Here is a 72,089-nt window from a genome sequence, read left to right on the forward strand (position 1 = left end):
CCAAGGTTTGAGCGGTCTCTGAATTTGAGTCCTGCAGCAGAACTGAGATGACTGTTACGAGGTTGAAGAAGTGGTGGGGGAACCAACACAGACAAAAAGTCACTACCACGGATGTAATCAACTTGGTGGAGCGTCGCTTTGATGGACAAGCCATGACCCCAATTCTTTTGCCCACATAGATGTAGCAGGTGCAGATGACAGCGAAGGGAACTACGAAGCCCAAAATGCTTTCAGACAAGAGGTGGATAACCTCTTGAGAGTCAGTTGCATACTCACGAGTGGCACACTGCAGGCCCCCTACAGTGTCATCGATGGCCTGAAATGGGATGATAGCTGATCCAAGGACAATGGAGAAGAACCAGATCATGACCACCACCAGGTGGATGACCACTGTCTTCTTCCATCGTTGAAGAGCAAAGGGATGAACGACAGCCAGGAACCGCTCAAGACTGAGACACATGACGAAGAAGACGCTGGCGTACAAGCTACAGTAAATAACAAACACCAGACCTTTGCAGGCGCCGATCCCAAAGAGCCACTGGTTGGCAAAAGAATAGATCCAGATTGGCAGGGTCACAAGAATCAGGAGATCAGCCACAGCCAATTGTAGGATGAGCACAACGGTTGGAGGCTTCTTCTTCATTCGTCCACAAATGGTCCAGATGACCAAAGAATTTCCAGGGATTCCAAGGACAAAGGAAAAACTCAGGATCAGACAGATGAAAATCTTTGCCACTGACATTGGCAGGTGATCATCAATTTCTGTAGGTGGAGTCATTTTGATCTAGCCCACAGACTGGATTTATCCAGTAGTTATTCAGGGTGCATAGAGTCCTCAAAATCTAGAGCAGCAAGAGGGCTGGCCTGCCTCTTCATCAGAGTAGAAGATGACAGAAAATGCCTCAACTCTCTCTACACTGCCAGCACGTAGAGATCTTCAATCACAGTTTCACATCCTTTCTGATTTCTGCTAAGCCTTGGTTTTCCTATTTTTGAGAGGCTAAACCACACAGCTACATCATTATTATGAAATAAAAGGGAGATGTGTCTTAGATTTTAAAACTGAAAGCAGAAGCTGAACTCTTTGGAGAGTGACAGTCAGGAGATCATCAACAATGCAAGTTCCAGACTTAAAAATTAACAATTAATCTAAGCCAGGGCTTTTCAATCAGCGGTACCACCTGTGGTACATTGGCAACTGGCAGGTGGTATGCGACCATCCTAGAAAAGTGGTAGCAGAGGAGGGGAATGAGCTGAACCGGTGGCAGCACCGCACGAGCCTGAGCGAGAGACGGCTGGAGCTGCAGGGCAGTCAGGGCTCAGCGGAAGCGCCAGGATCAGCGCCAGGCTCCAGCTGGAGCTCGGCGCTGATCCTGGCGCTTCTGAGCCCAGAAGAAGCGCCGATCAGCTGGAATGTTGCAGCATCTCCAGGGTCTTGTGATTTACATTCAGATGCTTGGCAACTGATTCATATTTATGATGGTCACAGTGTCCCAGGGTCATGTGAAGTGACCAAAACCTGCTGCAACCACCCAGCAGACAGGGGGGAATAAAAACCAAACACCCACCACCCCACCCTCACTGCCAATCCTCAACAGAAATGCTCACAACAATGAAAACCTTGGAGAGGAGGAAGAGCGCTGCTGGGCAGGCAGGCAGGTGTCTTGCTCGGCTGTGGCTTGGGGGGGCACTCTTTTCAGTCCCATTGAAACTTCGAACAGTCACTAAGCGAACCATTGTAAGTCGAGGACTACCTGTACTTCATCTGGCTTATTAAACAAACGTATTGGAAGAAAACTAGCGAGCCTGGTCCCGAATTATAATTTTTCACCTTTTATTTTCTTTCACACTAGGTAAAAATCTGGAAATTTCTGAGCTACTTTATGCGTAGTAGAATATTATTTATGATTTGTTTCATGGGCTTAACTTTTTAAGATCCATGTTCCCACATGAAAAAACAGCTGGCGTGGTGCCTGGAAAGTACATTAAAAAAAAACGAAAAAGTCATGGTGAGAGAGTAACTTCCCCCCAAATTTATTACTTATTTCATTTATTTATTAAATGTATATGCCGCCCATCTCACTATCGGGTGATTCTGGCTTATGATGGTGTAAAGAAAGAGGCATCATCATCATTCTAACCATTGTCTATCCACTGTAGGATGAAGGCCTTTTCCGCACATTTCCAATCTTGAGTCCTGAGTTTTCTTTTGCCAATTGGGCCCACGATACATGCTGATGACTTGGTTGTGCAGTGGTTAGAATGCAGTATGGCAGGCTGCTTCTGCTGATTGCCAGCTGCCAGAGGTTTGATCCTGATCAGCTCAAGGTTGACTCATCCTTCCATCCTTCTGAGGTCAGTAAAATGAGGGCCCAGATGGTTGGGGGCAAATGAACTGACTCTGTAAACCGCTTAGAGAGGGCTGAAAAGCACTGTGAAGCGGTATCTAAGTCTAAGTGCTATTTTCTATTGCCCTTCCTTCTATCCATCCATCTACCCATCCGTGATGGTTAGAATGCAGGCTAATTCCGCTGACTGCCAAGAGTTCGATCCTGACCGGCTCAAGGTTGACTCAGCCTTCCATCCTTCCGAGGTCAGTAATATGAGGACCCAGATTGTTGGGGGCAATTAAGCTGACTCTGTGAACTGCTTAGAGAGGGCTGAAAAGCACCGTGAAGCGGTATCTAAGTCTAAGTGCTATTGCTAGTGCTCTTGATGTCGTTGATCCGTCTTGTTTTAGGTCTCTTTCCTGGACACTTTTTATCAAGTGGGATCCATTCTACGACTGCCTTGCTCCACCTGCCATTGGTTCGTCTTGTTCTGTGATCAGCCCATTTCCATTTCCCTGAATACAAGACATTAAAACGTAAGTACGTGAAAAATACTAACAAGTTTCCCAAAGAAGTGTCCGAACTTTTGGAAATGTTTTGTCATGAAAAGCCTGTTGCGCAATATTCTGCAATGCTAATATTACAATATATTTGCCATGCATTTCAGGTGTGGCCTGTTACACCTGTTCTTCCTGTCGCAGAGGTAGCCCAGCCAGGTTACCTTGAGCAAATATCCAGGACTTGTGGTCTCCTTTTCATGGTGTGGATATTTGCTGCCCCCTGGTGGCAACGTTAAAGAAATGGCTCATAACCAAACAAGGAAGCTGAAGTTCCAGAGCTGACCTGTACTCAAGAGATAAGGGAGGTGCAGGTACTCATCCTGTAGATACTTTGGAAAGAATGCAGAAAGGCATCTGACTGTTCTGCTTTGCTTACCTTTTTGGTGTGACGTAGGAGATGGTTAGTTGAGAGCTGGGTCGGAACTAGCTCTTTTTCTGTAGTTATTTATTTCGGCTATTTTTCAGAATACAAAATACAGACGAGGCCATTAAAAGGAGCATAAGAGGATGGGGGGGGGAAGAATAAGATGATAATTACTTGAGGGGAGGAAAGGAAAAAGGCATAAATGCATCTCTTTTCTATTCTTTTTTGCTTTTTTTCATTCCTTTTTTCTTCTCCCCCCCCTTTTTTTTTTGTTTCATACACTTTTACTGTCTTGGAAAAATTCTATTTAAAAATATACTTCTCTCTCTTCCCCCCACCCTCCACTACAGTGACCACCGCAATGGATTCAGAAAACCACAGTTAAACCAAAGAGAGAAAAAAATAATGGAAACCAAAGAAAGAATGATATTAAAAAAGTAAATATGTTAAACCTAATAACGGACAGCGGTTTCACCATTACCGGCCTGAAAAATATTAGGCCTTTGTAGGTAATATATCCAAAGGGACGCGGTGGCTCAGTGGGTTAGGACGCTGAGCTTGTCGATCAGAAGGTCGGCAGTTTGGCGGGTCGAATCCCGAATGCCGCGTAGCAGAGTGAGCGCCTGTTACTCGTCCCAGCTTCTGCCAACCTAGCAGCTCGAAAGCACGTAAAAAGGCAAGTAGAAAAATAGGGACCACCACGGTGGGAAGGTAACAGCGTTCCATGCACCTTTGGCGTCCAGTCATGCCGGCCACATGACCACGGAGACGTCCTCGGACAAGCGCTGGCTCTTCGGCTTTGAAACGGAGATGAGCACCTAGAGTCGGAAACGACTAGCACGCATGTGCGGGGGAACCTTTACCTTTTTACCTTTTTTAGTTAATATATAGAGTGCACAGGGAAGATTGCAGATGTTTTAAAAACTGCTCTCAGGATTTGGACGGGAGAATAGACTGGGACCCCAGATTCTGTGTGCTATTCTGGTATTACAAAAGGAAGGAAATTCTCTGCCCTCATTTCTACATTATACAGGTGGTCCCCGACTTACAGCAGTTCATTTAGGGACCGTTCAAAGTTACTGCGCCACTGAAAAAAATGACTTATGACCATTTTTCCACACATACGACCGTTGCAGCGTCCCCACGGTCCTGTGAGCAAAAGTCAGACATTTGGCAACTGACTCATACTTATGACGGTTGCAAGGGCCCGGGGTCATGTGATCATCTTCTGACAAGCAAAATCAATGAGATTCAATTAACCATTTTCCTAACTTAACAACCGCAGTGATTCACTTAACAATCATAGTAAGAAAGGTCGTAAAATGGGGCAAAACTCACTTAACAACTGTTTTCCTTAGCAACAGATTTTGAGCTCAGTTATGGTCTTAAGTCAAGGACTACCTATTTTTGTGTATATAAACACCCATACATATATAGACATCTCTGTGTGTGTTATATTATGTATCTCTGTGTTTGTTATATTGTGTATATGTATATGTATGTTGTGTGTATTATATATATATATATATATATATATATATATATATATATATATATATATATATATATATATATATATATATATATATATATATATATATATATGTATATATATATATATATATATATATATATATATATATATATATATATATATATATATATATATATATATATATATATATATATAAAGGTACACACGGCGGCGGAGGCCTAAAGCAAAAAGGTTTTATAAAACCCATCTGAAGGCCTAGGACTGGGGCAACGGCGCGTGTGCCCACAGAGAGGGCTCTGCGTGCCACCAGTGGCACGCGTGCCATAGGTTCGCCATCACGGGTCTAGAGTTTCCTGCCTGAACACAGGATGGACTAGAAGACCTCCAAGGTCTCTTCCAAGTCTATTATTATTGTTATTGTTATTTATTGTTATATTTGATTCTGATTCCACTCCTTTCATAAATTGTTTTCGGTTAAAAATAAAACTCTATGTAGGTTTGCCTGCTATCCACAGAAAAACCGCTCTTGTTTAAATTTGCTCAAGCTTCTGATTTTTCTGCTTCTTCACGGTGCACCCTTTTGCTAAAAGCAAAGCTTTTCTTAAAGACACGATGGTCCTGGCTGTTTCTGTTTGCAATTCCTTTCATCTTCCTTTTCACAACAGCTCTTCTCTGAGTTGACGTTTACACTGAGTTGACCTCTACATTGTAATCGGAGGATCTGCCTTGGTTGGTTATTACCAGGGACTTGCTTGCCTGTACATTTTGTCCAAAGACTGTTATTGCTCTTCACTTGCTCAGGACATTTATTTGCTATCTAAAGAATTAGGTGTTGCTAGCAGACTTCGTCATGCTAAAGAACTTTTTCATAACACAGCGATACCTCGGTTACTCATTGTTAATTGGTTCCGTGAGGTACAAAGAGCACCAAAAACAATTGGCACCAACCATTTCCCCCCCAACCCCGTAAGGAATAATGTAGCGAGTCACAAGGCAGCCGACACCGACAAGTTCTAGCTTGTGCGTTGAGTACCAAACAAACGACGAGGACCGGGAGAAAATTTCCACGTCAAAATGTGTCGAGTACCAAATTCGATGAGTTTCAAAGCAGTTGAGTACCAAGGTACCACCTTACTGGAACACCACAGATTATTTAGAGAGCCAAGTTGGTGAACGTATGAGGCCAGAGACTGAGGGTGCATGAGTTCTAGTCTTGCCTTAGGCCCAAAGTTAGCGGAGTGATCCTGGACTAGTCTGGCTTTCTCAGACCTGGGAAGCTGGCAATGGCAGACAATTAGCGAAATCTTGCCAAGAAAAATGCAAGGATTTATGTAGCAGTCTCCAGGGTCTGTCAGTGACACGGTCAGTGAGAAATTTCCTGTCAGCGAGAACAGTCACGGGGACGACTTGCCTTCTCAGAAGTTGTGGATGCTCCGTCGCTGGAGGTTTTCAAGAAGAAATTGGACAGCCACTTGTCAGGAAAGGTATAAGGATCTCCTGCCATTATTCTATGTTTAATCTAGTAACTCAGATAAGTAGAGTTTTAGTTTCCCTGCGAAGTCAGTCTTGGAGAAGCAACGGGAAGTTCAAACCTCCAAAACTGTAACAGTAACAGAATGGGAAGGGACCTTAGAGGTCATCTAGTCCAACTCCATGCTCTCACAGGAGACCTATACTATTTCTGACAAATGCATACTATTTCTGAAAAATATTTTACTATTTCTATACCATTTCTGATAAATGATATATCTTGACGCAGTCTACCTCAGAGGGATGATCCTATAGATGATATAGTTGGATTGGCTGCCTCTTGGTTTGTTCACTTAGCTGGATTCCCCCTACACACACACACACACACACACACACACACACACACACACACACACACGTTTTGCTTCTCCAGAGATGGACCAAGAGAATCTATTCTCTGAAGCAGAAGGATTCATACACACCACTGGTGATGTACTATTCATCGTTCTAAGAGGATTTCCAGAATAGCAATAGCACTTAAACTTATATACCGCTTCACAGTGCTTTACAGCCCTCTCGAAGCGGTTTACAGACTCAGCCTTTTGCCCCCCAACAATCTGGGTCCTCATTTTACCAACCTCGGAAGGATGCAAGGCTGAGCCAACCTTGAGCCGGTGAGAAACAAACTCCTGGCAGTGGGCAGAGTCAGCCTACAATGTTGCATTCTAACCACTGCACCACCACAGAAGGAAGGAAGGAAGGAGATAAGAGAGGGAGGGAGAGAGGGAGGGAGGAATAGGAATAGCACTTAAACGTATATGCAGCTTCACAATGCTTTACAGCCCTCTCTAAGCGGTTTACACAGTCAGCTTATTGTCCCGAACAATCTGGGCCCTCATTTTACCAACCTCGGAAGGATGGAAGGCTGAGTCAACCTTGAGCCAGTGAGAATTGAACTGCTGGCAGCCGGTAGTCAGCAGAAGCAGCCTGCAGTGCTGTATTGTACCCATTGCACCACGGAATGGCAAAAAGATTCAAAGGCTGCCCATCCCATTTAAGTCTAATGTAGCACATTGTGTAGATTGTGTCCCTAAGTGGCCAATGACCGTCCAGATGCATGGTGCACTCCTGCCTCAATTCAGTGCTCAGAGGATGTTGTAAGTGGCAAAGCTGCACACCTTAGGCCTAGGCCAGGCAACCTTGGCTCTTTTATGACTCATGGACTTCAACTCCCAGAATTCCTGGGCCAGCATGGCTCAGCTTGGAAACCTCTCCCTTTCCCATCAGCATGGCTGGCTCAGGAATTCTGGGAATTGAAGTCCACGAGTCATCAAAGAGCCGAGGTTGCCTACCCCTGCCTTAGGCACACCAAAGCTGCTGTTTTGGATCGATGGGCTATTTACCTGGGAACATCCAGGTTAGTTCTGAGTTAGGATTGTAGAGAGTTCAAATTTGGGGTATGGCATAATTCAGCGTGTAGAATTACAGCTAGTCTTGGACTTAAGACCACCGTTGAGCCTAAAATTCCTGTTGCTAAATGAGACAGTTGTTAAGTGAATTTTGCCCCATTTTACGACCTTTCGTGCCGCATTTGTTAAGTGAGTCACTGCAAGTTGTGAAGTCCCCATTAACTTTGCTTGTCAGAAGGAGGCAAAAGGGGATCTTATGACCCCGGGACACTGCAACCGTCATCAATGTGAGTCAGTTGCCAAGCATCTGAATTTTGATCATGTGACCATGAAGATGCCGCGATTCCAGCTTCCTTCGAGCAAGCATTTGCCGGTGTATTAGTCTAATAAAGGACTTTTAAGGTAAGCAATGCCTCAGAGTCACTTGAAAAGCCCATAGGTCGGAAACTTGACATCTTGTAGCTCAGGGTTGACCTGAAGGCTCCTTGGGACTCTCTGAGCTTGCTTTTTTTCTTGCAGATGTTTCATTACCCAACTAGGTAACATCATCAGCTAGCACTGATGGGGAATGAATGATTGGGTGAGGAGGAGAAGGAGGAGGAGGAGGAGGAAGAGGAAGAGGAGGACTGTGTGGTCCTTGGCTCTCTGAGTTTGCTTGTTTTCTTGCAGATGTTTCATTACCCAACTAGGTAACATCAGCAGCTAGCACTGATGGGTTAACAATGATTGGAGGAGGAGGAGGAGGAGGAGGAGGAGGAGGAGGATGACTGTGGGGTCCTTGGGACTCTCTGAGCTTGCTTTTTTTCTTGCAGACATTTCATTACCCAACTAGGTAACATCATCAACTAGCACTGATGGGGAATGAATGATTGGGGAATGAAACGTCTGCAAGACAACAAGCAAGCTCGGATAGCCCCAAGGACCCTCAAGGGGATTAAGTAGATTTTAATTTGATTTGTAGGTTAGGGCACAGCCAGTTATTGTACCTTACAAAATTAAACCAAACACAATTTTAACATGTTAAAATCATTTAAACAGTTAGGTTTGTCTTTTTTTAAAGCTAGTCTTGTTTATGCTCGTGAGGGGAATATGCACACTTTGCAATATTGTAGGACTTTCATTTAAATAGACTAAGCTTGTGAATTAGATTTCTGGTTTTTCTAAATGTTGCTTGGCTTTTATGGCTGGTTTTTAAATTGCAAAATGTGCACACACACTCACACCTACACTTACAGTGGTCCTCCCAGTTATTTCTCTGTGCCCTGTACTCAGCATTTGTTGCCAATGGAGGGAGCCAATTTTCTGAAGTACAGTACTTAGTACTGCAATTGCACAACTGTATTACGCCATCACAAAACACACCTTTGTCTGGCAAGACATATACCGCTGCCTTGGGAAATCTTTTCTAGAGGCTTGGAGAAAGGGCAATTTCACAGTCTCATTTACACATGACTTACTTCATCTGCATATTTAGAAACATGCCTGTGCGCTGTGCGCCAAGATGGGAAAAATTAATGTTAAGAAATATCAATAACAAAAGCACGTAGACTTATATACAGCTACACAGTGCTTTACATCCCTAAGTGGTTTACACAGTCAGCATATTTGCCCCCAACAATCTGGACCCTCATTTTACTGACCCTGGAAGCGTGGAAATTCTGAGTCAAACCTCAACTGGTGAGGATCGAACTCCTGGCAGTCGGCAGAATTAGCCTGCAATGCTACATTCTAACCACTGTGCATCATTCATGGATGGATGGATGGATGGATGGATAGAAGGAAGGGCAATAGCAACAGCACTTAGATTTATAAACCGCTTCGCACTGCTTTACAGCCCTCTCTAAGCAGTTTACAGAGTCAGCATATTTGCTCCCAACAATCTGGGTCCTCATTTGACTGACCTCGGAAGGAAGGAAGGCTGAGTCAGTCTTGAGCTGGTCAGGATCGAACTGCTGGCAGTTGGCAAAATTAGACTGCAATACTGCATTCCAACCACTGGGTCACCATGGCTCAAAGATACCAACCCTTTTTCCTTTAATAATGGAGTAGTTTACCCATCAAGACACTGTTAAACATGTAAGAGAGGGAATTTTAACACTTATAAACTTGCCTTGGTCTAGATTTGGCAACGTGCAGTAGGTAGTGAATGGTGCACAATCTTTTAATAATAATTTTATTAATATCATAATACAGGAAATGGAACTGTCTGGCCAACCCCTATACCAGCCTTAAAAAACCCTGGAAACTGCTGTCTATGCATCACTAATTTGGGGAAAATTGCAATAGATAGGTGGTTAACTATACCATTATCTTGGCATTGCTATTCAGGAAAGTTGAGATTGTCTACATATGGGGAGTCATTCAAGAACTCTCCAGAATGTCCACAAACTAACAATACAATGCTACCCCTGCAAAATGGATCCCAGAACTCACTGATATTGTTCATGAAACCCACACATCTTAAAGTGCGAATCACTGAGTTATATAAACATATGAAGAAGAAAGCAACTAAATTTGCATGACACATACAAAGACTAAGTCCATTCAGTCCATCAATTCACTCTTTTGTGCAAGTGAAATGAATATAAAGCCATCATATTCTGGCTACTTTAGTCCATGATGGCTTCCATTAACATCGTTATTGCTAAACTAGGTGGCTGTGACAGCCTTGGCATCTTGCCTTGTTCTTACATAGACTCCCAAAGTCATAACACAAGTCCTCTTTGTTTTCAGTATACAGACACAGGGAAGTTGTCAAGAAAAACCTTTGGCATACAACACATACTTTAATGGAATTCTCAGCAGTTCTTTTTCTTTTTAATGGCATACTCAACTCTGAATGAAAAAGTTAAACGATTTTATGCTTATAATATCGACATCCTATATTGTAACTAATACTGCATTGATCGAAAGCTCTTCTCCATTTTCAACCCTCTAAGTTATCTAAAGAATAGAATGTCAATCATCTTACATTAATATTGTACAAATATCTCCGTCCTGTATTGAAATAATGCAATGTATCAAGGTTTATAATGAGAAAGAAAGAAAGAAAGAAAGAAAAAGAAAGAGAAAGAAAGAAAGAAAGAAAGAAAGAAAGAAAGAAAGAAAGAAAGAGAAAGAAAGAAAGAAAAGGGAGAAAGGGAGGGAGGGAGGGAGGGAGGGAGAAGGAATGAAGGAGCAACCAAGGGAGGGAGCGAGGGAGAGGAAGAAAGGAAAGAAGGTGTTAGGCACAAAAAACCAGACCCACATCTCAAAAGTTCAATTAGTATTTTATTGCTCAAGCCTATGCAAAGGAATCTTCTCAGACTGACAGTGTACATCTGGGTGAAACTAGATAAGGTTCAGTGGCATTCAAGGGGTGGGAGGCTGGACTTTGTTCTTTTGTGACAACATAGAGTTTAGACAACTGTAAACTGATGTCTTGTTTGACTCCTCCCCTTGGCTCTGCAAGTCTCTCTCCTCTGGAAGGGAGAAAGGAAGGCAGAAATGCAGGAAAAAGAGAGAGAGAAAGAAATGTCTGCCAATAGTTCAGAAAAAGACATTTTCTTTTGGTCTGGAATTTTGCTGTCGGAGAGAGTTGGCCCATCCTGTCTAGCATTTGATTGCTTTGTTTTTTTAATTATTATTATCAGATAAATCTATATATCAACTAGCAAGTCGAGTTTGGGACATCAGCATACAAGATTGGGTTGGAACAAGCTTGCCAAGGTGTAGATTAGGATCACCTAAGGAGCAATAATAATAATAATCAGTGCTTTTTTGTAAAAGAAAAAGGTGCCGGAACTCACACATGTCATACAACCCGCCTTGCCTACCCTACAAGGTTCCATCCAAAAAAGGTGCCGGAACTCCGTTCTGAGCATTCTATGACAAAAAAAAGCCCTGATAATATTAATATGGGATTGAAATCTGCTGGGCAATTTTGAAGAATATTTCTTCCTTCCTAAAATAAACTTTTGTCTATTCTAAAAATGCTTCGATTTATTTTATTTTATTTTACTTTCTTTTCTCTTCTTTTATTCTTTTATTTTCTTTTATTATTTCATTTCATTCTGTATTTTTATTCACATTCTTGCCTTTCTGAGCCTGATGACTGGATATGTGGAAGTACTGTAACTGCTGTTTCCAATTACACACCTTTGCATCATCTCCGTGTTGTCCACAACCGTCCTCTAAGTCTACTCTTGCGTCATTTTGGTATCTTCCTTCATCCTTTTCTACTGAATTGCAAAAAACAAACAAACAAAAAAAACCCAGACACATGATACATACCCACAAACTACAACAGTTGCTTTTGAGAAACTTATAAGCAAGGTATGAAGACAATATTCTTTTTTGGAACAACCGCTATTCTAGCCCTTGTGAAGGCTTCATTTGTCCCTCCTGGCAAAATTATCTCTCTGTTTTCTCTCATAACTCAACTTGAACCCTTTTAAAGCCATCTAAGAAACAAACTGAGAATATCACAGATAACCAAGAAAACAAACAAAGGAATCCTAGGACAAATTAAACCAGAGTTCTCACTTATGACCAGGATCACAATATTATATTTTGGGGAACATATTATGATGCAAAGGTGCAGCCCCTTTGAGAAGTCCATGAAAGGAAGAAGGAAAAAGAAGAAGACAACCAGGAGCAAGGTGGAGAGACTTGATTTCAGATGATGGGTACCCTATTCGGAGACCTGAAGAGCAAGGTTCAGGACACATTATCCTGGAGAAGAACTATTTATGTGGTTCCTAAGATTCAATGTCATCTTGATGGACCATAAACAATCAAGAAATGAACTGGATAGCCTGGATTCTCTTCAGATTGAATAAATCAGGGGTGTCCAACCTTGGCAAATTTAAGACTTATGGATTTCAACTCTCATATTTCCCCCACCATACATGGTAGCTGGGGAGTTTTTTTTATCCCATTTATATCCTGCCCTTCTCCAAAGACTCAGGGCGGCTTACAATCTAAAGCACAAATCAATGTGCTTAGCAATGGCCTTCATTCTATGTATATGCCTGCTTATTAGGGCTTTCACACACACCCCAAGCGGCATTATTACAAAGTCAGCTTAATTGCCCCCAACAATCTGGGTCCTCATTTTACCTACCTCGGAAGGATGGAAGGCTGAGTCAACCTTGAGCCTGGTGGGACTCGAACCTGCACTAATTGCAGGCAGCTGGTGTTACTTAAGGAGGCATTAGCCCACTGCTCCACCAAGTTGAAGCCCACAAGACATAAAGTTGTCAAGGTTGGACTTTCCTGGGATAAATCTTAAAATTTCCATTATACCGTCATCCTCAACTAATTCATTTGTGTGTCATGCTAAGGAACTGGAATGGAACTGGAGCTGAAGTCAACGCAACAGAGAGCCCCTTAGTTTTCTGATCCTTGTTGCTTAGGTACCAAGAACCTGACCATCTATGAAGACCATCCATGAAGACCATTCGTGAAGACCATCCTCCATCTAGGAAAACTTCAAAGATTCACGAGGAACAAACAAATGTTTCTTTCCCCTTTCAGGAAAAAAACAACTCCCCAGCTGTGACACCAGGCCTGACACACAGCTCATAGTTGGAGGAAGTAGAAATAGGTCAATAAGTACATGAAATGAAATATTCTGAGTAAAAATGAACATCCCGTGTTCAGTGGCAGTTTGTTTTTGTTCCGTGGATGTCTCTGGCAGAACTGGCTTTGGTAGACAAAACATGTTTTTTTTAATGAGTCAAAAATGAGCACAACCAATGAGACAGGATGAGTCTACACACTGTAGAATAACAACAACCACTCCAGTTCAGAGGAGAGTAAAAGAGTATTGCTGTGGATGATGAGTCTGAGCCCGAGGTGGGGGGGGAAGTGTCAAACGCATCATAGGTCACGAGTCCATGCGCACTCACAGGAGATCTAAGTCCAGCCCACCTTGAATGTCTTTCTTATTCCCCGCTCATTTCGCTTGACTGTTAGTCGACCAGATTCTTGTAGAGAGCTTAAGCTTGTAATAAATCTTTATACTCATTTGAATTTGCCTGAATCTCCTGGTCTCCCGGGCGCTCGACAATTGCCTTTTTCTATCTTATGTAACCTGTATGAAGATTAAATAGGATTTCTTAAGTGCTGAAAAATGAGTCATGGGCATTTAACTCACTTTTCCCCAGTAACCAGACTATCACATTATCAGGGTTTGTTAGACAGCAGCTATTTTTATCTGTTGTATTAAGTCGTATCTCTGAAAGAACAGTGATACCAGACTGGAGATGAGAAAGTACCCCAAACCTTGGAATGTGGTGAATAATTCCTTTCCTCTTAACTTTCTCCTTTCATCCCTATTGCTGAAAGAAATGAGCATTTTTTTCTTTCATTTTTAAATAGACAGATATGGCTCCCTTTATCCCATTTAGTCCTGCTGGGAATGTGGTTGAACTTTAAAATTTATAATTTAATCTACGGAAGTAAAACAGGCACAGTTCAAAACTCCTGATTATTATTTCAAATCCCTGAGGGGTGTGTGTTTTGTGTGTTTTGTATGCGTGTGTGTGCTGGAGGCACCTGTGGTGAAGCAATCATTCTCTGTTTTGCTGTCATCCCCATTGCTCAGTCTATATTTTTCCCCCACAAAAGAAATTTTACTGATAGACATAGTGGAAGAGAGGCACAAAGCATCATGACTGAGAGAGACTTTTGGATTCATATCTTGTATGAATTTTTGATTGGCCAAATGTGCTTGGGCACACAAGGAATTTGTCTCTGGTGCATAAGCTCACAGAGTACATATAAACAGCAAGTAGTAGGTCATAGATCAGCAGCTCCCAACCTTTTCTATACCCCGTACCCCTAGAACGTGTCTGATATCTGGACCCGTACCAATCGGGCTTCAGGCCCGGACACAGCACGGAGACGGCATTGGTCGCGCTGGTGAATGATCTCTGGAGGGCTAGGGACAGGGGTTGCTCCTCTGTCCTGGTCCTATTAGATCTCTCAGCGGCTTTCGATACCATCGACCATGGTATCCTGCTGCGGCGTCTCAGGGGGTTGGGAGTGGGAGGCACCGTTCTACGGTGGTTCTCCTCCTACCTCCAGGGCCGCTCGCAGTCGGTGTTGACAGGAGGGCAGAGATCCGCCCCGAGGTCTCTCATTTGTGGAGTCCCTCAGGGGTCGGTTCTCTCGCCTCTCCTGTTCAACATCTATATGAAGCCGCTGGGCGAGATCATTCGTGGTTTTGGGGTGGGGTATCACCAGTACGCTGATGATACCCAACTTTTTCTTTCCACCCCGAACCAACCCAGTGATGCCCTCTCCGTGATGTCCCGGTGCCTGGAGGCGGTTCAGGTCTGGATGGGGAGAAACAGGCTTCGTCTCAATCCCGCCAAGACTGAGTGGCTGTGCATATCGGCGTCTCGGGTTAACCAAGTTATTCCACCTCTAATGATGGGGGGTGAGGTGTTACCCCCCGTTGATAGGGCTCGCAACTTGGGCGTCCTCCTGGATTCACGGCTCAATTTTGAAGATCACATAGGAGCCGTGACCAGGGGGGCTTTTGCACAGGTTCGCCTGGTGCGCCAGTTGCGTCCCTATCTGGACCGAGACGCCCTACGCACAGTCACTCATGCGCTTGTGACCTCCCGTTTGGACTACTGTAACGCTCTCTACATGGGGCTGCCCTTGACGGCCACTCGGAGGCTTCAACTGGTGCAGAATGCGGCCGCGCGAGTTGTAATGGGGGTTTCCCGATACTCCCATGTAACACCTCTACTCCGCGAGCTGTATTGGCTTCCGGTTGCCCTTCGGGTGAAATTCAAGGTGCTGGTTATTACCTATAAAGCCCTACACGGCCTGGGTCCGGGTTATTTGAGGGAACACCTGCTGCCGGCATCAAACGCCCTTCGCCCAGTGCGCTCCCACAGGGAGGGTCTGCTCAGGGTTCCGCCGGTGAGAGATTGCCGGCGGGTGACACCCAGGGATAGGGCCTTCTCAGTGGGAGCGCCTGCCCTCTGGAACCAGCTGCCGGTGGAGCTGAGGACTGCTCCCGACCTCCGATCATTCCGCCGGGGCCTGAAGACCTGGCTCTTTGAGCTCTCGGGCCCAGGCTGAGGAGAAAATTTTAACTGGGGTTTTTAGTGTACAGGGTGAATTTAATGCTTTTTAATTGGTTTTAACTTTTGTATGTTTTTGATTTTTAATTCCCTGTAAACCGCCCTGAGTCCTCAGGGAAAGGGCGGTATACAAATGCAACTAAATAAATAAATAAATAAATAAATAAATAAATATATTCTCGCAGCCCTTACAAAAATTCAAAATAATGGCAACTAATTATGCATATACACTATAATTTTGAAAAGCCAACTTTTCGCACCCCCTGGAATGTTGACTCGCACCCCCGGTTGGGAACCCCTGTCATAGATCATCAATCACAGTTACAACCATTAATCATAAGTTACAAACAACAATTGATAAACCGTAAGAAACGATAGGAGAGGATGCCAGAGAAGATGAGAAAAGATGAGAAATGAGACGGTGCTGTGCGAATTAAGTGTTTAGCAGAGTGATGGCATGGGGTGGGGGAAACCATCTTTGTGTCTGGTTGTTTTGGCGTCCTGAAGGGAGAAGTTGAAACAGTTTGTGTCCAGGATGTGAGGGGTCTGTAGATATTTTCTCAGCCCTCTTTCTGGCCTGTGCAGTGTATAAGTCCTCAATGGAAGGCAGGCTGGTTGCAAATGGTTTTTCTCTGCTCTTCTCTGCATTCTTTATATTTAGTTGCATTTGTATACCGCCCTTTCCCTGAGGACTCAGGGCGGTTTACAGGGAATTAAAAATCAAAACATACAAAAGTTAAAACCAGTTAAAAAGCATTAAATTCACCCTGTACACTAAAAACCCCAGTTAAAATTTTCTCCTCAGCCTGGGCCCGAGAGCTCAAAGAGCCAGGTCTTCAGGCCCCGGCGGAATGATCGGAGGTCGGGAGCAGTCCTCAGCTCCACCGGCAGCTGGTTCCAGAGGGCAGGCGCTCCCACTGAGAAGGCCCTATCCCTGGGTGTCACCCGCCGGCAATCTCTCACCGGCGGAACCCTGAGCAGACCCTCCCTGTGGGAGCGCACTGGGCGAAGGGCGTTTGATGCCGGCAGCAGGTGTTCCCTCAAATAACCCGGACCCAGGCCATGTAGGGCTTTATAGGTAATAACCAGCACCTTGAATTTCACCCGGAGGGCAACCGGAAGCCAATGCAGCTCGCGGAGTAGAGGTGTTACATGGGAGTATCGGGAAACCCCCATTACAACTCGCGCGGCCGCATTCTGCACCAGTTGAAGCCTCCGAGTGGTCTTCAAGGGCAGCCCCATGTAGAGAGCGTTACAGTAGTCCAAACGGGAGGTCACAAGCGCATGAGTGACTATGCGTAGGGTGTCTCGGTCCAGATAGGGACGCAACTGGCGCACCAGGCGAACCTGTGCAAAAGCCCCCCTGGTCACGGCTCCTATGTGATCTTCAAAATTGAGCCGTGAATCCAGGAGGACGCCCAAGTTGCGAGCCCTATCAACGGGGGGGTAACACCTCACCCCCCATCATTAGAGGTGGAATAACTTGGTTAACCCGAGACGCCGATATGCACAGCCACTCAGTCTTGGCGGGATTGAGACGAAGCCTGTTTCTCCCCATCCAGACCTGAACCGCCTCCAGGCACCGGGACATCACGGAGAGGGCATCACTGGGTTGGTTCGGGGTGGAAAGAAAAAGTTGGGTATCATCAGCGTACTGGTGATACCCCACCCCAAAACCACGAATGATCTCGCCCAGCGGCTTCATATAGATGTTGAACAGGAGAGGCGAGAGAACCGACCCCTGAGGGACTCCACAAATGAGAGACCTCGGGGCGGATCTCTGCCCTCCTGTCAACACCGACTGCGAGCGGCCCTGGAGGTAGGAGGAGAACCACCGTAGAACGGTGCCTCCCACTCCCAACCCCCTGAGACGCCGCAGCAGGATACCATGGTCGATGGTATCGAAAGCCGCTGAGAGATCTAATAGGACCAGGACAGAGGAGCAACCCCTGTCCCTAGCCCTCCAGAGATCATTCACCAGCGCGACCAATGCCGTCTCCGTGCTGTGTCCGGGCCTGAAGCCCGATTGGTACGGGTCCAGATAATCAGTTTCCTCCAGGAACAGAGGGAGCTGATGCGCCACCACACTCTCAACAACCTTCGCCAGAAAGCGAAGGTTGGAGACTGGACGATAGTTGTTTAAAACAGCCCCGTCCAAAGCAGGCTTCTTGAGGAGGGGTCTCACCACCGCCTCCTTCAAGGCGGCAGGGAAGACACCCTCCTTCAAAGAAGCAGTTATTACTGCATGGAACCAGCCTCGTGTTCCCTCCCGAGTCGCATAAGCTAGCCAGGAGGGGCACGGATCCAACAAACAGGTGGTGGAGCTCAGTCTCCCCATGATCCTGTCCACATCATCAGGGGAAACAGGGTCGAACTCAGTCCAGATAACATGCTCAAGACCGCCTGATTCCTCCACATCAGACTCTGCCCAGTCAGAGTCCAAGCCGGTCCGGATCCGAGCGATTTTGTCCGTCAGATGATGACTGAACTCCTCGGCTCGTCCCTGCAAGGGATCCTCCCTCACCTCCTGAGAGTCTCAACATCTCTTTTGTATCATTGTGACCATAATTGGAAGTGTGGTCTTACCAGTGCAATAGAGAGCGGTACTAACACTTCACGTGATCTTGATACTCTCCTTCTGTTGACACAGCCCAGGACTGCATTGGCTTTGTATGGCAGCTGCAGCACACGGCTGGCTCATGCTTAAGTGGTGATCCACTAGGAAAACTTAGATCCCTCTCACAGATCCCTGCTGCTGTTGAGTCAGGCACCAGATTCCATGTACATGAAGCTAGACTCCCCAAGCTAGGCTTGTTGAACCCTAACCCTATAATCCCTGATGGCTATATTATTGATGGGAAACATAGTCAGGCCAAGACAGGTGCTCAGGAAGATTTCTTTGTTGACCAACGTAACACAAACTTCTCTTTGTGCAGTCCTTGGTGCCCTCCAAGCTTGGTTGTAGCCCCTCCCTCAGAGAGTACCAAAGGCTTCACAGTTCAACCCTGAGCTAAATATATTCTCCGCTTTTTACTGACTCTACTCTTTCTCTCTGAACTAGATGTCTTCTTATCACCAGAAAGAGGGGGTTCTGCGGTTGCTACACACTCCAAGGCCAGGACAAAATGAGGCCACTTTCCTTGTTTGCACAGACTAACAACTATTGCTAAACTCTGGCTCTTTCTTGCTGACATGGGCTCGCCCTTATCTGGGTCAAATCCCTTCAGCTCGCAGCTAGAAGGATCATGCAGTTACCCATCCCCAAAACATCTGTGCCTGAGGAGAAGACTGGAAATGAGAGAACATGCTGGGCCTAAATTACCTGTTGTCCTAGTTCTCCTTACACATCAACACAGCCAGTGAATTGGTTAAAGGCCTCATTTGTGGTACTTTAAGACTCTAATCACTCCCGGATTTTGCTTTCAGGAGAGAGAGAGAGAGAGAGAGAGAGAGAAGCAGCAAAGCAGCAGAAGTTCATGGAATCATAGGGCTGGAAGGGACCTTGGAGGTCTTCTAGTCCAACACCCTGCCCAAGCAGGAGAGTCTATACCAGGGGTAGGCAACCTTGGCTCTTTCATGACTTGTGGACTTCAACTCCCAGAATTCCTGAGCCAGTATAGCAAGGTAGCCAAGGTTGCCTACCCCTCGACTATACCATTCCAGACAGATGACTGTCCAGTCTCTTCTCGAAAACCTTCAGTGATGGAACACTTAGAACTTCTGAAAGCAAACCACTCCACTGAAAGTTCTCAATGTTCTAGGTTGCTTCTCTCCTTAGTTAGTTTCCATCCGTTGCTTCTTGTCCTGCTTTCAGGTGCTTTGGAGAATAGCTTGACTCCCTCTTCTTTGTGGCAGCCCCTGAGATATTGGGACACTGCTATCATGTCACCCCTCATCCTTCTCTTCATTAGACTAGACCAGGGGTAGGCAACCTTGGCTCTTTTATGACTTGTGGACTTTGCTGATGTGGTCAACCTCAGAGGGCTGACATATTTTAACTTTGTTTCTCATGCTTCCCTCTATCTCAGTCCCGCATAATCTTTGGTTCTTGACCCTCACCTTCCTGTTAATGGTTTCCTTCCTCCTTCCTTCCCCCTTCCTCTGCTTTTCCCAATGTTAGCTCTGCATTGCTTTGCAAAGTGTTTGAGCTAGTCAGCAACTTCGACTCAGTGATTCAACAATTCCTTGTTTAAGGAGAAAAACTAAGAAGCAAATGCAGTGAATATCGCGCTGAGAGACTTTTGTATGTACAGAGGTAGAAAGACTTACAGATTGGAAAAATGGATGGTAAAGTTAATGGGACGGGCTGAGATGGCAAAAATTAATTATCTTGATTAAAGGAAAGACTTTGTCTAAGTTAGCTTCTATGGGGAAATCACTTTTGGATTTTTTTTGCTAGAAACTGGAAGAAATGCTACACATTAGTTTTGCAGTTTGAAAATTGGAAGTGTCTATGTTTGTAGAAATAATGGGCATTGTTGAATTTTAGATCCAAGGTTGATGTGTCTGAAACTGTATGAAAGAAAGTTGGAAACTATGTTTTCTATAACTTTTTGTGTTGTTTTTTTTACGAACAGGTGGTGAACATACCTAATACTCCTTCCTCCCCTTAGTTTCCCCACAATAACATCACTGTGAGCTTGAGACAGAGTTACTGGCTCAAAATCCACCAGCCAGCCTTTGTGGCTCAGACAGGACTAGAACTTACTGTCTCCTAGTGATTTGCTCAAATCACCCAGCTGGCTTTCATGGCTAAGGCGGCACTAGAACTCACCCTCTCCTGGTGATTGGCCCAAAGTCAGAGAAGGACTTCGTTTTGATAGGAACCAATTGTACAATAAACTCTTTCAATACTCAGGCTCTCCAAACAAAGCAATCTCCCTAGCACTATTTTACAACCTAATCTGGAGGAGATCAAGATGTTCTGGAGACATTATCCAAAACATTATCTTAGGGAGCTGACAAGAAGCCACTGTTTGTCTGGAGAAAAAAGATTAGCAGATGCAGCGGTTGCATTGAGCAAGAGACCCTGAGATCCTGTTTAAATTAAAACAGCAGTGCAAAAGTTGAGTAAAAGAGCCGAGCTCCTCCTAATTTGCCTAATTATTCCTGTCAACAGAATTTCATTTTTCTTCCTAAACTGGAAATTTCCTAATGCCTACTATAGAAGAATAGGGACGCGGTAGCTCAGTGGGTTAAGACGCTGAGCTTGTCGATCAGAAGGTCGGCAGTTTGGCGGGTCGAATCCCGAGTTCCGCGTAACAGAGTGAGCGCCTGTTACCTGTCCCAGCTTCTGCCAACCTAGCAGTTCGAAAGCACGTAAAAATACAAGTAGAAAAATAGGGACCACTATGGTGGGAAGGTAACAGCGTTCCGTGCGCCTTTGGCGTCTAGTCATGCCGGCCACATGACCACGGAGACGTCCTCGGACAAGCGTTGGCTCTTTGGCTTTGAAACGGAGATGAGCACTGGCCCCTAGAGTTGGAAACGACTAGCACGCATGTGCGGGGGAACCTTTACCTTTACCTTTACTGTAGAAGATGAGACTGCTACAGGTGCCCATGACATTATCTATTAATGAGAAATCAGAAGTGTCACGTCTTTGTTGTTGTTGTTGTTGTTGTTAGCTGCGAAGTCGTGTCCGACCCATCGCGACCCTATGGACAACATTCCTCCAGGCCTTCCTGTCCTCTACCATCTTCTGGAGTCCATTTAAGCTCACGCCTACTGCTTCAGTGACTCCATCCAGCCACCTCATTCTCTGTCGTCCCCTTCTTCTATTGCCCTCGATCTTTCCCAGCATTAGGCTCTTCTCCAGTGAGTCCTTCCTTCTCATTAGGTGGCCAAAGTACTTGAGTTTTAGCTTCAGGATCTGGCCTTCTAAAGAGCAGTCAGGATTGATCTCCTCTAGGACTGACCGGTTTGATCGCCTTGCGGTCCAAGGGACTCGCAGGAGTCTTCTCCAGCACCACAGTTCAAAGGCCTCAATTCTTTGGCGTTCAGCCTTTCTTATGGTCCAACTTTCACTGCCATACATTGCAACTGGGAAGACCATAGCCTTGACTATACGCACTTTTGTTGACAGGGTGATGTCTCTGCTTTTTAGTGTGCTGTCTAGATTTGACATGGCTTTCCTCCCCAGCAGCAAGCGTCTTTTAATTTCTTGGCTACAGTCCCCATCTGCAGTGATCTTGGAGCCCAGGAAAATAAAATCTGTCACTACCTCCATTTCTTCCCCATCTATTTGCCAGGAATTGAGAGGGCCAGATGCCATGATCTTGGTTTTCTTAATGTTAAGTTTCAACCCAACTTTTGCACTCTCCTTCTTCACCTGCAACAAGAGGCTCTTTAGGTCTTCTTCACTTTCTGCCATTAGAGTCTTTACTATTAAATATAAGAAAAGTACCAAACTAGTCTAGATTCCTGGATTTCTAGGAAGTTTCATGTTGAAATGTTGGCCTTGCTTTTTCCAGAGTGACTAAGGCTGATTAGATTCTGATGACCAGCTGGATGTAATTATCCCTCTCTGCTTCCGCTGTCTGACACTTTTCACACAATATGTTTTAAGCACTTTGTTAAGCCAAACGAAGACAGCTGGGGGTAAAACTAAACCATAAACCATCATTTATAAACCCGAAGAAATTGATGGAAGGAGGGTACTATATTGTGCAAATGCAATCATAGGCCCTTTTTGACTTGTACCAAACCAGGATACAAGTAGGCCCGCCATCTATGAGTCATCCTTAACTTGTTTAGTCTTCCATATTCCAACCACATCCAACAGCAAGACTCAGATATCAGGGCTGCGAAATCCAGATGCAAAGACCAGCAAAAAATTAGTGACTTTTTAATCTCTTTGCTACAATCTAGGGGCTCTTTGTATTTCAACAATTGAGTTATGCCATCCTCAAGATATGGATGTTCTGTTAGCTTTGTCCCCTCTTATCTTGGAAGAAGGCTGAGTGACTGGAAACAAAGTCTAGGGGAAAGCAAAGGTCAGGCCAGAATAATTTTCTGCTGATTTAAAAATGGATGGATAGCAGTTCAACTCAGCAGAATGAAAAAAAGCCTCAGGACAGCCACCTTATTTTTGTTTTCCTTAGCTGTGCTTTTAAAGCAATGTATAATTCAAGGATGGGTGGAGACCACCGTGCCCTTGACAAAAGAAAAGGGCTAAATCCAACTATCTGGAAGACAGGATGGTATTTTAGAGGTTTCCCAGTTACTACAAGTGGAAAAAGAATCATTCGGCACCTGTGAATCACCTGGAGCCACCCCATTGCATCATTTAGTGGACCCGAAAAACAGCCCAAGCATCTTTTTGTGCAGACTTGTTCCAAGGATGGGAAATTATGCAAGAGACAAGGATCATTTTAGATATTTCTACAGCACATTTACTCAGGGAACATAAAGGCAACTGAATGTACTCATAAATTTAGGAGTACATCAGATATCAGGGTAAGGAATCTCCTTTTGCAAATCCTTCACATGTATTGGATTACAACTCCTATCATCCTTTATTAGGCTGGCCGATAGACTTTGGCTACCTTGATCCTACGCCTTGGAAATGATGACTGCTTGTACGTCAGTGGAGATTCTCAATCATCCAGGTTTATGAAATCCTTTCATTCCCCACCAGTCAGTCAGAGCTGAAGTAGCTTCTTGGATGTGAAATGTTTTCGAAGGAAAGAAAACCAAGAAGGTCCAGTTGACTTTTGGAAAAAGCACCTTTTGGATGACTGATTGTCATTCATCCCATCTTGAGGATGCTAGGCTGGAGGGAAAAAAACTTCTCTCGAACAGTTGTGTTGAGTCAATTTAAACTTGGCATTAAACCTATCTTTCAATGAGTTAATCACATGGCAATCAATTTGTTTAATTGAAATGGAGTTGTGTCATGTGGCTCCTGCAGCATAGTTGAGCTCTGAGTCCAACCACATACTTAGAACTCTTCCTCAACTCAAAGGAGTGAATTTGATGGATTTATCAGGAAGTCTTCCTTTAGTTGCTTAATGACAGTGACAGGGGAAGAATGAACTTGCAGTGTTGCATGCAGTTTAAAATGCATTCTTAGACCCTGAGCAAGAATTTCAAAATTCAGAGACTAACTGAAAACGTCCAGCATAGGCAGCAAATTTTCAAGACCAGTAGGGTGGAGAGGGGAGAAAGAGGAAAGAGGAGGATAAAACAAAATAACGGACACTTCCAATTTTTAATGGGAATAAAGTTTTGAAGATTTACATGGACAATATCTTTAAAACAGTATGGATGAAAGCAGAGCAATATGCACAGGTACCCTTTGGCTTAAAATCATTTGTTTAGTGACTGCTAAAAATTACAGTGCACCGAGAAAAGTAACTTATAACCAGTCCTCACATCCCAACAGTTGTGTGTTCAAAATTCTGGCTCTAGGCAACCAGCATGTGTTTACTACTGTTGCAGCACCCTGGGGATCTTCTGGTAACTATTTGTGACCTTCCCAGCCCTTTTCCAACAAGCATAATCAACAGCTGCTATTATTATATTTGATTTGGGAGCAGGGAAGTGATTCCGAGTTGAAAGGATTGAACAGTGACATGAGGGGATGCCCAGTTGGGAGCTCTTTTCATGACCCCCATTAAAAGTTGCCCATCAAAGTGGTAGCCATTTATCTGCCCACAGCTGCCAACTTTTACACTGCTGAGTTGGCAGGAAGTGTAGCATTTGCTGGGAGCTCAACGTGAGCCTCACAATCTTCAGCCCAGCATCCTAACCTCATGAGCTACTGCACTCCAGTTGTAAGGCAAGCTGAGTTGGCTTAACCACCATGAAAAGAAAAGAAAAAAAGTAAAATCAGGTGCAATTCACTTAGCAGCCACCTTGCTTACCAATGGAAATTTTGGTCCCAGATGCGGCCATAAATTTGAGGACTACCTGTATAGAGCTTTATTTATTTATTACAAAAATGCATGCTGTATCCTGAGTTTCAATTGACTACCAGTCCAGAGAAGGCTGGATATTAGAGAATAGAAAGCTGGGGGGTGAATACCAATCTTTTTCCCCCCCCTCCCCACACCACAAAAATAACGATCCAATATGAGACTAGTTTGATGAAGGGATCGGAGATCTTAAAAATTAGCTCCCCGCGTTTGAAGGGTTCCAATTATTGGTATCGCGGTTCTGAATTTTAGCCGAGCTGTTTTTGCTTTCCAGATCTTGGGGGGAAATTCCTACGCTTCTTTATCTCCGAGACTACCTTTACAGCAAGTCACGTGGTGCAGAGCATTTAATTTTGGGGTAGCTGATTCCTCTGCCTCTTTCCTGCAGCGGAACTCGAGCTGAGCTTGCATCAAACAAGAGCTTTGGGCTTAGCTGACCGCTCTGCTCATTTGCGGCTACGATTTTACGGGAAACGATTACATTACACAACAGAAGCAGCTGTTGAAAAGTGCGACGAAACTTTTTTCCCCTCGTTACTTTTTTTTTTATTGAAAAGTTTTACAGTACATTTTTAAATACAAAACCCCTCCCCTCCCCTCTCCCCAAACCTCCCCAACTCACCCCTCCCCTTCCCCCCTCCCCGACTTCCCAGAGCTAAATACAGGGTATAAAAATACAAACAAACATAATCTAAAATATGCAAACAACAATAAAATATTAAGTTCTTCCCTTGTTACTTTTGATGCTTTTTAAAAACTCGAACAAAGCACCTGAAAAAGTTCAGAGCTTTTATCCATTGGCTCGCAAGCAGGGTCACCATCCTGAGAATCTTTGAATTCTTACGGCTTTAAGAGAGAGAGAGAGAGGCAGGCAAGTACCAAACCGGGACACAACAGGTTAACAAGCCAGCACGTGGCAGCATGAAAACAAGGCGTGCAAAACAGTTAAAACAGGTGTTTTGCAATCTCGGCTGTTTTGAAGAAGGGTGGACTCCAACTCCCATAATTCCTTAGCCGACACTGAATTAAACTAACGTGGACTAAAAAAAATGCACTTAAGGACGCTTACAAAAAAACAACAACCCCCAAACAAAATAAAAGCAGGAATCCTAACTCCCTCGCTCTCCTGCAGACGTCCCAGCCAAATGGCATCGACTCGATCGGCGATCGATTGTGCCTCGGCGATAACACCGGAGGCGAAAGAAACCCAGTTGCGCCCTCCTCCCTGCGAGGGGAGGGGGGGGAGAGAGCGCTTTTTTTTCATCGATATATCCGCTCTCGACTCGCCAAACTTGGCTGGCTTCCAGGAGGAGGTGAGGCGCGCGAGGCTTCCTCCGGAACGCCCCCGCTCCTCTTCATTGGCTGGGTGAAAGCCGGCGAGCCACGGATTGGTCGGAGGCTCGACTTTTTTTTTTAGGCGCGACCCGCCTCCGCTTGGCGCGCTCCGCCTCATTTCGGCTCGGGAGCGCGAGGCGGGCGGAGCTCCGTCGCTTCTCTTCCGTTACTGCTGCGCTCGCCGGCGAGGCAAGTCCTAACTGAGGCGATGGGGCGGCTGCTGCTGCCGCCGCCGCTACTCTCCGCCTCGCGGCTCCTCCCGGCCACCCCGCTGGCCCTCCTGGCGCTGCTCCTGCTTTGCTCCCAGCCGCCTGCCGTGACTCCGGGACCTCCCCGGGGCAGGAGTCGCCCCCCGGGGCCCCCCGTCGTGCTGGGTAAGGGGCGGGGGGCGCCCGCTGTCGTAGCCCCGCTCCCCGAAGCCCTCGAGTAGCTTCAGGAGAAACCCCCACCCCCCCAACACGCTTCTCTTCCCATCCCAATTGGGGGGGTCGTGTTTTTTTTTTTTGCAAGCCTCTGGGTCAGCGGAGAGGGGGGGGGGCTTGCGGGTCGTGGGATGGGCGAACGCGTGTCGGGTAGGACCTGGCGTAGATGCGCCTGCTGGGGGCGGGCTTGCAAAGTGGGCTTCCGACGTGACACACACACACACACACGTGTACGTGTGCATGGTTCAAACGGGACCTCCTCGACTCGGGGCCAAACCTGCACGCGGGGAAGGGAGCCGTGGGAAAAGCGCTCTGATCGCGGCCGGCTCTTGCAAAGTTTTCGGGGCTCTCTCTGCGAGGGCATAACTCTGGCTCGCCTCGAAGTAGGCTGGGTATGTGAGGGATCTGGGTTTGTTTTTCTCCTGCCTACTGACTGACCTGGGGCCGATTTGCATAATTTGGGGTTGTGGAGTAATTGAGAGGATGATGGGGTGTTTTTTTTTTGGGGGGGGGAGTTGTGGTTTCTGCCTAAATGAAGAGGGAGCCGAAGCCTTTTCCAAAGGAAATTTATTTAAAAGGAAATTCCGTGGTCGATGCCATAAAAGAGTGCACATATTTTTAAAGTTTGGTTAAGTTTAATTTTTTGCAGGTCTCTTGGTGGTTCTTGGCTTGAATTTTTTTTTTTTTGGTGGGATGGGGATGGGGGACCAGAAGCCAAGAAGCTCAGGTTTTCTGTATGCAATTGGGCTGAAAGATGGGGTTGAAGGTGGGAAGGGAACCAGCCCGGGTTACTTACCCGTACCAAACACCTTGAAGCTTTTACTGGTCATTTATTTCTTCACAAGAGTATCTTCTCTCTTTCCAATATCTAGAAATGGATTCTTTAGGGGAACTAAAATGAGATCCCTTCTTGCTTGGCAAAGCTTGCAGTCTGGATTAATCCTAGCATTAAAAATGGGTTTAGGGACCCTGGTCTTTTAAAATGCTGATTTTGCCTTTGTCCTTAAAGGCAAAAGCAAAAAAAAAGGTCTGTTTAACTTTGAAACTAGGGCAGACGTCTGTAAGTTTGCTAATGTTACGTAAATGGCTATAATCATTATATGGATGCAAGACTTTAATCAATGCAAAACAGGAATCTGTCTCTGCGGTATTTGGGTAATCAGTGTAAATTCTGGGGCATGTTTAAAGGCTGTCTTTAACTTCACTAAACTCACTGACTTCTCTTTACTGTCTATATCCAGAGTCTAATGTTTCTAAGAGAAATACGGATTTATAAGAGCACATGCTCTGTCTGGGCAAATTCCTATCACACCAATTTTTCCTTGCAGAAATTTGTAATTTTGGTTGATTTCAGTCTATGACCCTACATCAGGGGTCTTCAAACCTGGCCCTTTTATGACTTGTGGACTTCAACTCCCAGAATTCTGGGGGTTGAAGTCCACAAGTCATAAAAGGGCCAGGTTTGAAGACCCCTGCCCTACATAGAAATAGCCCCCTTTCACTTGGTAGGCTTTGTTGTATAGAGATGAACGGGAAAAAAATAAGTTTTTTGGCTAATTACAATGTATTTTACAGACAAGGGTGGTTTTCTCTTTTCAGAAACTAGCTATAAAAAGGATTAAATTTAAATTGTGACCTGTTGAATTCATGGGGAAAAAATAGATGCCTTTTCTCCAGTGATTCATTCTTATTGTTTTGTCTTCATGGGAAAAAAAAAGTTTTGACATTTAATCTGAGACTGAAAATGATGAAAATAAGATTATATCCATCATGTGATAGGCAGATGTTCGGGATAGGATTCTTAATTCAGTAACTAAGCATTCTGTTATGAGTAAGATTTTTTTTAAACCGACTTCTGTAAGAATCCACATAACTTTTACAAATAAGATTTACAGGGCAGTATTAGTTTCTTATCTCTAGAATTTTGGGGTAGAAAATACTTCGTAGCTGTGTCTCCAGAGAAGGGATTAGTGCAGGGGTCTTCAAACCTGGCCCTTTTATGACTTGTAGACTTCAACTCCCAGAATTTCTCAGCTTGCATGCCTGGCTGAGGAATTCTGGGAGTTGAAGTCCACAAGTGATAAAAGGGCCAAGTTTGAAGACCCCTGTATTAGTGTGTATGCAAATATGTTCTGAGTGCAAGTGTGGAACAGGAGATTTCCAAGTCTGGAGTTTGGTCTGAAGCTTAAGTAAGTACTGAAAACAATCCTTTGATTGTTTTTAAGTCATTTTATTGTTATTTAAATTAAATGCTTTACAGGTAGTCCTGCCTCGCAAGAAGTTCATTTAGTGATGATTCAAAGTTACAACACTGAAAAAAGTGACCTATGACTGTTTTTCACACTTAGGACCATTGCAGCCTCTCCATGGTCACGTGGTCAAAATTCAGACGCTTGGCAACTGGTTCGTATTTATGACGGCAGTGTCCTGGGGTCATGTGATCTCCTTTTGTGACCTTCTGACAAGCAAAGTCCCTGGGGTAGCTGGGTTCACGGATCAACGGTGTCGCTGATTTAACAACTGCAGCAATTCACTTAACAAATGTGGCGAGAAAGGTCGTAACATGGGACATAAATTTTGGGCCCTGTTGTGGTTATAAATCGAGGACTTACCTGTATTTTTAACAGGAGGAGAGAGATCCTGGAAACTCTGCCTGCTTTCCTTAATTAGGAAGTCCTCTGGTTGCAATGGCAATTGAGGCCTGAAACTTGTCACTGCGCAAAGATGTCGCAAAGCATCACATGACTGCATTACTTAGTGACAACAATCCTGACAGTTTCCACTGCCGTGAAGCGAGGACCTGACCATTTCTTGTGATGCCCTGCCAGCTTCCAACAAAGTCAGTGGAGAAGGCAGCTGGAAGTTGCAGGTCCATAACGAGTGGCTCAGGGATGTGTGAGCGCACATGCTGCAACGTGGCTGCAGGTGGGGTCATGGGTGGGTGCCATAGTGGAGGGTGTTGTGGCATGGTGTGAACGTGGCTAGGCGTGCAGGTGGAGGCTTCTCGAGAGAGAAGCTTCCCCATTATTTTTGCTTTGTTTATCCTTGTTTATGGAACAAACCCGTCTTTTCTTTTACTCTGAAGACCACTTCCTCGTTGTCTTGTTCTGCTTTCTTAAAAGAGAAAAAGAAATTACAGGAAGTTCCCGACTTACGACCACAACTGAGCCCCAAAATTTCTGCTGTTAAGTGAATTTTGCCCCATTGTGTGACCTTTCTTGCCACAGTTGTTACGTGAATCACCACAGTTGACAAGTCAGTAACACGGTTGTTAAGTGAATCTGGGATCCCCATTGAGTTGGCTTGTCAAAAGATGGCAAAAGGGGATCACGTGACCTTGAGACACAGCAATGGTCATAAGTATGAGTCAGTTGCCAAGTGTGAATTTTGATCACATGATCCTGGGGTTTGCCACAAAGGTTGTAAGTGGGGAAAAGGGTCCTAAGTCCCTTTTTTCAGTGTCATTGTAACTTTGAATGGTCAGTAAATGAACTGTCGTAAGTCAAGGACTACTAGTACTGGGGATGAGAATCAGAGAAGGGAGCATGAATTAATTGTCAAGAACATCATTTTAGGTGGCTTTAATGCCATTGTATTCCCACATGCATGTTATTCAGCCACCAGTTTGGGGACTATATTTTCTTACTACCATTAGTTTTTTTCCCCCTCTTGTTGATGCATTTTTCTGAATGTCACCTGATTGTCACTGACTTCTAATAATAATCTGCTGAGTAACCGTATGTTGAGCCACGTAGTTCTGTGAATGTAATGTTCCAGAATTCTTGGAAGAACTGACTTGTTGCATAAGTAAACCTCATTCAAGTGTTCCAGTGGAGAATACATTTAAAGAGCGGGGAAAGGCAAAATTCAGAGAAAACAAAGACGGTCTAAACTTTGCAAAGGTATCCAGAAGCTTAGATTCTTAATCAGCTTCGTATAATAGTTGTCTAAAATTGCTAATTATATCATGTTTCTAATTGGCTAAACCAGACTGGAGGTTTTATCTTTATCTTTATTAGACTTATATACACCGCCCTTCTCCCGTAGGACTCAGGGCAGTTCACAAGGTTTTTAAAATAACAATACAACAATTACAAAAATTAAGAACAGTTAAAATGATTACATTTAAACCTTGAATAAATATAAAACCCCAATTAAAATCCAATTAAAACCCCAATTAATACTCTCAGTCCAGGCCAGAAAGCTCAAAGAGCCAAGTCTTCAGGTCCCGGCGGAATGAGCGAAGGTCATTTACCTTATAACTTCATTCCATACCTTAATATTATTATTTTGAAATAACATACAGTTCATGTTGGTCATATTAACAACAAAATTTTTTATCTTCTTGATCTTAAAACCCGTTTTATCCATCAATTTTGTTTGGTCTTATATCTTTATATTTTTGGTTAAGATCTTCTTTTGAAATCTGTTAATGCATTAAATTCTTTTGGTTTTCCCATTAATATTTCAGTTCCCTTTAAAGGATCTTCCGAAACCAGCATCAAATCAAAGCTCTTATCTTGTCTCATTTTTAATTCCAGCCTTCCTGAAAATAGTTTTCATTAGTTATAGAACGGCTTGTCCGAATATCTGTAAATAAAATGCTTGAAACTCTTTAAGAGATAATTCACAGCTACTTTGCTTGCTCCCAGAATAATATTCTTAGTACATGCAAATGGAGGATTGGATGTTCTGTGCAGGTAGCCCTTAACTTACAACCATTTGCTTAGCAACCGTTCAAAGTTACAACAGCATTGAAAAATGTAGCTTACTAGTCCTCACATTTATGACTCTTGCAGCAACCCCACGGTCACGTGATCAGAATTTGGGCGCTTGCCAGCTTGCAAGTATTTACAATAATGGCCAGTTGCCGAGGGGAAAAACTGGATGCATTTAACAACTCATAATTCTCTTAACACCTTAAAGACCACAACAAAAAAGGTTGCAAAATTGGATGTGATTCACTTAACCACCGCAGAAATTCTGGTCCCAATTATGGTGATAAGTCAAGAACTGTCTGTAGTACCAAGTAGGCTGTTTGGTCAAATGAACAATTGCAAATCATTTGTTTTCTTGCTTTCATTAGAGAACACATCCTGGTAAGGAAAATTGGCATGCAAAAATAACAACCCCAAACCCGTAGGTTACCACTTGTTAATGACAATCCACTGGTTTGGGTTATTTTATTGATTTGTATTTTGCCTTTACTACTTTTACAAATAACTCAAATAACTTTACTACTTTTACAAATAACTCCCTCCTCCTATTTTCTCCACAACAACAACAACCCTGTGAGGTGGGCTGGGCAGGGAGAGAAGTCACCCAGCCAGCTTTTATGGCTAAGGTGGAACTAGAAACTAGAACTCACTGTCTCCTGATGATTGGCCCAAAGTGACCGAGCTGGCTTTTATGCCTAAGGCGGGACTAGAACTCACCGTCTACCGTTTTCTAGCCTGGTGTCTTAACCACTAGACCAGGGGTCTGCAACCTTGACAACTTTAAGACTTGTGGACTTCAGCTCCCAGAATTCCTCAGCCAGCATGCCTGGCTGAGGAATTCTTGGAATTGAAGTCCAGAAGTCATAAAAGGGACAAGTTTGAAGACCCCTGACCTAAGTGCTATTGTTATTGCCCTTATTTCCATCCATCCATCCATCCATCCATCCATCCATCCATCCATCCATGATGCACAGTAGCTAGAATGCAATATTGCAGGATGACTGCCAACTATCAGCAGTTCGATCCTAAACAGCTCAAGACTGATTTAGCCTTCCATCCTTCTGAGGTTGGTAAAATGAGGACCCAGATTGTTGGGGGCAATGCGCTTATTCCGTAACCACTTAGAGAGGGCTCTAAAGCACTACGGGGCCGTATGTAAGCCTAATGCTATTGCTATTATGTTGTATTCTCCTTGGCAGAAATGTTTGCCTTCTAATCACTTTCTGGATGCCATAAATAGATGATAATTTCCCATTTGGAATGTTTCTGTGGCCGAGAGAAGCAAATAGTTGACTTGCTGCCCATTTTCTACTTTTTTTGTACACCCCCCCACACTTTTTTTTTTAAAAAAAAACCTCATCAAAGGTAAAGACTAACACCAACGAATATAAAGTGAAAAGAAAAAGAAAGAAAAAGAAAAACTCCAGAAGTGCAGCAAGAAATAGGAAGAAGTAGCTTCTGGTTTTCTTTGCAACAGTTACAAATACAAATGCAAAATTGCCTCTTACTGAAAAGTTACAAAACGACCTCTTTTTTGGGTATATTTTGTCTATTTGTGTGTGTTTTTTCCTTTTTGTATATTGTTGCAAATTTTGCTACCTTATATTGTTTCAAAATAATGATGTTTATACTCTCCTTGAAAATAGGGTTGCAACATCCAAGTCTTTTTTTTCCTGTTTCCACGTACAATTAATTTCTGCTTTATTAATAAGGTATGATTAGGGTAAATCTGAATTCACCTGAGCAAGTGCTAGATATTACTGCAGATGAAACCTATTCAGGGGAAGCACTGTGATTTGTACATACTGACACAGTTTTACATAGCACCTGCAATATGATTGCCGTACAGGTAGAACTTGACTTACCATCACCCATTTAGTGACCATTTGAAGTCACAGTGGCATTGAAAAAAAAGTGGCTTACGGCCAACTTCACTCAGGACCGTTGCAGCATCCCTGCAGCCATGTGATCAGAATTTGGGCGCTTGGCAACTTGCCATATATTCAGTATGATTTCAGTATCCTGGGGTCATGTGATCGCCCCCCCCCCCTCCATTGACATTGCTTGTTGGAAGCCTGCTGGGAAGGTCATAAATGGTGATCGCATGACTCAGGAACACTACAAACCCCATAAATAAATTCCAAATTGCTAAGCACCCAAATTCTGATCACATGACCCTGGGGATGCTGCAACGGCCTTAAGTGCCCAAGCTAAGTTATCAGTCACTTTTCCAGTGGTTGCAACCTGGACATCTTGCTAATGTTCTCCATGTTGACTAGGCTTTTCTGGGGTTTCAGGCTGAGTTGCTTCCTCTTTCTTGCCTGGATGTCCAAAACTGAATTTAGCATGTGCGAAGTATGTGCTTCTCCTTTGGGCTTAAGCTCAAAGTTTCATCGTGAACCAAAAAAGATATTGTGACACTAGAAAAAGCGCAGAGAAGAACAACAACGAGGGGACTGGAAGCTCAAACATAGGAAGAACAGTTGCAGGAATTGGGTATGTCTAGTTTAATGAAGAGAAGGACCAGGGGTGACATGACAGCAGTCTTCCAATATCTCAGGGGCTGCCACAAAGAAGAGGGAGTCAAGCTATTCTCCAAAGGACCAAAAGGCAAGTCAAAAAACAATGGATGGAAACTAATCGACGAGGGAGGCAACCTAGAGTTGAGAAATTTCCTGACAGAACAATTAATCAGTGGAATGACTTGCCTACAGAAGCTGTGGGTGCTCCAACACTGGAAGTTTTTAAGAAGAAATTGGACAATCATTTATCTGAAGTGTTATGGGGTTTCCATGCCAGAGCGGGGTTGGGCTAGATGACCTCCAAGGTCCCTTCCAACTCTGTTACTCTGTTCTGTTATCTGAAACCTGATTCCCAGAATTGTATCCTGGTACATATCCCCAAATTTACAAATTCCTTGCTTAACAAAAGGAAATGTTGGTCTCAGCTGTAATCTGAAGTTGAGGACTACCTGTAATTTAAAAAAAAATGTTCACATTTGAAACAAACCTTACTGGATGTGTTTTGAAGTTTGAAACCCTCCTAGTATGTTTATACAGTCGGAACAGCCAACTTCATATGAAAAAACTGTCAGCATCTACAATCTAAATGTGTTGTACACTTTGAGTATATATAATTTTCTCATTTTCAAAGAGCAGTCATGCCACACAGGATTTTCCTATGAGTTGCTTTTTTGGGGTGGTATTTGTGTGTGTGCGTGTGTGTGTGTGTGTGTTTACTTTTTTATTTCTAACTCTACAATGTGATTTACAGTATATTTAGAATAATTGCTATTTCAAGTAGTTTGGCTTATGTTCTTTAATGTGCAAATGATTTTCTGTTTCATTCAGTCTTACAGCAAAATCCAATACAAATGAAGTTTCCTCATACATACAAAACCAGGTTTTCATGGGTGTGATACAAGTTTGTTTTTTAAAAAAAGAAATCCTGAAAATTAAGTGGCTCATTTGATTGTGTGTTGTCCCCAGGGGTGTGGGGGTGGGTGGGTATTTTGTTTTTTCTTTTATATTGGTTTTTTATTCTTTGTAAGTCACTGAGAATCACTGAGAGTGGGCAGCCATATAAATCAGATGGATGGATGGATAGATAGATAGACAGACAGACAGACAGATAGATAGTGACAGATAGACTGACATAGATAAATAGATTGATGGAGAGACAAATTGACAAATAGATTGATAGATAGATTATAATTTTCATGTTTTGCCAAGGGAGATAATTGCCTGCAAAGGGCTACCAAATACGTGTTTAGGAAATTACTGTCTTAATTGCCTTTTTGGGGAATTGTGCAAGGCCATTGCTCACTGAGTAAAGACTTTCATTGTATGAAGGATATGCACTATTTAGAAACTCCATTATATATTTGTTAAAATCCTAACAGAACTATTTTGCTGGCAGAGGATGTGATCTCTTTAGCTCAGATAAAGCATTATCCACTTTGCCTATGAAAACCTTTCATCCAAATAAAATCCACAGACACGCTTACGAAATAAACATGGGAGATTAGTGCTGATCAGGCTCTTTGCTTGGAAATAATGCTAAGCTAAGATTCTAAATCTCGCTGGGGAATTCTGGGAGTTGAAGTCCAGGCTTCTCAAAGTCCAGGTCAAGGTTGAGAAACACTGTTCTGGGGATACAGGTAGTCCTCGGCTTATGACCGCAATTGAGCCCCACGTTTTTGTTGCTAAGTGAACATTGCCTCATTTTACAAGCTTTCCTGCCACGGTGGTTAAGTAAATTGTTGCAATTATAAAGTGACTACCACGGTCGTTATGGGACTTTGCTGGTAAGGAGCAAAGTCACTTAACAATTGTCCCCATTGACTTTGCTTGACCCTGGGACCCCGCAACGGCCTTAAATGTGAATCAGTTGCCAAGTGTCTAAATTTTGATCACATGACCATGGTCATAGGTCTTTTTTTGCAGTGCTGTTGTAACTTTGAATGGTCACTAAATGAACTGCTGTAAGTCGAGGACTAGCTGTAATTGCTGGGAATCTACCTCACTCCATTTGCTTACTGAGAAGCCTGCTCAGTAACTTTCAGCAATTCTGCGGTGCCCACTGAGAGCAAAAAAAAAAGAGCTTCGTGTTTGGTAGGAAAATAAAATACAATGTGTTCCCAAGCATCTAAGACCATCTTTTGAGAGAAAAAGGCTTGGATAAATTTACAGAATTTCATGTCAATCTCCCTGTCTTGTATAATTACAGTGCCAGGAGATTTGGGAAACCAGCTAGAAGCCAAGTTGGACAAACCAGCCGTGGTGCACTATCTCTGCTCTAAGAAGACAGACAGTTATTTTACATTGTGGCTGAATTTAGAATTGTTGCTTCCAGTTATCATTGACTGCTGGATAGATAATATCAGGTGGGCTTGACTGTGGTTTGTATAATTCAGTCAGATACTGGGATGTGTGTGCTGGGAGGGGGGAGGGGCAAAAGCCTGGCTAGAAATGAAGAATCGTGAATTAAGAGAAAAATGCTCTGTAAAAGTTGAGTGGATTTGACTGATGGAATTTATAGGCTGCCCTGATTTATTGCAAGTCTGGCGTGGGGTGGGTTTATACCAGGGCTCTTCAAACTTGGCTCTTTTAGGACTTGTGGACTTCAACTCCTCAGTGTGCCTGGCTGAGGAATTCTGGGAGTTGAAGTCCACAAGTCCTAAAAGGGCCAGGTTTGAAGAGCCGGGGGTTTATACCACGTACAGCAATATTGTAGCACTGATGATGTTTACCTAGTTTGGCAGTGAAACATCTGCAAGAAAACAACCCTAGTTTGGCAGTGAAACATCTGCAAGAAAACAACCAAACTCAAGAACTCCAGACAGCAATATTGCAATATTATAACCTAGTTAAATCATCCAAAGTCTAGAAAAAGCCGTCATTGACCAGAAAACCATACCAAGGCTTCTGTTACCTACAATAATTCAGGGCCTGGGGATGGAGAAGACCATACTAAGGGACCCATCACCCCCAATTCAGAGCCTGGAGATGGAGCCAAATTTTAGGGCTTGCTTAAATAGGGCCAGGATGAGTGGGGGGGGGCTTATGAATCTGCTGGGAGAATGGCACTCCAAAAGGCAGGCACTAGGACAGAGAAGGCTTAAGGTTTAAATTTTGTGACATCACACGGATAGACAATTTATCTTGTCAGTGGTCAAGTCGCTTTGAGTTTTCCCAGTTATCCATCTTGCACTGTGGCTTTTAAGCATCTGATCGTTCATTCTTCTTTGCATGTTTTCTGTGAGTTAATGATCAACTTGCTTGTCACAGGAATGTGTAATATTTCAAAAGAACAAACAGTATAGATGATGCAGTCTTCCTCCCCCCCCCAACTGGAAAGTAGAAGCAAGTTAATAAATCTCTCGTTGACAAGGCATTTGTGCATTTATTGGTCAAAATGACTAAGTTACAGCCATTAATTACATCAGTTGCAGGAGAAAGAGACAAAATGGTGAGATTTCAGGAGATAGGTCATCCGTGCTTCTATTGACCGAGATTATAAAGGAGTGGAGAACGTGACTGGCTAGGAAAAAAAACGACCCGACAATTAAGTTTAACCTAGTTAGTTTGCTTAAGTACAGTAGTGGCCAAAACTGTGGAAATCTTTTTGGAAAAGTGTATTTTTGAGGTTTGATGGCTAATAACACCACTTTTTTGGGGGGGATAGTACCATAAAATTATATATTAATGGAAAGATAATTTAATCAAGAATGTAATGCAACAAAGTTTGTTCAACTATCTGTATTCTATGAAAAGCTATAGCCAAATAACCAGAAAAAGGAAGCACAACTTGCTTAGGTTGATGTCAGGTAGCTTTCCTTCATCTGATTTTAGCCAATGAGCGAGAGTGTTTAGAGAGCCAATCAGGTGTCGTTTTGGCAATGAGCCAATCAGATCACAGCAGGATTCAGTTATTGATGTGAGAGGAGGACATTTGTCAGTGTGTTATGTGATGGCTATCAGGTTGGTTGGGGGTTTTTGTGTTCTTTCATTTAGTGAGCTTGTAAAACGTAATAAAATTAAAGTCATGGTGCAAAGAGTGGATTGGTCGCCCAGAAAGCGATGTAAAATAGTATTATTAAGTGAACAAGGCTACAGTTATAAAGAAATTAGAAGACAAATTGGTGGAAACTTAAGCAAAGGTGGCATTTCTACTGTATGCTTTCCCCAAAAGATTTCCACAGTTTTGGCCACTACTGTAGAGGTGTCGGAATAATAATTCCTAGAATTCTTACCTCTAGAGCCTATTGACTATGGTGATTACAAATTCTGAGAGCTGTAGCCCAGCACTTTTGATTGGGAATGATGAATTAACAGTTTACTTCTTAGGATCCTTTTGTAACAATTAAATTTGACTTTTAGGGCTTGCAATGTTAAGTGGATACATTTCTTAGGCTATATTAAGTCTTCTAGAGGGACTTCGTTAAACTACTCTATCCGAAGGTGACTGACACTGTCCCAACTCTTAAGTGGAATGTACCAAAAGGCAGGCTATGTTTATGGCGCATTCCACTTACCAATAAATTATTAAAGGAAGCCAATCACTCCCTAGACATGGTTTTGCCCTACAATGGTACGATCTGATCCTGAAAGCTGATCCTGAAGAAATGAGTTCAGAAAATCCCATTTAAAAATGTACATTTTGTTTATCTGATAGCTACGATACGCAAAGTATTACATAGAATATGGTTAATTTTAAATTATTTACTTTCAGCTCAGAACAAAGCTGAAATGACAACATTACAAAAATTATGAGTTTGCTACATTCTTTTCAACAAAGTTCAATACATTCTGAGTTAGAACTGAAACCAGCACCTTGTTGTTCACTTAGAGGCAGAACTGTAGGTCCATAAAGTCCACGCTGACTGCTACCAGCTAATCAGCTTCCAGAAAGATTGGCACAGAGGATGAAAATAGGCAAAAATACGCGATCAGGTAGGATTCTGTTCCTGTTTGAATTAATGCTGATTTTTCTCCCCAGGCTAGTGTACAATCGAACTAGTGGCTCTACTGCTCCCCCAGATGGGGTCGATATCAAAGTCCCTGGATTTGGAAAGACTTTTGCCTTGGAGTTCCTTGATCCTAGTAAAAGAAGTGTTGGTAGGTAATCTGTTTTCATCAGGGTATGGGGCAGTATTAGGTAGCCGAAGCCTGAATAGCCATTTCTCAGAGCACAATTTTGTCCGCTGTTAGCTTTTTTGTGTGTGACTGATCAATAATAGGAGGAACAAAAGAGCACATCTGTAGGTCTGATCATATATGTCAAAGGTCTATAGAACTCTGTTAGCTTCCCTCCAAAGTGGTACCTGTTTATCTACTTGCAGCTGCATGCTTTTGAATTGCTAAGTGGGCAGGAGCTGGAGCAAGGAACAGGAGCTCACCCCATCATATGGTGCTCGGGTCTCAAACCTGGGCTGCTGACCTTCCAGCTGACAAGCCCAGCACCTTAGCCACTGAGCCATCGTGCCCACTTCCCCACCTCAACCCCCCACCCCCCACCCCATTTCAACAACTAAGGTAACATTAAACTTACAGATAAGGCCACCTGGTGTGTGCAGAAGTTGAATTTTTTTTTGAAAAAGTATTTTTTAAAAAATTAATAATGAATTTTTAAAGTTCATTTTGTCAATTTAAATTCATAATAAAAAAAAGAAAAGCTTCCAAGTGAGGAGGAATGTGCTTCTACACATAATAGCTCATTAAGTCAATGCCCCCTTGGAAAAGCAACGTATGAGAATTGGGCTGGAGAAGAATCTCTGGTTTAAGCTCGCTCTGTGCAAAGGGAAGATTGTTAATTGGAACTGTTGCTGACTCCCAGGTTCTTTTTTTTCTGCAGGCACGTACTTCTACATGCTGGTGCAAAAGCTAGTAGATCTGGGCTATCAGCGAGATGAAAGTATTAGAGGCGCTCCTTATGATTGGCGGAAGGCACCAAGTATGACTTACATTATTATTATTTTTTTTATTTTAATCCCATTTATATCCCGCCCTTCTCCGAAGACTCAGGGCGGCTTACAATTTAAGCACAAACCAATGTGCTTAGCAATAGCCTTCATTCTATGTATATGCCTGTTTATTAGGGCTTTCGCCCCCCCCCCAAGCGGCATTATTACAAAGTCAGCTTATTGCCCCCAACAGTCTGGGTCCTCATTTTACCTACCTCGGAAGGATGGAAGGCTGAGTCAACCTTGAGCCTGGTGGGATGCGAACCTGCACTAATTGCAGGCAGCTGGTTTTACTTAAGGAGGCATTAGCCCACTGCTAATTATAAGGATTTGGGCTCTTAAATCTTTTGATGATAAGATTATTAAAGGTTATCTAATAAGAAAGCTACCATGCTATCAAGCAAAAGGCCATCTTCTGGAATAATTGTCCCCCCCCCCCAGGTTGCTTCTTGACCTCAAGTAGCCTTAGGTAAGTTTACTCAGAAAATTAAGGTTACGGATGTTATTTATTTACTGAATTTCTGTGCTACCTATCTCACTAAAACAGTGAGCCTGGGAAATTTATGAGCTTGGAATATCATCCCTTCAAGACTTCATTTTGCCAGCGGGCTTGGAGAACCCAGAGTGGGAGTCAGGTGGATTACTTGACCATGTGTTATCGATGGGGGGGATTTTTTTTTTATTATTGTTTCCCCACCCCCCATACTGTGTTTTTATTTGTATTGTATGCCGGCGAGAGTCACTGTGAGCGAGTAGGCGGCTATATAAATTCTCTAAATAAATAACAGTTTAAAAGTGCAAAAAACAATTAAAATGGAATTTTAAAAAGTACAATTAAAAACCAAGATGATGGGCAGCCTTTTACTTGGTTGAGAAATGTCTCATATTCCCCCCCCAAAAAATGGTCACATGTTAGCAAGGAGAGTAGCATGTAGCCTGTGCAGATAGGAGGACGTAGAATCGGAACGTTGTTAATACTTATAACTCTCCTTTTTTGATGTGGTTATGTCTCCCCCGGCAGACATTTCCTCAATGAATAAATCCCATTCTTTTGGCTTTAAATTTTCAAATGCATCAACGGGGAGAAAAGGGACAGTGATTATAAGATGTGTGAGATATAAGATGTGATTACAAGATTACGAGGATAGCAGTTACAAGAAGATTAGCGGACTGGAGGCTAAAACATATGGAGGAACAGTTGCAGGAATTGGGTATGTCTGATGAAAAGAAGGGCCAGAAGTGGCATGATAGCAGTATTTGAGGGGCTGCCACAAAGACGAGGGGGTCAGTTATTCTCCAAAGCACCTGAAGGTAAGACAAGAAACAACGGATGGAAACTAATCAAGGAGAGAAGCAACCTAGAACTAAGGAGAAATTTCTTGACAGTGAGAACAATTAACCAGTGGAATGCCTTGTCTCCAGAAATGTTGGGTGCCCCCTCACCGTAGATTTTCAAGAAGAGATAGGACAGCCTTTATCCAAAATGGTATAAGGAGGAAGTTGGGCGAGAAGACCCCCAAGGCCCCTTTTAACTCTGTCATTCTGTTATTATACACAGTGACAAGGTGTCCTCAGGTTATACCCCCCCAAAATCATAGCAGTGTAACTAAAGTTCCATCTCTCTCTATTTAATGTGTGGTATACCTAAACCCTTTGAACACTATAAATCAGATTTTCCCACTTTCTAAGAAATTTTGCTTTCGACCGTTGACCTAGGTCCTCTTCTGCTACGTTGTTCATCTCTCCTCCCGCCCCTTTTTGGCAGCTTATGCAATTTGTCTCTCTCTCAAACCAGTCGCAGCCCATTGTTGAAGATGGCATGTGATTTTGATGCTATTTTTGCTAGTTGTGTTCTTCGGCATTTGGCAGGCTCTGCAGCCGCATTTGAGATTTTAATTTTGTTGCCTCGTCTGCCAGGTTTTATTTTCAACCACTAAAGAGCTATTTTTTTTAAAAAAAAAATCTCAACAACTTCCCTTCCCCTCTGTGTTTGTGTATGTGTGTGTAACTTTCATTCTTGAGAAAGCGTTGCTTCCTTTTCATATCTTTGCAAAACAGGATCGTGAGGGTTAGATTTCATAAGAAGTTGGAACGTTTCATATGCCGCATGGAAGCTTTCCAGCTTCTTCAGGAAGAGGAGGAAAATGTCCTGGTTAATGTACAGTAGCCAAAAACATCAAGCAGGACTAGAATACAGTAGTCCCCATCTTATGACCACAATCGGGCCCAAAATTTCTGTTTGCTAAGTGAGACATTTGTTAAGTGACTTTTGCCCCATTCTATGACCTGGCATTGTTGCTAAATGAATAAACTGCAGTTAAGTTAGTAACACGGTTGTTAAGTGAATCTGGCTTCCCCATTGACTTTGTCAGGAGGTCACAAAAGATGATTCACACGACCCGGGGATATTGCAACCGTCGTAAATATGAGTCAGTTGCCAAGCCTGTCTGAATTTTGATCACATGGTCACGGGGATGCTGCAGTGGTCATAAGTGTGAAAAACTGTCATAACTCATTTTTTTTTCAGTGATGTTGTAACTTTGGACGGTCACTAAACAAATTGTAAGTTGAGGACAACCCGTGACACCTTTTCCAACTGAAGCAATTTATTAAAAGGCATGTGCTTTTGGTGAATGGCAGATAATCCTTGTTTAACAATCAGTCACTTAGTGAATAATGTTTGATGTTATGACCAACCCTGGAAAAGGTACTTAGGAAGCAAATTTGAAGTTCGGACCACCGGGCCTTTTGCGGTCATGTGACCACATTTGGGGCCCTTGCCACCCAGCCCACTTTTATGGCTTCTTGCAGTGTCCTACAGATGTGCAACTGCAATTTATGATGTGTGGGTTGTTGGGTGTTTTTTTTTTTGGCCAGAAACTAATAGAGATTACTTCCTGTTTTCAGCAAAAAAAAAAAAAATAAAATAAAAAAATCCCATTGTGGACATGGGGTTGGCTTAATGACTATGCCACTCTCTTTACAACCACTGCATTTGCATGACCACCACCACCACCATGAAACATATTGTAAAACTGGGTGGGTTGTGTGGGTCTCTTGACTTACAACCGTCATTACTTATGATGGGAATTTTGGGCTCCGTTATGGTTATAAATCAAGGACTTCCTTGATTTAGCTCAGAGGTCACCAAGCTTTGTCGGTTGCTGGACTGGAGGCAAGGGGAGGGGGAAGCATTTTACATGCATGCGTGCACCGCAAACAGGGCAGGGCTAACGCCCACATGATACTAACCCTACCCCGTTCTTACGTGGTACAGTGGCTGTTTTTGCACCTTGCAGCGTAGCAGTGGCCCGTTTTTCTGCACCGTGGCACGCCGGCACCCATTTTTGCACCCTGTGGGTGCGGCACCTATTTCTGTGGCCCACAGCGTGGCGGCATCTGTTTTTGCACCGTACAGCACAGCAGTGGCTTGTTTCCACGCCCCAAGGCATGGCAGCAGCAGCAGCCTGTTTTCACGCCCTGAGGTGCAGTGGCAGCCCATTTTTGTGCCCTGTGGCGCGGCGTCCTGTTTTTGCACCCCGCGGCCATGGCACTGGCACAAGTGAGGGGCTGTGCATGCACACACATGGACTCTGGCCGGCCTGTCCCATGGTGGCCCACTACCAGGCTGCGGCCCACATGTTGGGGACCCCTGGTTTAGCTCATTCCATGCGATGGATCTAATGAAATGAGCTACAGCTCCCCAAAACATCTGCCTTTTAATGTGAGGCTACCCAAGTCCTTCCAAGTGATCCAGGTATCCAGGTGTTTCTGGCCAGTTCACACTGCTGCTCAGCCTTAAAAACAGCCTTAGGAATTTGAGATCCTAAGAATTGCATGCAAACATAAACCTGCTTAGTGACTTGAACTGTTTACCCAATGATGCAACTGACTGTTGCAAGGCTGTTTGCCAATCAGTCTTGTGGCTCCGTTGATTGGATGCTGCAAGAAAGCCAAGAGCTCTAGCGACTGATTGATAAACACAGCTGGGGAAAAAGAAGCAACACGATTAAATTACCCCAACCGTGGGGGGGAAAAATATGTCCCTCTAAAACTATTTTACCTGATCACACATAAGCAGATTGCAGGTGTATTATTTGTGTTTGAACCAGCTTTTTTTTTTTGTTCGTTTATGCCGGATGATAAAAAGTTGGTTTCTCCCTATTTGAAAGACCAACCTTTTTTAACCCAAGCGCAGAAAACATTTAACTTGCTACACGAGTTTTTTACTTGGAATTATGAACTTCAGGCCGAAACTTTTAGAAAACTGAGTACGCTGACAAAAAATATCTTTGTCAGTTTTTACTAAACAAATCACCTGCAAGGTATACAAATATGGTCCTTTTTAACATAGACATTCACGCTGAGCTCAGACTGTTGGGCTATAAGGCTAAATTAGTTAAGGGTGGTCGTGTAAAGAATAAAAACTTTGCAGTTCTAAAAAAGGGCATTAATTTTCAAATTTAATTTTTATCGGAAATGTCAGGTTTCATTTCTGTGATTGTGACTCACTGAAGGGGTGTCAGAAAAATAAGCAAACTCTGAAGTCTTACGCAGACTTTGTCCTTATTCTACAATTATATCAGAAGATGAAATACAAGTATGTCTTCATAGTTTTATAAATATTGTTGAAATCAAGATTAGCTTTAGGGCTTCCCTGAAATGTAGGTGCTAGTGTGCATATCCTTCATAAAGTCATTGTGTAATATACTGTATATTATATATATATATATATATATATATATATATATATATATATATATATATATATATATATATATATATATATATATATATATATATATATATCTAAAAAAAATTTACACAAATATGTGCTGTCACTGTTGTGACTACTGCCTGTCGATGGCCTTCGGTTAGGCTGAAACAGGAAATAAAGATTTGTCCCATGTTTGGGGCCTAGCAAGGTAATCTAAATAGTTAAGAACTGTGGACTTCAACTCCCAGAATTCCCTGCTCAATATGCTCTCAGAATTCCCCATGCTGGTTAGAGAATTCTGGGAGTTGAAGTCCACCAGATTTAAAGTTGCCAAGATTAGACCCACCTGACCTAAACTTTAACACATTTCTTAGAATGATAATTAAATGGGATATCTTTAAAAGGAATTACTTTGTTAGCAAATAACCAATTCAGAACTCGAGCACAATCCCTGGAAGTGTTTGTGATTGATTGATTATTGGTCATTTCTTACATTTGCTTGGGCAGACCTTTTTTGTTAGCGTATAAAGCCACCTTGAAAACAAATCACTACTCTATTAAAAATTCTTGCATTCTTTCCCTAGCAGGCTACTTACTCCCTTGTGCAATAGCCAATTCAAAAGTTGATAATAAGTTGACAGGTCAACAAAGGCTTTGAAACCGAATGAAGGTAATGACTTCCTTCTTTCCATGGGGTAACTTCTGTGTCTTAATCCTTGCAGATGAGAATGGAGACTATTTTGAGGCTCTCCAGAAGCTGATCGAGATCATGTATGAAGCGTATGGCGAGCCGGTGGTCTTAATTGCCCACAGCATGGGGAACATGTATTCTCTGTACTTTCTCAGCCATCAGCCCCAGGAATGGAAAGACAAATACGTCAGGGATTTTGTGTCCCTGGGAGCTCCGTGGGGAGGAGTAGCTAAAGCTTTCCGAGTGCTGGCATCAGGTAGGTGGAGCTGTGGGGGCTGTGTTGCACAGTTGGATCCTCAGAGGATGTGGGGAACAAGTCAGTTTGGTCTAGTGGTGAAGGCATCAGAAATCGGGAGAGTGAGTTCTAGTCCCACTTTACGCATGAAAACCAGCTGAGGGTCTTTAGGCTAATCACTAGGACAGTGATGGCGAACCTTTTAGAGACCGAGTGCCCAAACTGCAACCCAAAACCCACTTTTGTATCGTCAGGTGCTGGGTTGGCATGGCCCATTGGGTGGGCGTGGCCCATTGGGTGGCTGTGGCTGTGGTGGGAACGGCAGACTGGGTGGGACTAAAAAGTTCAATCAATCAATTCCAACTTTGCGAGATCTTTTTTTTCCCTGCGAGAAGTTGAAATTGATTGATTGAACCCTTTTTTTGCACACGGCGGCAGAGGCCTAAAGTGAAAAGGTTTTATAAAACCCAGCTGAAGGCCTAGGACTGGGGCAATGGCGTGCATGCCCCACAGAGAGGGCTCTGCGTGCCACCTGTGGCATGCGTGCCATAGGTTCACCACCACGGCACTAGGAGATTGAGTCCCACCTTAAAAATTCTGGCTGGGTGACTTTGGGCCAATCACCAGGAGATGGTTAGGTCCCACCTGAGGCATGAAAGTAGTTGGGTGACTTTGGGCCAATCGCCAAGAGACAGTGAGTTCTAGTCCCTCCTTAGTCATGAAAGCCAGCTGGATGAATTTGGACCAGTCTCTTTCTCGCTTTCTTTTCTTTACTTTTCTTTTTTTAAACAAGTTTTACTGGTTTTCCAGTTTTACATCCAAATATTTAGAAAGCAGCGTGGTGATTGTGTAATCAGTATTTCAATAACAAAATCTTTTTGTACATGTCTCAGGTTGCATCATCAAAAAATCCCTCTCTATTTCCCTTAACATTTATTATATCACATTCAAGCTAATACATTTATAGTTATAGCACGTTCGATTAAAACATTTTATCAATATAGTTTTACTTGTACATATCCATGTCCTGTTTTTAAATTTTACCTAATTTCAATTTTCAATTACAGTATTCCAATTCAACCTTTAATATCCATAGTATTTAGATTTCGGGTAACCCAAATTTCCTTTATTTCACTACATAACAATTGTCATATCTAAAATACACATGTTACTTACTTAAATACATTCTTATTTTATTTCACAAACATGTTCTATTTCTCATCCTAGGACCTCGTCACTTACTAATAAAATATCCTTTATTGTCTCAGTCCATCTTCTGTATTATAATTCAAAACTATGTTCTAATAACTAATTTTCATTTCCCTTATAAATCTTCAGTCCTAAATATTAAGCCAACTGATACTTTTTAAAATCTCCCTTTAGCCCATTAATTGAGACGTTAGGCCAAGGGTAGGCAACCTCGGCTCTTTTATGACTCATGGACTTCAACTCCCAGAATTCCTGAGCCAGCTATGCTGGCTCAGGAATTCTGGGAGTTGAAGTCCATGAGTCATAAAAGAGCCGAGGTTGCCTACCCCTGCGTTAGGCTCTTCTATCATGAATCAAACAATCCCATTTTTTAAATCTAACTCTGGCTTTCTTTTTGTGGCAAGCATGCTTCCACACCAGTGGCTTTAAATCCTCAAGTAGATCTCCCTTCATTCCTGTACATGTTACTTGAATCAAGGGAGACCATCTATAGTTACCAATTTTCCAAAGGAACTGGCCCATTTATAATCAGTAAATTGTTCCCCTAGTAGTTCAAATCTCCGTGTTTGGTTTGGTATATTTATCTTCAGTTCAGTCTGGTCTTCTTCTTCTTCCTCAGGTTTCATCTGGTTTAAGTAAAAAGTCATGTCCAATGTTGTGACTATTGTTTGGCTGCCTAGGTTTTCAGTATGCTGTACTTGTTGATCTTTAGCACCCCTCCGTCTTAGCATTGCTTTCTCCTGCTTCTGTCGCTTTTTGGATTGTAGGTTTTTTTAGTTGCAGTCAGGATTTGGCTGTCAAAGTTCTCAGTAGATTGTACTTGTTGTTCTTGATTGTTTTGCAGACATTTCATTACCAAACTAGGTGACCTCATCAGTGGTAGAACGGGGTGGGGTTTCTTCTCATTTTATATACTAGTGGCTTGCCCTGTCATTGTTAATGGGAGTGGTCTCGATAAGATACTGTTAAAGCAACCGCTTAAAAATTAATCTGGTATAATCACTTTCCTCTCTCTGAAAGAAAACGCTCACGGGAAGTGGCACAATTACGTGATTGTTTTTGAAGGGGACAACAGCTTTTCTTAATGTACTTCAAGCTTTTATATCAAACTTTTGAACTGAGGCTCTCCACATTATTTGTTGAGGAAGGGGGTCCTTATCTAAGTTCCAAGTTGTACTCTTTTGCGGGGGGGGGGGGCTTAAACTTGAGTTACGAGTTTATGATCAACTGAATTCCTAACAAGTCCTGCTTTAATGTCACAGGTGACAACAATCGGATCCCCGTGATCAGCTCCTTTAAGATCAGGGACCAGCAAAGGTCGGCTGTTTCCACCAGCTGGTTGCTTCCTTACAATTACACTTGGTCTCCAGAGAAGATCTTTGTCAGCACACCGTCGGCAAACTATACGATTCGGGATTTCCAGAAGTTCTATGTGGACATTGGTTTCGAGGATGGTTGGCTCATGAGAAAAGCTACCGAAGCTTTGATTTACAGCATGACACCCCCAGGCGTACGCACACACTGTCTTTACGGCACCGGAGTCAATACTCCGGTCTCATTTTTTTATGACAGCTTACCAGATAAGGAGCCAAAAATCTTTTATGGGAACGGAGACGGAACAGTAAACGTAGAAAGTGCCTTACAGTGCCAGAAGTGGGTAGGTCAGCAGGAACAAAAGGTGGTCCTTTATGAGCTTCCAGGATGTGAACATATTGAGATGCTTTATAATAACTTAACCATATCCTATGTTAAAAAAGTTCTTTTTGGCTCATGACACAGTAGAAGTTCCACCTTTTCCTCCAAGACATTTAAATGCTTTTTTTTTCCAACGTGAAAGCACAAAAGGATGTTTTGGACCTCTGTTTTTAAAGCTGCTTCTTCTTCTTCTTCTTCCTTCTTCTTTTGGGCTTATTGAATCTTGTTGGAAATTAGCACTATTTTTGGTCAGCTAATGGTTACTTGTTTCCTAGAGTAACATTCACAACAGGCCTGACAAAATGCACTAGTGCCGTGTCTCAGTGCCCATCTGTGTGAAGGCGACGTAGACGGTATTCCTCTGTATGTTTATCGAGCAAGAAGGTAAAGGAGAAGACCTTAAGATGTTCTCGCCAAGAGGTCACCAGTGCTGGGTTGTTGTTGCCAATATGAACCTGGGAATTGTGAAGCCCCTGCAAAGGGTGTTGATCTAAACAGGCATGGGTTTAACCTTAGATTGGCCTCAACAGCCCAGATGTGAATTTTTCTTGAAGACAATGCAGGAGCTGGAAGTCCTTAACAAGATTTTTTAAAGTAAGATGAGCCTATTAATTTGGTTCCTACTTGACAAGATGAAGGCTAAAGGATAAGAATAAAATTTGCTATCAATGATTTTCACATTATATTTTAAGCTGGTGATCCAGATCATTTAACAGTAGCTGTGACATTAGTTCTTGATGTCTTCGATATGGTCAAAGGCCAGTATTAAGATAGGAACTATTTTAGCCAGATGCCTTTCACTTGAGACCTTGGAGTGATTCTCTAACAACCCGTTGGTTTTTGAAGTGAGATACTAATCCCACTATTTTTGCTCTTGCACATATTGCCATTGACAGTTTCAGTAATATCTCTCCCCAAATCCAGATGTACCCTCAATACAGTATGGACATCTACTTTTTTCTCCTGGTGGTGTCAATTCTATACCCTAGTCCTTTGATCATATCTTCTTGCATAAAGCTAAAGAAAACAGAAGGGCATCACTCAGATCTGCAGCAAGCACACATAAATTGTGAGAAGGCCTTTGAAGAAACAATACCTAAAATTACCTGGGACTGGAGAAGACTAATGATTCAAAGGCTGCCATTTGGTATTTGTAGCCACCCAACGAGTCATCTGATCGATAGCAATCCAGCAATAAAATAGCTCAAGTCTCTTTACAGCAGGGGTGTGTTAGACTTCGGCAATTTTAAGACCTATGGACTTCAACTTCCAGAATTCTCCAGTCAGCCATGCTGGTTAGGGAATTCTGGGACTTGAAATCCACAAGTTTTCAAGTTGCCAAAGTTGGACATCCCTGCTTTACAGGAATGTAGCCCTGTGCTGGTTTCGGCTTGCGTTGTCCTATTGTCCTGTCTGTTGAATGTAGTTGCGAACGGTTGAATGACAAAATCGACCTTTTCCAACCAGTGGTTTCATAGAATGCTTTGAATGCAAAAACTTGAGATCTGTGCCAAACCTCCCAGCTGGAATATTGGACAAATCTGTAAGTTTCAACGTTGTGATTTCAAACCAGGCCTTCTCTGACCAGAATGTGGAACACCAGTGGTAAACTCCTTGAGCAAATGTATTATTCCTGATTCTAAGACCTTGGTCTGTAGGCCTGAGAAGGCAAACCCATGGAACCTACACAAAACATCTCTCCATCTTCTCCCTCACTAATATGTAATACGTTTATGTCTTTTCATCATCTTCCTTTCCCCCCCCCTAGATTGTAAAATATAGGGCAGTTCAGTTCATTGCATTTTTGGACAGACACCCAAACTGGTTGCCTGCACACGGATCAGGGTGTAATCCATCCTCCAAGCCAAGTTGAGAAAAGCATTTTAGCATCAAATTGGTGTTGGCTTCTTTGATCAATCATATCTGTACTTCGTTGACAATCATGGCAAACCAAGGAAACTTCTGAAAGTTTCCACCGTTTTCTTCCGTGAGAACGCTGCAAGCCATGCCTCAACGTTGTCAGGAATTTTCTCTCTCTTAATATGGTTATAATTTCTAGTTCTTCGGGATCTCTGTGCTGATGCAACCTGAAAAGCCGCCTTCCCTGGCCTTGATTAGAGGGTGAAATGTTTCATAGGAATCGTTGCATCGTATCGGGCCTGCCTTTAAAGCCTCAAGATAGCATTAAGTGGCAGGTGAAGCCCTGAGGCTGAAATGCGCTTTTCTAAGCTGCTTTTGTGGGCAGATCCTTCATTTGGCCTTGATAGCAAACTCGGCTGAGCTTGTTGGTGTAGAGAATGGGCATGAAGCTCCATCCTTGGAACAAGAATGTGAAATTCCTTCAGTGTTTGGCTATCTAGCACTATTTACAAGATGCCTGGTGCAGGAAGGGGGAAATCTAAGCAACTCCCGCTCCCCAAATGTACATAGGCCCACTGCTTATCTCAGTTGAGACTAAGTCGTAATATTAATCCAATGATTGCACACATGCCCATAGAGGAATGGGTTGTTCCTAGGCCACTGCCCAAGCAACAGTTCTGGGCATGTCTCATTCCAATTTAACAGTGCCATTAGAATGTTTCCCTCCGATCCTTGATCCATTTAGGCCAGGGCTGTCCACCTTGGCAACTTTAAGACCTGTGGACTTGTAACTCCCAGAATTCCCCAGAATTCTGGAAGTTGAAGTCCACAGGTCTTAAAAACTGCCAAGGTTGGACCTTCCCTGATTTAGGCTTTCATCTTCTACCCCACCAGGTAAGTTGACAATTTCGTGTCAATATTTGCATCCTCTGCTAGCTGTCAAATATAGATTAGGCAGAACTTCCTTAGCTATTTTGTTGGTGCTTCTATAAGTGGTGGTGGCTGTGGGGTTTTTGTTGTTCTTTCAGGAAACCCCTTGTCTTCTTGTCTATGTGGTGCCTTTGCGGTGTCATCCTCTGAAAAATTCATCCTTGGGCCATTTGTGGTCAATCTTGCTCAGACAACCCACAGTTTATGCATGCAGCAATCCAGGATCAGTAAAAAAAGTGTTTAGCCTTACCATTTAATATTGTGAATTACGGTGGCTCACAACCCTCAGTAGATTCCAGCTCAGTGTCTTAATTTGTCCACGAGTCACGGCCACAAATCTCAAGTAGCAAATTAGTTTTGTAAAACTTGCTTTTCTGGACCAAGCGTCAGCCTGAAGAAGCTACGCGGTGGCTCTTTATAGGTTGTGGAATTAAGTGCTCAGATTCACATTTTCACTGGGTAAAGATTTTGGTTAGTAGCCCTAGAATGTATTTCTTTGGATCATGGTTTTATTGGTTACCAAGAGTATATGAAGGTTGCATTCCCTCACCCAGACTCAAGGTAATGTCTCTCAAATCATAAGTGCTTATAAACAGTTTTTAATCCATACAGATGTTTGGCTTTTTGAAAACCCAAATACTTTCTAAGGACCAAATATAGTAAGATTATATATATACTCCAGCATTTGTATGTGTGTGTGAATAAATGTATATATGTCTCTGTGTTTATAGATATATACAGTATCTCTCTCTCTCTCTCTCTCTCTCTCTCTCTCTCTCTGTGTGTGTGTGTGTGTGTGTGTGTGTGTGTGTGATGTGTGTGTATGTGTATATATACACACACATCTGCGTATGTATATGTGTGAATGTATATAAATGTGCAGATGCTGAATGGGAGTTGAGTCCTCACTTAAAGTGTTACTGCTGCAGCAAAGTTTTAAGGTCACTGTCTAAGAAGCAATAAGTGCAAATGGAGAATTCTTGCTATTAAGCTGGTTTGTGTTGAGTGCGTTGAGACACTCAAGAGTTTCAGAGGCAAAACAATGAATTTGCTTTTTGGTCTAATAGTATTTTGTACAGAACACTGTCTGCCAAGGCCACTTGTTTTTATAAATTGTTTCTTTTGTGTATGAATGAGTAGATTTTTTCACATTTGTCATATTTTAATAACTTAATAAAATTTATGAAGTGCTATAGATAATGCCAGTGTGTTTTGATTTTCCGTGGAATAAGCCTGTGGTATGGAGTGTACAAGAGAATGTCACTGAGTTATTATGGCTTTCTTGTGTTTGGGCCTAGTGTGAACATGGAGGGTCTGGATGTAGAAGATTCATCTGTGATAGACAACTAAAATTGGACAGCAGATGAGATAATCAACTGATTGGCTGGTGGACGCCCCCTGGGTTGGCCAAATAGGGGGCTGGTTCAGTGAAATTGGCAGACATGAAGTTCTTCGATCAGACTCAAGGACTTGAGCAGAACCTCAATCCAGCTAAAGATCTTCCTGGTTTAGCGTAACAAATCTCCGTAGTTCCAGACATCAGTGTGGCTACGTAAAGTGGGGAAAGCTTGAAGACCTCACAACGCCTGTCCAGCACCCATAATTGTTTTGTGCAAAGTTCTCACTTTCTTCTTGGATGTGTCAAGCTTGTGTTATACCCTCCCGTATCTTAGGAGCCCTTTGAGAGGAGATTACAGTTTTTCATTGGCTGAAATCTCTTTGGATTCACACTTGACACCTGGTTGTGTAACTGACTTATGCATCACCAAGGAAGAGGAAGTATGTCTCCTTCCCTACAAAAAGTAATGGCAGGGAGTAATTTGAAAGTATTATATACACGTGCCCACCCTGACTAGGAGCATACCGTTTACCTAGAAATTGCCAAGGTAAATTCCTTGAACCAAGGGTTCATTCTGAGCACCTAGCAGGCTTTTAAGCAGTTTTCTGTACATTTTTGTGACTGGTGCCTTCTTGGAAGAATTTTGAGCTTCTCTGTCTAGCTTACGGCTAACCACGTCCCACGTCACTTTATTTTCTTACAAATGGACCTTAGTGGGAGGTTCTAGCAGGAGAGTGAAACTAGCCTAGAACATAGAACAATAGAGTTGGAAAGGACCTCCAAGGCTTGGAGCAGGAGACCCCCTGCCATTTCAGACCAATACTTGTCCAGTCTCTTTTGGAAAGCCTTCAGTGATGGAGCACCCACATCTTATGAAAGCAAGCTATACCATTGATTGATTGCTCTCACCGTTAGGGAATTTCTCCTTAGTTCTAGGTTGCTTCTCTCCATGGTTGGTTTCCAACCATTGTTTCTTGTCTTGCCTTCTGGTGCTTTGGAAAAATAGTTTGACCCGCTTGTCTTCGTAGGAGCCCCTCAAATATTGGAAGACTGCTTATCATGTCATCCCTAGTCCTATTGCAGCGGTCCCCAACCTTGGCAACTTTAAGACTTGTGGACTTCAACTCCCAGAATTCCCCAGTCAGCATGTCTTCTGGGGAAATTCTGGGAGTTGACGTCCACAAGTCTTAAAGTTGCCAAAGTTGAGGACCCCTGTCCTATTGTGTACCCTTGATTGAAGATCAGTACACTTCTATCCTCTTCCACCGTACAGTCAGCTTTGGGAAGGACACACATGAAGCAGTGAGGGAGGAATGGGGCACCCACTTAGTCAACAAGATCAACTGGATCAACCCTGGCAATCAGTCGGGTGGCATGTAGCAGCCAGATCGCCCACACATCCAGCACATCACTTTATTCTTTTCTTTTGGGATTACCCAAGGAAGGTGTCCTAATACTTGTCCCTTACACCTCCATCACTACTATTACCAACTCAACACTGTCCTATTCCAGATGGCGATACGGGTCGTCCTTAACACCCATTCGTTTAGTGACTGAAGTTAAGTACAGAAAAAAATGACATGACCGTTTTTCACCCAACCGTTGCAGCATCCCCCTGGTCATGTGATCAAAATTGGGACACTGGTCAACTGGTTCATATTTATCATGGTTGCAATGTCTCGGGGTCACGTGACCGACTCTTGTGACCTGACAAAAGTCAACGGGGAAGCAGAATTCATTTAACAGCCAACTTAACAACTGTGGCGATTCACTGTGATTCAACTGTGACAAGAAAGGTCATAACATGAAGGGGAACTCACTTTAACAGCTGTCTTGCTTAGCAACAGAAAAGTTGGGCTCAATTGTCATAGGTTTAGGGCTACTAGTATTCTCTTAGTAGTGACTTTTCCTCCTGTTCCTTCAGGTTATTCCTCTTGCCTATTACAGAAGCTCCCATAATATTCTGCCCCTCTTTATCCAGTTAAATGTTTCATGCACGCAAGTCCTACATGTATCCTCAATACAATTAATTCTTGCCTCTTTCTTCTTAATTCCACTTTAATAATCTGGCCTTGTTGGCCAGTTTCTATTAGATTTTTGGTACCATTTTGTACTATGAAAAGATCTGGAAATTTCAAACGTTTGCGTATGATTTGTTCAGTTTAGCATGATCTTACAGAGCTATGGATGATCTGGGATTTTTTTTCCTTCTTCTAGAAATAAACCAAGGGAGTTAACTTGGTTTAATCAGTAGCTAAAATGAACTTCCTTCTCTATCCAGCAGAGGGCAGGGCTTCCCCTGGAATATTTACTATCCAAACTGAACTCACTTTTTCAACATGCAGCTGTAAAAGTGTCAAGATCTAATAACTGCTTATATTTATTATCCATGTTTGCCGACTTCTTTGTTTGGTCCAAAAATTAATAAATGCATGCCTGGATTCTACAGATAGAAAGGAGAGAGGAAGCACTAGGGGAGTGTTGAAGGAAAAGCCTTCAGCATGGTTCAGTCCAAGCCGGGGATAAACAACATGGTGACTACTTTAGGAAGAAGGTTACAGTTTATTGAAGAGGAGAGCCAGACAGAAAGATGGCTCTAGCAGAAAAAAGGGCTCAGCACATGTAGGGAGTGGGTTTTTATACCCTCTGGAGCCTTTTGTTTGGAGTTGTTTCCTGTTTCAGGCTTTGTATTTCCTGTGTCACGTATTCTGACCTGAGTCTGGGTGTGCCTTTTTGGTATTCCGATGGTGGTGGGCTAATCCTATTATGTCCCAAGGGTCATATCCTGCTTCCCTGAGGCTTTATAAAACCTTAGTGAGACCACATCTGGAATACTGCAGCCAGTTTTGGTCACCATATCAGAACAAAGATGTTGAGAGTTTCGAAAAAGTTCAGAGAAGAGTAACTAAGATGATCAAAGGCCTGGAGACCAAAATGTCTGAAGAACGGCTGCAGGACTTGGGAATAATAATAATAATAATAATAATAATAATAATAATAATAATAATAATAATAATAATAATAATAATAATAATAATAATAATAATTAATATAAAGTTGGAAGGAACCTTGGAGGTCATCTAGTCCAAGCCCCTGCTCAGGCAGGAAACCCTATACCATTTCAGGCAAATGGCTGTCCAGTCTCTTCTTAAAAACCTCCAGTGTTGGAGCATTCACCACTTCTGGAGGCAGGTTGTTCCACTGGTTAATTGTTCTAACTGTCAGGAAGTTTCTCCTTAGTTCTAGGTTGCTTCTCTCCTTGACTAGTTTCCATCCGTTGCTTCTTGTCCTTGCCTTCAGGTGCTTTGGAGAATAGCTTGACTCCCTCTTCTTTGTGGCAACCCCTGAGATATTGGAACACTGCTATCATGTCACCCCTCACCCTTCTCTTCATTAAACTACACATACCCAATTCCAGCAACCGTTCCCTATATGTTTTAGCCTCCAGCCCCCTAATCATCTTTGTTGCTCTTCTCTGTACCCTTTCTAGAGTCTCGACATCTTTTTTACATCGTGGTGACCAAAACTGGATGCAGTATTCCAGGTGTGGCTAGTCTAAAGAAAAGAAATAGGGAAGACATGATAGCAGCGTTCCAGTATCTGAGGGGCTGGAGGGGGAGAGGGGGGCAGGTTGTTCACCAAAGCATCAGAGGGAAGGACAAGAAACAATGGTTGGAAACTGATCAAAGAGAGAAGCAACCTGGAATTAAGGAGAAACTTCCTAACGGTGAGGACAATCAACCAGTGGAACAGCTCGCCTCCAGAAATCGTGGGAGCTCCCATCACGGGAGGCTTTTAAGAAGAGGCTGGACAGTCACTTGTCTGAGATGGTATAAGGTCTCCTGCTTGAGCAGGGGGCTGGACTAGAAGACCTCCAAGGTCCCTTCCAGCTCTATTTCTATTTCTATTTCTATATTTCTATTTCTATTTATTTCTATTTATTTCTATTTCTATTTCTATTTCTATTTCTATTCTATTTCTATTTCTATTTCTATTTCATTCCACTCCACTCCACTCTATTCTATTCTATTCTATTCTATTCTATTCTATTCTATTCTATTCTATTCTATTCTATTCTATTCTATTCTATTCTATTCTATTCTATTCTATTCTATTCTATTCTATTCCTTCCTTTTGCACACTAGGTAACAGTAGACATTGCATAGGGGTTAAAATGTTGGACTGGGGCTGGAGAGACCCAGATTCAAGTCTACGTTCAACCATGGAAGCTGATTTTTTGGGGGCGGGGGGAGGGGTTCCTTCCCTCTCAGCCCATCCATGTTGTCAGTGTGCTTGGCAACTTCTTCCAAATTTCTCCTATGGAAAAAGAGCGGCTGTCCCGAGCTTCCTTTATTGCAGAGTGTGGCAGAAGGGGTCCTCTTGTGGGAGAGATTGTGGGAAGACGAGGAAAGGAAAGGGTGGAAACACCAACGTTAACCAGAGAGAGAAGGTGAACCCGCTGGTAGCTAATTGCATAAATATCCAGGGGAGGAGAAATTTGGGAATGAGTTTTGCAACTCCTTCCCATAGACTCCACCCTGGCCCAATCCACTTTAAATGAGGATGGGAATTGCAAGGTTCTGTCTTTGTCCCAGAGTAGCATTAAAGAGACTGGGGAATCCTTGGTGCTCTGTGAGCTGGGTGGTTTTCTGGCAGACGTTTCATTACCAAACCAGGTAACATCATCAGTGCTAGTAGGGAGTGGGGTTTGCTCTCTGTTTGCGTACTAGCTTGGTGGGAATGTTCTCAATTGGGCTGTTGTTTACTGATAATTCCTCGATTGGGGTATTGTTTACTTCTTGGAGGTTGGTCTAGTGTTAATCTGCTCATATGGGTATTGATTGCTAATAGGGAGGTGGCTTCCTTTTCTTGCTTTTTGATTGTCCCTTCTAAGTGGCATGTAGAGGTTGTTTATCTCTCTGTGCCTGTTGATGGCCAATTGTTTTCTGAATGCCAAGCTTCCAGGAATTTTCTTTGGCGTTTTTGAACTTGGCTTGATTTAGGATGCTCGTTTTCCCAGTTGAAACCATGACTGAGTCTTTCCATGCGTCGTGAAATTAAGAAGTTTTCGTCATGTCTTCTGTTTGCTAGTTGGTGTTCATGGATGCCAAGCACCCCATAAAGAGACTTTGTGAAGTCTATTGGCCTTGCTCTGATCTCTGACACACAAAAGACTTATAGTTTGCCCTTTTCTTCCCTGGAGATCCTCTCTTTCCGAGAACCAGGTTAGGACGCTCTGCCCTGTTTTGTTCCAGAACCATTTCAGATTCTTAATTCTTCCCCATCTATCATCTCGTATCTTACACAGGAAAAAAAAAGGGAGGAAATTTATAACTTCAGTAGGTAAGTAATCAATTTCATTTTATTTTTTTGCCTACCTGACCGATGCATGATACGGCTTTGGAAGTTTTCCAATGCCGACGCATTTTAAATTTATTTTTCCTCCTTTTTTTCTTTTTCTTTTTTGTAAAATGTCAAAACATTGACATTCTTTTTGTTGAAAAGGGGATTGAAGCAGCGTTTTATTTTTCTCCTGAAAATGACTCAGACAACTTCATTACCGCTAGCAATATTGGAGTAAAAGGTTTGAATAGGGATAATGTCTCTCTGGGAAAGAGAGAGAGGATGTTTTTTGCACGTAGCCAGAGTTTTATTTCCCCCTGGCTCTCACCCTTGTGTTCAGCTTTCAGCACTTACAGAGTCTTAATGTAGTCAACTCAGCAATGGAAGGGCTGAGGGGCACAATTATTGGCCCCTGGTGGCCTTAATCGAGTGCTCATTCAAATTCAAATAAGGATGTGTGTCCTTGGCCCTCAAAACTGCAAGTTATCTTTTAAAAGCCATGCTTTTCAATCTTGGCGACTTTAAAACAGGTGGACTTCAACTCCCAGAATTCCCCAGCCATCATCTGAATTCTGGGAGTTGAAGCCCACACGCCTTAGCATTGCGAAGTTTGAAAAACACTACTTTAAAAGAAGGCAGATCAGAGTGGCTGTAGCGGTGTAACAGTGAGATGGATGGCATGTACATTTAATAAATGAAAAACATTATAAATTTAAAAATAAATAATATTTATTTTAATCAATAAAAAATAAGAGCCAAAGGTGGAGCAGTGGGCTGATGCCTCCTTAAGTAACACCAGCTGCCTGCAATTAGTGCAGGTTCGAGTTCCACCAGGCTCAAGGTTGACTCAGCCTTCCATCCTTCCGAGGTAGGTAAAATGAGGACCCAGATTGTTGGGGGCAATTAAGCTGACTTGGTAATAATGCCGCTTGGGGTGTGTGTGAAAGCCCTAACAAGCAGGCACATACATAGAATGAAGGCTACTGCTAAGCTTGTAAGCCGCCCTGAGTCTTCGGAGAAGGGCGGGATATAAATGTAATAAAAATAAATAAAAATAAAAAAGGCAAACAGCATTTGAACTTGTTCTTTATTATGTCTGTTCCTCTCTCTCTCTCTCTCTCTCTCTCACACACACACACACACACACACACACACACACACAGCTCACGCTATCATTCATTCCACATTTCCTGTGTGTAATTTATTCATTTAATTTCCTTCCCAAAACTTTCTCACTCTCTGACACACATGTACATTGAATAAAATCCACTCGGAAATTGCATAGCGGTGGGATTTAGACAGTTCGCACCACTTTGGCAGAACCGGTAGCTAATTTTTTGTTGCCCAGGCCCAGAATAGACTTCCGGAAGCAGCATCCATGCAGAGAACTGGTTGTTCACATATTTGAATTCTGCCAGTGGCTGCATCCTAAATCCAGGCCAGCTTCCATGAAGATGCAATACCCAAACCAATGAATCATTTACTGACATTTGGTGATGGCCTGGTTGGTTTACCCTCTTTGTGAAAACAATTCCTGATCTAGAATTTTGTGCTACTCAACCACAATCTAGACCAATGTATTGTGTGAACTAGCCTCCGGGTCACTTAGCTAGCTTTACTCTTTTTTTTGGTTACTTCGCCCTTCTTCACCCAGTTATCCAGTTTGCTTACTGAGACAGTCTCCAAGTTTTCAGCCATTGTCTAAGAAACCCTTGGAGGTTTTTGTGATGTAATAAAATATAAAACTATCTCAAGCACAGAGTCTGTGTCTTTTGGTCTCTTCAGAGACAGACAGAGCAGTTTGATGATTTACGGAATCCTTGTTTGAAATCTGATGGTTCTGAGGAGATAGACAAGTGTCATAAACTGATGTCCCTTTGATCTAGAGCAGGGGTGTCAAACTCAATTTCATTGAGGGCCGCATCAGCATTGCGGTTGCCCTCAAGGGGCCGGGTGGGTATGGCCAGGGTGGGCACGGCTGGAGTGCGTAAGGCCTACTGGGTGGGCATGGCCAGCTCTACATCGTTCGCATCAAGGGTGCCTATGGGGGCCTGGGCAGGAGTGGGACATATCTGAGGGTCTCTGGCAGAAGGAGGGTCTCTGGGCCAGGGCCAAGGCAGTGGGAGCCATTCCCTCACTGTTTCCAGGATGGCTTTGTGGGCCACATGAAACCACTTTGCGGGCCGGATCCGGCCCCCGGGCCTTGTGTTTGACATGTCTGATCTAGAGATATCTTTCCTAGGACAAAGTCATTGATCTGTAGCCATTACTTCATTGTCACATGCCTAAGATGAAAGCATTCATGTGGACTCTGGTTACATTTTTCCCACAGCCAGAAGGTTATTTGAATTCCTTATCAGTTCCTTTGGCTGCAGATCCCACAGCTATTCTGAATAAACCCACAGAGCAGTTCTCTATTGAAATACATATCAGTTACACCATGTCAACAAGCTGGTTGAAGTTCTCATCATGTTGGCATAGGCCAACTTTTGTCTAGTCCAGGGGTGTCCAAACTTTTTTCAAAGAGGGCCAGATTGGATGAAGTGAACATGCTGGAGGGCCGAACATTTTTCCGAACATTCTTTGAACAATTACAATTAAATGCAAATGAATTATTTTATGCCAAGTTAATTGCAAATGGCATACTTTTCATTTTATAACATAAGATCAACTGACAGCTGAGTTTTCACAATGTATTTTAAATAAATTTTAAAAAAAACTTACCTCACACACTTCCACCACTTCACAAATTCTGCTAGGCCAGGGCCCTACCTACCCCTGTCCAGCTCCCCACATCCCAGCCCATAAAATGGCTGTGAAAAAGAATGCGCGCACGTGCACACACACACATACACACACACACACACCCGCCCTTCCCTGGACGTCGCCTTCGCTCAGGGGAGCCAGAGGGCTTCGAAGCCGGGACAGCTCCGGCTGCACCAGCACAGACGCCGTGCCAAGCCCGGGGTGGGGGGAGGAGCGCGGCGGTTCGGCCAGGCAGGAAAAGGTGCGGGAAGCGACCGCCGCCTGGTAACGGCGCCCGGGCTCACAACGTGGAGGCGGTGCAGCGAGGCTGACGGTGCGCGCCTGGCCTGGCTGAGCGGGAGAAGGGCCTGGCGGGTGGTGGGCGCCCCGGCCGAGCTTCGCTCGGCAGCAGCACAGCCCAGCCGGCCACTCCGTCGGCGCTCTTCCCTCACTGGACCGCGGCCGCCTCGCCCTGAGCGCGCGCTTGCTCGCCGCCTCCACGTTGTGAGCCCGGGCGCCGTTACCAGGCGGCGGCCACTTCCTGCACCTTTTCCTGCCTGGCCGAACCGCCACGCACTCAGCCAGGCCAGGCACGCACCGTCAGCCTCGCTGCACCGGCACAGACGCCGCGCCAAGCCCGGGGCGAGGGGAAGGAGCGCGGCGGTTCGGCCAGGCAGCCGGCCCTTCAACCCACCGGAGGAGCGGCAGATCGGCGCGGCCGGAGTCGGGAAAGCCACTAGAAGGGGGAGGGGAGTCGCCTCTCCCTGCCGGGGGGTCGCCCAGCCTGTCCTGGGAGGCTGACATTTCTGCAGCCAAAAAAGTCGTCTTGGATTCCATGGCGGAAGGTCACCCCCAGGACTCCAGCGCCAGGCAGGGCTGAGAGGGGGAGGGGGGGAGAAAGGGAGGGAAGGAGACAGGGAGGAGAAAGGACGAATGGGGGGAGGGAGGGAAGGAGAAAGAGAAGGAAGGAAGGAAGGAAGGAAGGAAGGAAGGAAGGAAGGAAGGAAGGAAGGAAGGAAGAAGAGAGAATGGAGGCAGCAGAGAGGAAGAAAGAGAAAAGAGAGAGAGAGAGAGAGAGAGAGAGAGAGAGAGGGAAAGAAAGAAAGAAAGAAAGAAAGAAAGAAAGAAAGAAAGAAAGAAAGAAAGAAAGAAAGAAAGAGAAAAGAAAGAAATCGGAGGCTTGGACAGACCCCGCTCCAGGCTCCGGGGCCGCCGCCACGGAATGCCCAGCCTCGGGGGGGTCTTCTGCAGGCACGCCCTGGCCCCTTCCCCTCCCTCCCTCCCTCCCTCCCGCGGCCCATCCCCAAGGCGGCGCCCGTGGGTGCCCGGACTCACAGCACGCAGAGGGCGAAGGCGCCGGCCACGCTCTCGCTGTCGCGCACCAGGAAGCTGCCGTCCCGCCCGGCCCGCGCCAGCAGCTCCTCGGCCGCCGCCCGGCTCAGGTCCTTGTGGTACCAGAGCGGCCAGCCCGGCACCACCGGAGCCCCCGCGCCCGGGAGCCCCAGCGCCGCCGGAGCCGGAGCCGCCGCCATGGGCAGCCGCGGCATGCAGGGAAGGTGCTCAGTGGGACGGGCGGGTGGGCCGAGACCCCCGCCGGCCACCCCCGCCTCGCCCGCAGCGCCGCATGGCCCGACCGGAGACCCCCGGCCGCTCAGGGCATGCCCGGCCCAGCGGCTTCTCCTCTGGGCTGCACTCCGGCCGGGATGAGGGCGCGATCTGCTCTCCGTGCGCTTCCCCTGCGCACTGGAGCCGCCCCGGGCCCCGAGCAGGCCTGGCGGAGGAAAAGGAGGAGGCGGAGGAAGCCGCGCGGAGCCCCGGAGCCTGGCCGGCAGGGTGGGGGCGGCAGCTGGGCCGGCCTGCGCTTCCTGGGGCGGCCCCTCGGCGGGGGAGGCAGGAGCAGCTCCCGAAGGGGCGGCCCTCAATCAGAAGGGAAGGCCGTGGGAGGGCCGCATTTACATACAGCAGGGAGGGCTGTTAGAGGGCCGTATTAAACCGCCCCCCGGGCCGCAAATGGCCCGCGGGCCGGACTTTGGACATGCCTGGTCTAGTCTGTCCCACGTTTCTGGGAAGTGCCTCCACAAAGTCCTCAATTGAGAAAGAGATGGTTAGATCTTGGTGCTAAGACATTTTACAGTTCCAGACAAAAGGTTGTCCAATCTCTTCTTAAAAACCTCAAGTGATGGAGCACCCAAAACATCTGGTCCTTCAAGTCTTCCAATAATGCATCCATTGAGACTGTAATTGAGTCAACCCAACTGTCTGCTGGTGGTCTTCCTTCCTTCCTTCCTTCCTTCCTTCCTTCCTTCCTTCCTTCCTTCCTCCCTCCCTCCCTCCCTCCCTCCCTTCCTTTCTTCCTTTCCCAGTATTATAAACATCTCCAGAGAGAGAGAGAGAGAGAGAGGTCTACATATAAAATGTTAAATGTACGGTCATTTGTGCCTCAAATAAGAACTCTAGACTGATTTATTCAATGATCCATTTGTTGATTACATTGAAGCACTTATTTGTCGCCATGGTATTTAGTGAAATTGTGATCCGTTTGTTTGTGTTCCTGTCTGTCCAAGGTAGCCTCAGGAGTTTTTCTGCAACGCCATTCAGAAGTTCAATACTCTTTGTATCCTACTTCTTCCAAGTCTCTTCTGTGAATGCTGATGTTGAGCTTTTCCCAGGGATTTTTTTTCCTATTGGCGGGCATCCACAATTCCTTGATTGTTTTATTTGGCACATTTATTTAGCCAGATGTGACACTTAATTTCAGGATTTGATTTGAAAATTATACATGTGGGCTTTGGTGGCTGAGATGCTCCAGAGGACAGCTCGTCAAGGGAAATCAATGTACTGTTGTAACTACAAGCCTCTATATTGTGTGTCTTTGCATAATAAGAGTGGGGAAAAAATACAGACCCACTCAAACCATGGGATGGTTCTTCCTGATCTCATTCAATCTCAATACAAATTGAAGTCATCCTTTTTTGAGTATTTAATATTTGACCCGCAATGGCATTTGGGTGCCATCCTTGGAAGTCTTTCAAGACCTTTAGCATTGGTTTGTTTTGTTTTTTTTAAAAACACAGTATCCTTCCTTCCTTCCTTCCCTAGTTTGCTTGTGACTATGTAGGGATGCTAGGCTAATTTTTCTTCTGACTCCACCCACAGCTTTTACCACTCCTTCGTCTACATGAGGGTGACCACAACAACATGATTGAAACTCTGCCCTTTTCACACAATTGTGGCCAGCTTCTCATGTTTTTTTTTTAAACTTTCTTGTCATAGCAAGGTATTTTTTTCCCCCTACTCACTTTTAAGTGTGGCTTCTGAACTGGGGTCTTCCAGAAGTGCAAGACTAAAACTCTCATTATCGGCAGTCAGCATGGACCATCCCCCTAATTGCCACATTTTTTCCTTCTGTTCTTTTCAAGGAGAAAAAGGATGCTTGCCGAATGCATGTCATCAGTGGGTCAAAGCAACGGCAATTTGCTTCTCAGGAGTACGCTACATTAAAGGGTCTAAATGCCTGGGCAAGAACAAATGTCATTGTGACTTTTTTTGGGGGGGGGGAAGGATGGCTGGGGACTTAATTTATAGCAATCTGGCCTAGATTTCCCCAGCACGCATACCTAAAGTTTCCAAAACTCTAGCTTTCAATTTGAGCTTCTTCTGCATGAAGCAAATTGTACAACCTCTGAGAGAAATAAAATGTCGAGGCAAATTTTGATTCCCCCTTTTGGTTCTATCAAGCTTCTCAGCACCTCCTGGTTGTCTTCCCTGCCAGAGGACCATGAGGGATCTTCACGATCTGTGTTTTTTTTCTTTCCCCCCCGTCTGCAATTTCCTCTTATTGCAATGTAAGCTTCTGGTTGCGATAATTCCTTGCTTTTTACATGTGCAGATTTTTATTCACACTCATGATACGAGTTCATTCTGGTTCAGGAGACAGACCCAGAGTGCACCACAGCTCAAAATTTTGTCTATTCTTTTTTTTCCCCAGCCCTGGCTCCATCACCCCCTGTCTGATGCATCTATCTTCTGTTTCTAGATGTTAAGCCTTTGTGGGCAGAGACCTGGCCTCCAATTCTTTGCATCTGGTGAAAAGATGGTTCATAATATTTAGCAGGTATTTAGGTTAGGACCTCCTTCCAAAAAATGGTAGAAAAGCATTTGGTTATGTTGGGAAGGAGCCCTGATTGCTGAATGCATAGCAAGTTACAAATCACCACACCTCAAAGGCAAACGAGTGAGTTTCTTCTCCAGTGCCACTTTTAGCTTTAACAATATCCGTGGCGCCAATAGAAGAGAATCTAGAATGATAGAATCAGGTCTTCAAGAGACCTTGGAGTTTGGTTAGTCTAACCCTCTGCCAAACCAGGAATCCTTTCCTCCCTCCCTCCCTCCCTCCCTCCCTTCCTTCCTTCCTTCCTCTTTCTTTCTTTCTTTCTTTCTTTCTTTCTTTCTTTCTTTCTTCCTTTCTTTTCCTTCCTTCTTCCCTCCTTTCTTTCCCTCTCTCCTTCCTTCCTTCCTTCCTTCCTTCCTTCCTTCCTTTCTTTCTTTTTCTTTCTTTCTCTCTTTCTTTTCCTTCCTTCTTCCCTCCCTCCTTTCTTTCCCTCTCTCCTTTCTTTCTTTTTCTCTCTTTCATTCTTTTCTTCCTTCTTCCCTCCCACCTTTCTTTCCCTATCTCCTTCCTTCCTTCCTTCCTTCCTTCCTTCCTTCCTTCCTTTCTTTCTTTCTTTCTTTCTTTCTTTCTTTCTTTCTTTCTTTCTTTCTTTCTTTCTTTCTTTCTTTCTTTCTTTCTTTCTTTCTTTCTTTCTTTCTTTCTTTCTTTCTTTCCCACTAATATTTATTCAGAAGCTAATATTTATTCAGATTATTATTATTTCGTATGGCATAACAATGCAGCATGAATGCATAAAACACCATATGAAATGTGTACCAGAATGTAAAACACCAGAACAGTGATTATTACTGTTGACATTTTGGGGAGGGGGGAAATCTAGACACTTGGTAGTCAAGAAGTATCAGTAGCAAATGAAGGCTTTTTTTCTGAATGGTTCTTAAGTCAGGTAAATCTGTTTGCCTATAGGTTTTAATAGAGCGGGACTAAGGAATAGAAAAGGGACGCGGTGGCTCAGTGGGTTGGGATGCTGAGCTTGTCGATCAGAAGGTCGGCAGTTTGGCGGGTCGAATCCCGAGTGCTGCGTAACAGAGTGAGCGCCTGTTACTCGTCCCAGCTTCTGCCAACCTAGCAGTTCGAAAGCACGTAAAAAGGCAAGTAGAAAAATAGGGACCACTACAATGGGAAGGTAACAGCGTTCTGTGCGCCTTTGGCGTCTAGTCATGCCGGCCACATGACCACGGAGACGTCCTCGGACAAGCGCTGGCTCTTCGGCTTTGAAACGGAGATGAGCACCGGCCCCTAGAGTCGGAAACGACTAGCACGCATGTGCGGGGAACCTTTACCTTTACCTTTTTAAGGAATAGAAAATGTTAAATAGAAACTGTTAAATAGAAAATGACAAATATTGTCCTTGTAATATTTAAATCAGGGGTACTCAACTGTGGCAACTGGACTATTCTGGGAGTTGCAGTCCGCAAGTCTTAACGTTCCCAAGGTTGGACTCCCCTGATTTAAATGAAAACACGCAATACACAGGTTCTTTTCTGGAAAGAGAGTTGTTATCTCTTCGTGCTTGCCCTCTTTCCTCCACAGCATGACAAGTTTTTGCTTTAAGATATTCTTTAGCAGCAACTGTGGCTTTTGTGCTCCCATAAAGCTAGAAATAAGGTACTTCTGTGGAAACGGCAGATTGCTTCTTTTATGTTAGATAATTCTTTTGTGTCAACTCACAGATTATCTGGCTAATGCTATTATTTCACAGCCTATGTGGAGATACACTGCCGATGGATTTATTTTGCCAGACTGGCTGTGACTGGTTGTAAAAGAAGAAGCAAAAATAGCAATCATTGGACATGCTGATCTCATAGAACTGGAAATTAAAAACTGCGTTATCTGTTCATTTCCCTCCTTTATTTCTTTTAAAAATAACAAATCCCATTTACAGACGAGGAAGCAAATGCAGTTCATTTTGTTGGTGTGGTTTTATTTTATTTTTTTAAAAATCACATTCTATTTTGTAGCTTTAGGGGCACAATTTATATTGGTAAGTGTAGGGAAAATCTTCTGTTCTGCCCTTTTAGATTATATTTCATATCTAAACAGGTAGTTGATGGTTTTCTTCTCTGCTGGTCTTTGGCCCAAATAAATTGAATTGGTTTAAATGCAAAATGTTGCCTTTTAAGAATTGATTTACAGGTAATCCTTGATTTCAGACGACATGTTTAACGACTGTTCAGAGATACAATGGCACTGAAAAAGGTGACTTATGACTGGTCCTCATAGTTGCAACTGTCACAGCATCTGAGCCAGTGGTGGGATTCAGACGGTTCGCACCACTTCGGCAGAACCGGTAGCTAATTGTTTGTTGCCGAGGCCCAGAATGGACTTCCGGAAGCGGCATCCACACACAGAGAACCGGTGGTTCGCCTATTTGAATCCCACCACTGATCTGAGCAGTCATACGATCAAAGTTTGGAATAACCAGGGCTTTTTTTCCTCATAGAACGCTGAGAACGGAGTTCCGGCACCTTTTTTGGGATGGAACCTTGTAGGATAGGCAAGGCGGGTTGTATGACATGTGTGAGTTCCGGCACCTTTTTCTTTTACAAAAAAAAAGCACTGGGAATAACATTGGACAATTCAAGAAGAGGGGGGGGGGAAAGGAAGGGAATGGAAGGGGAAAAGAGAGAAGACGAAGAGAGAGAAAAGAAAGGAAAGGAAAGGAAAAATTGAAAGGAAGGGAAAGGAAAGGAAGGGAAAAGGAGAAGAAAGGAAAGGACTTTCAGACGACATACATATATTGCAAAATTTCAGCACTAGATGGGAGCAAAGGTTTAGATTTTGTGTCATGTTTGGTTACCCCCCCCCCTCCTATTGGTTGCCCCAGTTTATGCACCCCAGATTTGACAACTTTTGATTCCGGGTGAAAAGAATCCCTGTATTTGCTCTGTCACCATTTCTGATGTTTGATTGATCTCTGCTGTTTGTCAAGCTGGCTCCTGTGATAAGTTGCTCTGAAGGAAGTTTGAGGAGAAGCTTCATTTAGCTGATAAGGAGAGAACTTGATTCTCTCCTGATTCGGAGGGGAAAGATTATTTTATTTTTTTCCCTACGTTTATCACCAGCTCCGGGCAGTGCATGTTGGATTCCCGCCCTGCCACCATAACAGGGACTGGCGAGAGAGGTTTAAATGTCCTCAGCTGCTCCCTTTCCAGACGCTTCTGTCAGACCATCTCACAGGAAGATTTAAGTTAATTAAAAGTGCAACAGGGGAAGAGGACCATTTTTTAATCTTTTATTATCATTATTTTATTTTGCTGGTAAGCGAAGACGGTGTGAGTCATGCTTCGCTGAGCGAAACAGATGACATTTGCATGGGCTGTGAAGGCAATTATTTTTATCACAATCAGTCCCCCCCCACATCTCTCTCTCTCTCTCTCTCTCTCTCTCTCTCTCTCTCTCTCTCTCTCTCTCTCTCTCTCTCTCTTTGCATTTCCAGCAGTTCGCTCTGAAAGCCACTTGTGCTAAAGAGGCTGCTGGGAAATGCACAATCAAACACCTTGTGAATGAATCTCTGGAGCTTAAAAAAAACAAAACAAAATGGCCAACAAAGGTGACATTACAACAGGACAAGAAAGCCAATTCTCCTTTTTTCTTTCTTAATGGCCCTATCTTGACTGCCAAGAGATGTGCCCGTCTCTTAGTTGACAAGATATTTTTGCTGTCCAGCTTTTTTCTTCAATTTGGAGGACCCAGCCACCCACATCCATCATTACATTCCTCCAGGACAAGAATGAGCAATAGGTGAATGACAACTTCAGAATGGACTAGAATACAGTGCTGGAAGGGACCATGGAGGTCTTCTAGTTCAAACCCCTGCTCAAGCAGGGAAACCCTATACCAGTGATGGCGAACCTTTTAGAGACCGAGTGCCCAAAATGCAACCCAACACCCACTTGTGTATCGTCGAGTGCCGGATGGGCATTGCCAATTGGGTGGGTGTGACTGCGGTGGTAATGGCAGACTGGGTGGGACTAAAAAATTCAATCAATTCCAACTTTGCGAGATTTTTTTTTCCCCGCGAGAAGTTGAAATTGATTGATTGATTGAAACTTTTTTTTTTTGGCACATGGCGGAAGCCTAAAGAGAAAAGGTTTTATAAAACCCAGCTGAAGGCCTAGGACTGGGGCAATGGCACACGTGCCCACAGAGAGGGCTCTGCGTGCCACCTGTGGCACATGTGCCATAGGTTCGCCACCACGGCCCTATACCATTCAGGACAAATGGTTGTGCAATCTCTTTTTTAAAAAAACCTCCAGTGATGGAGCACCCACAGCCTCTTGGGGTAAGCTGTTCCGTTGAGTAATTGTTCTCACTGTCAGGAAATTTCTCATTCATTCTAGGTTCGATTTCACTTTGATAAGCTTCCATCCATTGTAGGATCCCTAGTCCTTCTCTTCGTTAGGCTAGACCTGCGTAGCTCCCTTAGCCATTCATCGTGTGCTTTAGCCTCCAGATCCCTAATCAACTTTACTGCTCTTCTCTGCACTCTTTCTAGAGTCTCAACATCTTCTTCCTATCATGGTGACCAGAATTACTGGACACAGTATTCCCAGTGTGGTCTTACCAGCGCAGTACAGTATAAAGCGGCACCATCACTTCTCATGATCCCAAAACTATCCCTCTATTATTACTGGCTGGCTTTTCTGCCAGCTTCATAGACTCCTAGTGTTGGAAGGGATTTTAGCAGTCGTTACATTCAATTCTGTGCATCAGGGTCTTCGTACTTGGCCCTTTTATGACTTGTGGACTTCAACTCCTAGAATTCCTCAGCCTGCGGGCCTGGCTGAGAAATTCTGGAAGTTAAAGTCCACAAGTCATAAAAGGGCCAGGTTTGAAGACCCCTGCTGTGCATGCTGCTGGATTTGCTACAACATCTTGAGCAACAAAGATGATTGGGGGACTGGAGTTGAAGTCCACAAGTCATAAAAGGGCCAAGTTTGAAGACCCCTGGTCTATGTAGTCATTATCCTGGCCCCTTTCATCAACGAAGATGCAGTAGTGACCTGTTCAGAAGAATCAGGAGTTATTCAGAGAAGAGGGAAAGCCAAGGGGAAAAATACAGAACAGTGAGGGTTAGTGTAAGGACGGAGCAAAGTCTTCTGGAAAAAGAGGTGATTTTTTTTCCCCTGGCTGTCTTCTTGGACAGAAAAAGGTGTCATTTTGTTCAGCAAAGCACCATGAATTGTACCAATCTAGCCTCTTGCTATGAAACTACACACAAGAGGGATGTTGCAGGTATATTTTAGGGAACAGCTGTACATTCATAACTGGTAGAGTTTAAAATTGATACGAGTTTAGATTGGTTGAGCCCGGAACTGTTGGTGGGTTTTTTTTTGTGTGCCTGCAACTATTTCTGGCGCATGTACAGTACACACACGGAAAAAAAAAATCTGTGACATGTCAGCCACTTGAATATTCCAGCTAAATAGAGAAGCATTTTTCTTTTAAAATTCAAAGCATCTGCAAATGTGGATTAAAAGTAGGATTAGTTATGTTAATTTCTGGTCTCCAGGGCCAATCAACCTATACACCGGGTTTTTTTTAATTAAAGATTTTTGGCAGATCACTGTAGAAACAACGGCTGTCTCTGAGTCTGATCACAATGGGGCTTGACTTGGAAGTATTTTTAAGATAGGAGACACCTGCATGCTAAGTCGTGTGTTTGATTGCTAAATTTAACCTCAAAGGAATGTGTGCAAAAGGAATATATTTGACCTTCAGCTGGATGGGGAGGGCGAGCTAGATGTTCCTTCCTTCACACCTCTATAGATTCTGTACCCCACCCAGTTAATTAATTCAGTGATTTTTACTTAATTAAATTTAAGTGATTTTTTTTAAAAAAAACTCAGGTAAATCTCCTATTTTTAAATGGGATGTGAGCCCCTGAAATTTTGAGGTTGGTCACAGATTTGAATTGGGTGTCCACTGGTAGGAGGGGAGCAGTAGAGGAAGGGTTAAAAATAGTCATCATGGCAGCAACAACCATGTGATTGAAGTCCCTCCCCTTTTAAATATGAATGCAAAAAAGGGGCGGGGCCTTGATGGCCTGGCTGTGGCTGCCATCTTTTTCCTGCCAAATTGTCAGTTAACAACATCACTATTGGCCAACTTTTTAAACATAGATGCTCTTCACCTGATTAGCATGAGGTTCATCCTTGCACTTTTGACATTTATTATAAACAATTATATTTTAAAAAGGTAAAGGTTCCCCCGCACATGCGTACTAGTCATTTCCAACTCTAGGGGCCGGTGCTCATCTCTGTTTCAAAGCCGAAGACCCAGCGTCTCTGTGGTCATGTGGCCAGCATGACTAGACGCCAAAGGCGTATGGAGCACTGTTACCTTCCCACCGTAGTGGTCCCTATTTTTCTACTTGCCTTTTTTACGTGCTTTCAAACTGCTAGGTTGGCAGAAGCTGGGACGAGTAACAGGCGCTCACTCTGTTATGCGGCACTCGGGATTTGACCCGCCAAACTGCCGACCTTCTGATCGACAAGCTCAGCATCCTAACCCACTGAGCCACTGCGTCCCTTAATTATATTTATTATAAATCATATTTTGAGATGTTGAGATTCTGGAAAGAGTTCAAAGAAGACCATTAAGAATGATTAAAGGGCTGGAGACTAAAACATATAAAGAACGGATGCAGCAGTTGGGTATGTCTAGTTCAGGGGTAGGCAACCTCGGCTCTTTTATGACTCATGGACTTCAACTCCCAGCATAGCTGACTCAGGAATTCTGGGAGTTGAAGTCCATGAGTCATAAAAGAGCCAAGGTTGCCTACCCCTGGTCTAGTCTAATGAAAGGAAGGACTGGGGCAGGGTTCATAATAGCACTGTTCCAATATTTGAGGGGCTGCCATAAAGAAGACGGCAGTCAAAACTATTTTCCAAAGCATTAAAAAAGGCAAGACAAGAAGCAACGGATGGAAACTAACCAAGGAGAGAAGCAACCTAGAACTAAGGAGAAATTTCCTAACGGCAAGAGCAATTAACTCCAGAAGTTGTGGATGTTGGAGGCTTGTAAGAAGAGATTGGACAACTATTTGTCTGAAATGATATGGGGTCTCCTGTTTGAGCAGGGGGTTGGACTAGATGACCTCCGAGGTCTCTTCCAACTCTATTGTTCTATGTTCTTTTTCCATTGTGTGACATTTCTATGAAAACCAGAATAAGTCATCTTGGCTTTTCAAGAAAGAGACCTCCTCTCTGGTGTTTGGAGCACATTTATCAATAAAATATGTCTACTAGGGCAGGGGTCCCCATCCCCCAGTCCCTGGACCAGTACCGGGCCGTGGCATGCCAGCAACTGGTCCGCACAAACAAACAAAGCCCCATCCGCAGGATGCAGGGAGCACGTGAAACCATGCCCACTCCGGTCCATGGAAAAACCTCTCTCCACGGAACCGGTCCCTGGTGCCCAAAAGGTTGGGGACCTCTGTATAAGGGAGTCCATATCAGAAAGGATATTCTCAATAAAAGACTGAACAAAACATTGCATTAAGCAAAATAGTTTGCAAAATTCGGGTATGTTAGAGAAATATGTGCCTACTCCAAGAATTGCATAGCAAAGTACATTAAAA

General features: G+C 43.7%; 2 protein-coding genes across 2 annotated transcripts in view; one reads left to right on the plus strand and one right to left on the minus strand.

The window, feature by feature from the left end:
* LOC308672626 (leukotriene B4 receptor 1-like) overlaps positions 1-807 on the minus strand; it is a gene marked incomplete at its 3' end in the record, with an annotated part of 1,040 nt that extends 233 nt beyond the window's left edge. Inside the window, exon 1 of the mRNA XM_081335673.1 lies at positions 1-807. This exon is cut by the window's left edge and continues 233 nt beyond it. Within this exon, the coding sequence (XP_081191799.1) occupies positions 1-778 (778 nt within the window). The 5' untranslated portion in view covers positions 779-807.
* Positions 808-26,061: 25,254 nt separating this feature from the next.
* On the plus strand, positions 26,062-52,106 carry PLA2G15 (phospholipase A2 group XV). The gene is made up of 6 exons (XM_081336053.1): positions 26,062-26,339; positions 35,834-35,990; positions 38,606-38,724; positions 39,461-39,559; positions 45,009-45,233; positions 47,684-52,106. The coding sequence occupies exons 1-6, from the start codon at positions 26,174-26,176 to the stop codon at positions 48,193-48,195; spliced, it is 1,278 nt and encodes a 425-aa protein (XP_081192179.1). The 5' UTR covers positions 26,062-26,173; the 3' UTR covers positions 48,196-52,106.
* The last annotated feature ends 19,983 nt before the right edge of the window (positions 52,107-72,089 follow it).

Source organism: Vipera berus (assembly GCF_964194415.1).
Source record: "Vipera berus genome assembly, chromosome: 10".
Lineage (NCBI taxonomy): Eukaryota > Metazoa > Chordata > Lepidosauria > Squamata > Viperidae > Vipera > Vipera berus.

What these genes read in the sequence shown, in the direction of transcription:
- PLA2G15 (XM_081336053.1), top strand. Translation starts at nt 26,174, where the DNA reads ATGGGGCGGCTGCTGCTGCCGCCGCCGCTACTCTCCGCCTCGCGGCTC. An exon ending in GGGGCCCCCCGTCGTGCTGG is followed by an intron (nt 26,340 to 35,833) that starts GTAAGGGGCGGG and finishes GTATAATTACAG; the next exon opens with TGCCAGGAGATTTGGGAAAC. An exon ending in TGCTGGATAGATAATATCAG is followed by an intron (nt 35,991 to 38,605) that starts GTGGGCTTGACT and finishes TTTTCTCCCCAG; the next exon opens with GCTAGTGTACAATCGAACTA.